The sequence below is a fragment of the Nicotiana tabacum genome, chromosome 7 (genome assembly GCF_000715075.1).
Source record: "Nicotiana tabacum cultivar K326 chromosome 7, ASM71507v2, whole genome shotgun sequence".
Classification (NCBI taxonomy): Eukaryota; Viridiplantae; Streptophyta; class Magnoliopsida; order Solanales; family Solanaceae; genus Nicotiana; species Nicotiana tabacum.
In genome coordinates, this window is record NC_134086.1 from 162,791,517 (window position 1) to 162,863,605 (window position 72,089).

General features: G+C 37.6%; 4 protein-coding genes across 15 annotated transcripts; 3 read left to right on the top strand and 1 right to left on the bottom strand.

The window, feature by feature from the left end:
• The first annotated feature begins 16,786 nt into the window (after window positions 1-16,786).
• Window positions 16,787-18,686, top strand: LOC107812810 (uncharacterized). The gene is made up of 4 exons (XM_075218744.1): window positions 16,787-17,222; window positions 17,431-17,562; window positions 17,853-18,040; window positions 18,243-18,686. Exons 1-4 carry the CDS (start codon window positions 16,787-16,789, stop codon window positions 18,684-18,686), a joined length of 1,200 nt encoding a protein of 399 aa, XP_075074845.1.
• A 7,074-nt stretch (window positions 18,687-25,760) lies between these two features.
• LOC107812820 (serine/threonine-protein kinase-like protein At3g51990) lies at window positions 25,761-31,597 on the top strand. Of its 12 annotated transcripts, none has more exons than XM_075217978.1 (11): window positions 25,761-25,892; window positions 26,507-26,661; window positions 26,760-26,905; window positions 27,362-27,489; window positions 27,625-27,742; window positions 28,404-28,551; window positions 28,673-28,800; window positions 28,936-29,053; window positions 29,715-29,862; window positions 29,984-30,111; window positions 31,029-31,597. In XM_075217978.1, exons 4-7 carry the CDS (start codon window positions 27,415-27,417, stop codon window positions 28,674-28,676), a joined length of 345 nt encoding a protein of 114 aa, XP_075074079.1. In that variant the 5' UTR covers window positions 25,761-25,892; window positions 26,507-26,661; window positions 26,760-26,905; window positions 27,362-27,414; the 3' UTR covers window positions 28,677-28,800; window positions 28,936-29,053; window positions 29,715-29,862; window positions 29,984-30,111; window positions 31,029-31,597. The 12 variants fall into 12 exon arrangements, with proteins under 12 accessions (XP_075074079.1, XP_075074073.1, XP_075074081.1 ...); XM_075217972.1 differs by having other exon boundaries at window positions 25,766-25,892; window positions 28,660-28,800; window positions 29,971-30,111; XM_075217980.1 differs by having other exon boundaries at window positions 25,770-25,892; window positions 26,331-26,661; window positions 28,404-28,561; window positions 28,660-28,800; window positions 29,971-30,111.
• On the top strand, window positions 28,966-31,328 carry LOC142162395 (uncharacterized). The gene is made up of 6 exons (XM_075218745.1): window positions 28,966-29,053; window positions 29,715-29,862; window positions 30,006-30,111; window positions 30,895-30,934; window positions 31,029-31,132; window positions 31,230-31,328. The coding sequence occupies exons 1-6, from the start codon at window positions 28,966-28,968 to the stop codon at window positions 31,326-31,328; spliced, it is 585 nt and encodes a 194-aa protein (XP_075074846.1).
• A 2,347-nt stretch (window positions 31,598-33,944) lies between the features above and the next one.
• Window positions 33,945-44,479, bottom strand: LOC107825323 (uncharacterized). Its single transcript, XM_075218746.1, has 2 exons — window positions 38,004-44,479; window positions 33,945-37,910 (listed from the first exon to the last, which is right to left on the bottom strand). The coding sequence occupies exon 2, from the start codon at window positions 36,051-36,053 to the stop codon at window positions 33,945-33,947; it is 2,109 nt and encodes a 702-aa protein (XP_075074847.1). The 5' UTR covers window positions 36,054-37,910; window positions 38,004-44,479.
• Window positions 44,480-72,089: the final 27,610 nt, after the last annotated feature.

Consider the following 72,089-nt stretch of genomic DNA (forward strand, 5'->3'; position numbering starts at 1 on the left):
TCATTGTCGTTCACATAGCGCTAGCACCCCCACAACTTTTCTAGGTTCCAATAGCCGTCAGCTGCCCCTCTAACTCCTGCACATTATTCTTAGTCAAAACTCCTCATCTGATCCTCGGTTGACCCGTACACACCTCTTCTTCCTCTAATCAAGATATCGACGTCCATCACCAAAAGCCTATGTTGAGTCGCGAGGTTCTCACTCGGGATCACCTTACAATCTCTACACAACCCTCTATCACACCTCTTGAGGAGGAGATAATCAATTTGAGTCTTAGCCACCATACTTCGAAAAGTAATTAAATGCTCCTCCCTCTTCGAAAAACTAGCTTCACGATCACTAATTCAAAAACTCTAGCGAAATCTAAAAGTGAATTAACTCCTCCGTTCATATCCTCAAAGCCGATACACCTCACCATAACCCCCAACAGACACCCAATATGGTCATTGAAGTCTCCTCTTATAAACAACTTCTCCGTAGGAGGAGTACCCTCCAACTACTAACTTTAATCACCAACAATTTTCGGTACCAAAGCAAATGAAAAATAAAAATAATAAATTTTGGTGTTGTTATAAATAGAATTCTATTTAAGGTGAATGTCTATATTCTAGAGAGATTCTAGGGTTTGTTACTTGGTGGCTAAGTCACTTTCCCCCTATAAAGAGAGGGTTCTATTCCATTGTAAATCATCCCAAAATCAATAAAAGTTCTCTCTCCCTACTTTTCTCTGCAATACTCTTTTCTTCTTTTATTGTTTCATAACACGTTATCAGCACGAGACTCTAACCAATTGAGTAGAAGCTTTGGGATTGAGCATAATGATTGTCAATTGTTCCATAAACTTCCTTCATGATTACATTTTGGATTTAAGGTGAATATTTTACTTTATTTTTCTCTTTTAAATTCTTGAAATTCTATAATTTATCTTATATACAAGCCAAGACAACAAAGTTTGTAAGAAATTACACCCACCTAAAGTGGTAAAATTTCTATGTCTTGCCATGATCAAATTCATGTATGATCGTGAGCACAAGAAGTGAAAACCCGTCCCATTGAATTTGCTTCATTCTCATTCCCTTAAGAGAATGTGATAGCAATATGTGATAAGTTTGAAAGAAGACAAAATTATTACCGTGAAGGTATCAATGGATGTGGACGTGGCAATAGACGAAATTATATTCGCCATCATTGTGATAATGAGAATAATAAAGATTCTCAAAATAATCTTTCACTTTGTGAAAGTAATATTTGTCATCGATTTGACATGAGATTTTATAAAGCACATATAGATGATTATGGTCCATTCATGATGTGAATACATCCGATTTATGAATACATATTCATTTTGGAAGAATATGAACGTGCTAATGGTAGTGAATATACCACACTCACCTGTAGAAGAAGATTTGAGATGATATAAGAAAATAATGTCATTATTATAGCATGAAGGGTCATTGGTCACGTACCTATTGTACGCCAAAATATTTTGGCAATGTGATTATTAAAGGACAACAATAATGCAAGAAACATATCTTGCATATACTTTTGACCATAACCATAATGGTATAACTTTCTCTTTGAAAGAAATATTCACCATATAGATGTTGATGAATTTGTGGTAGTACAAATTAATTGAGAACTCTTGAAGAGTCAATTATACTACTTTGGAGGAACACAATTGATTACCAATAAGGTATTGTGTTACAGTAAGTCTCAAAGAAACTTATTCAATTTCTAAAGTATTTGCCAAAGCGGTTGGTTATATTGAGACTATAAATAAAGAAAAGATTTAATATTTTCTATTACTACAACATGTAGCGGGGTAATATGCATGTGAAAAGTTACCCGCTTTATTCTCCAGTTTGTACTACACAAATAAAAGAATGTCACAATAAAGTAGAAGTTTATTGATATAAAAACCCATATCATAATAAACTTGAAGTTTATTGATAATTGCACATGTCATGGTGTAAATCTGAACTTTATCAATATTGATAATTTATTCAGTTGGCATAATCAGTTTAGCCATATCAATTTAAGTATGATGTGCAAAAAAAAATAGAATCTACATGGGTAAATATTAAAGAACTAGAAAGTTCTTTACGAATTCTCTTATATTGTCTGTTTTCATTAATTAATAGACCAACTAAAATTGGGATTGAATCCCATGAATGCTGGTAATATCAAAGGTGAATATGGGCTCATTCATCTGCCATGTATACCACATAAGATGCATCTATGAGATGGTTACATGTGCGATTATTATTAACCTGCAACATTTGAAATTCTCATGATGCCGACCGTTATGAAATCACTCAGTCCCTAATTCATATTTTGTTTATCTTGTTCACCAGCCCATATTGATTTCTATTATTCTAGGGTTTAATTTCTCCCTTCTGGTAATCACGTTAAAGTCACGAACTTATTCCTTGAGATGAGGATATGACTTTATGGCATATACTCTTTTGTTGTCCTAAGGCCTGTCACCTCTCGTCTCTTCATTCACTTGACTAGACTCTGTGATACTGACATTTCTTCTTTTTTTTTTCCTTACCGTCGTTATTCAAGTATCACACCTTATTCATAATGCTTCCTTTTCTCTCTTCTTATTACTCTGCTAATATTTCTGCATATCCTTTTTCTTGTGAAAACTTTAACACAACATTCTTTCACTTTTAGCTCTCCTTGCTTCATTCATCGGCTCTTCGAGTTGCTCTAACGTCCTCGCTCTTCTAGGGATGAGAGTCACACTAAGGTAATATTTATCCCATCTAGGCTTTCAGTGCCTATCTTCTGATTTTTTTTCATGCTAGTATTCACATCTAATCGTAATATTCTAGAGTGCACCATATAGGTGTCTCACAAGAAGATCTATTGGCACATTTGTAATACCCTTCAAAAATGTCAACTAACACAAACAATCCATTTACCATTTTAGGTTACTCTAATCCCAGTCAGATCTTGATATTCTGTCCTTTTCTTAAACTACACCTGTTAGTCCCCATAGGGCATAATTGAGATGGGTACGACTAATTATACATTCCTATATTACTGTTAAATATAACTCAAAAAACTTATATTTCTCTGCCTGAATTATAAACACTGTTAACCTTCATTAATTGGGCGCCTCGTACTCTTCTTCATCTTACTTCTTTTGCTTGTTGAAACTTGTATTTATCTTCTGAATCTCTCATTGTCTTTCACCATTAAGGCGGATAGGTATTATTGCCTTAAGGCTTCTTATCAGGAAGCTTACACCTTTCAGTACACCCATGATCTGCCAAAGACCGCACATTTACTTATCGTAGGCATCATACAAAAATCTAATTCCTCTGACTCGGCTCTTTCACAACTATCTCTCTTTCCAACCTTCTTTTCGGATGTAGGTATCGTCTTATTACAAATAAAATAGAATTTGGTAATTTGAATTCTTGTAAGTGAGCTCTACCACACGATCTAGAGTAAGAAGAAAGAGTGACAGTCCTAAATGTCATGTAGCCTCATGCTTATAAGTGTGGTGCACGACACATCCATAAACAAGACACGGCTTGTAGACTCCCTAGGATAGAACTGCTCTAACACCACTTTTGTCATGACCCAAATCGATGGGTCGCGACGGGCACCCGGTACCTTACTCAACCGAGTACCAACATAATGTATCTTTTCATGTCATACTATCATAAATAACTGAGCCGGAGAGGATGCCGTGAAATAGGTAGTGTGAGCATGTGATTTTTGCCCTATATGAATTACTCATACAGAATCCCAAGGAAATAGATTTTTTCTTTTAATTATTTGCCCTTTTAGGAATTTTTGTAGAATTTTCTTAATTATTTGCATTTTTCTGTGCATGTTTAATTTTTATTTAAATCATGAAAATACAAAAATACTCTGCATTTGCATTTAGGATTTATTTTTACATTTTTAGGTTAATTAGTAAATTAGTTATTTTATAAAAATAAAAACAATCACAAAAATAACTTACTTTGCATTTTTAACCTTTTAATTTTAAATTTTGTAGTTCTTCTTTTAATTTAGAAGTTAAATAATTTTTGTAAATACTATGATGAGTAATTAGCTTAATTTGGTAAATTATTTTTATTTAAGATTTAATTTAGCTTTTAATTAATTGAAAAGAAAAGAAAAACATTTATAAAAAGGAAAAACAAAAAAAGAAAGGAAATTGTGAATGTGATCTAAAACCTGGAATTTGAGCCATTTTAATTGAAAACCCGCCCCAAATTTTTCCCCAATCCAGGCCCAAGCTCGACCCTTACCTGGTCCAAACCCTTCAGGTGTTAAGACCACTCAAACGACGCCGTTTTGAGTTCAATTAAGTTAAGTTGATCTTAGCCCTTCATTTGCTTTCATCTGACGCTTTGAAACTGTCCCTTTTTTAATTAAATTTGTCCAAACACCCTTAGTTAACCTAGGACTTCTGTTTCTTCGTCTCTCTCAAACACTGTCTCTCACCCACCGCCTGCCACCCGCCGGATTTCGCCACCGGCGGTGTTGAAGCTCCAAATCCCACCAAAATTTAACCACATACTCCTCATAATCCCTTAAAACACCATGCCAGTGTCAATTTCCCCAAAATCTTCACCAGTCGCCTTTAATTTCAGATCTAAAAATGAAACCCTAAATCCATTCCCGTCCTTAACTCATCATTCAAGGGCTTGAGTCCATGTTCTCCCATCTTTGAAGACAATTTGGGCCTGAAACGAGTGTTAGTCGATTGTTCTCACACGAACAGTCGATTAGCACTCATTTTGGTTCAAATCGAAAAAATCGAAGTTTGCCTAGCCTAAGTCGTCCATCCACCAGGTTTTAGGTATTTCTATCTCTCTTGGTCCCTTTACTATTTATCTGTTCCCCTTCTTTTCTTTATCTTCTTCTCCTTTACTTTAAAAAATGAAGAATCTTAGTTTTCTTTTCTTTGCGTTTTATCTCAAAAGTCATTTAGTCTGTCTAATTAGGCATCGTAATAGAGTTTAGTTTTGTTAGGCCTTAAATCAGTATATTTCTTCAATAATTGGTTCTAATTTTTTTGTTTTAGTTTTGTTACATTTCTTAGGGCTATACGAGTTAATATATCTGGATTCATTTAGTCAGAATTATCGTTGTTTTGTTCTCTTTCTTCTTCTTACAGAAGTTGATTTTTAATTTGGGCTCCGTTTGGTTTGGGACCTGCCTTGCACGCAGACAGGCCCATCAACATTAAGCCCAAGGGGTTGTGGTTTTTTTTTGGGATTTTCAGTTTGTTAAAAGGGTTTCGAGCCCGGTTGGTGTTGAAGGCAATTGAGAGGGGTTCAAAGGTTAGTTTAGGAAAATTGGGCAGGGGAATCTTTCACAAACTTCCTGGGAAACTTCCAGGAAGGTGAGGTTCTGTTTAGTTTAACAAACATGCTAGAAAATTAGGGTTAAAAGTGAAAAAATGAAAATTGGGAAAGGGGGAAATTGATAATTGGTAAAATCATTTTTGTTGCTCTAAGGTCATCTATATAAGGTCTGCTTTCAGTAGAATACAGAGATGACATATACTGAAAAACTGAGAAAATGCTGAGCTTTGGACTCTGAAAATACTTAGAAAATTTCATGCATCTTTTGGTGAAAACTAGCTTTGGATTTTCTTTTTAATCTTGATCGTTAGGTAGAATTTGAAAGCTTCAAAGAACTTTTGCTCATCTGGGTTTAAAATGATCTAAAAATGGGCTGAAAATTGGTGCTGAAGTTGCTGATCTATTGTTGTTGCTAAATCCCCCACTCTCTTTGTTTTTCTCTTGACTTTCAGGAATTTCTTGAGCTATGGATAGCATGTAAAGTGTAAACATGCAATTCGAATGTGGATACATGATGAATACAAGTTGTTTTATTGAATCTTACTTCCATGTTCTTCCATTTCATTAATATATTGTAATAGTTTAATCTCATGTGTATTCTATTTGCCTTTTCATGTTGTTGATGTGGTATAAGGGGAATTGCTTCTGGTCTTCGTCTAATTCTGTTGAAAGTTGATGTGATTTTTTAGATTCAGGGTAGTTACATGTTAATCTCGTGGGATTTTTGCTATTGTTTGTATTAAAGAGTTTTTTATTGAGGCTTAAATTTCATACAATTATTTATAAGTCAACTTGGGACCGAATTTAGTTCGAATGCTGTACAGCTTTGTTCTCATGTCATTAGCTCAATCGAATTTAAAACAATACTTCTCTTAGACTGTAGTATGATTTTGTAGCATTTAAAGTTTTATTTTTTCACATCATTATGCATGTGTAATGATGATAATCAATTGGGCTCAAGTGGTCTCCTCAAGTTTTAAATGTTGTCATACTCCCCAATCTTCGTTTTCTTCTGGGATTTGGATTTATTTTGGGTCTGGACCTTGAGGTCACTTGGAAATGGAGAGTTGGATGTCTTACCGTCTTTTGGGCCTGCTATCGAGCCCAGACCCCCATTTAAAAGGGTTGCTGCGGATTATGTACACAACATGCCTGGATCTTTTGTCATTTTTTAATAATTTGGCAATCTGGTTTTTACGACTCAAGGAATTTCAACTTGGCCCATTTCTTTGAAACAACTCATGGCCCAATTGTGCTCTCAATTAATAACTCCTTTAATATCAAGCCGTTTAGGCCTAGTTAAAAATGACTCCTTTAACTAGATTGAGGTGTGCCGTATTAGCCAAATATACAATTTATGGCCCTCAAAGGCTAGATCAAGAAATCTTTTTGAGAGAAGTAATTTGAGGCGCGCCATGCCAAATAAAACCCCTAAGCCCATGACCCTCATATAATTAATACTAACTCTTTAAAAATCGAGGTGTGCCATCAATTGAATTTTCCATGGCCCTCGCAAACTTTGTTATTAATTTGAACCTTCGTAGTTGCTTTAGGCGCGTTCTTTAAATTGACTTTCTTTTAATTATTAAATTCGGATGTACCATGTGACCCAATTTTAATTCTTAACAATGTTAAATAGAACGTGTCGCGAACCGTGGGTGCATTTCATGTGGCGTGGTTCAAGGCATGTTTTAAATAACGTTGAATCTTCCTAAACGCGTTTTAAAATAATTAAAAGCGGTTAATAAGTTAAAAATGTACAATAGGTTAAAACACATAATAAGTCAGATAATAGGTCAATTTTAATAGTTTAAGCGACCGTGCTAGAACCACGGAACCCCGGAATGCCTAACATCTTCTCCCGGGTTAACAGAATTCCTTATCTAGAATTTCTGGTTTGCAGACTTTTAAATAAAGTCAAATGTCCTCGACTTGAGATTTTAAAATAAACCGGTGACTTGGGATACCAAATAAACTATCCCAAGTGGCGACTCTTAATTGAATAAATAATCCCATTTCGAATAATGTTACTTAATGCCAACTTATACATAAGACAATGAGCCTCTAACACCAAAATAACCACTCGAACACTGAACAAGGCCATACGATCGTTTACGTACATGACATGTGTCTACAAGCCTCGAAGAATACATAATTTTCATAAAGGTCGGGACAGAGTCCCGCCATACCAAACAATGCACATCTAACTCATACTAACCAAACAAGCAACTCCGAAGCAAATGGAGCGCAACAACATCTTTCGCTGAGCTGATAGCCTACTTGGAGGGCTCTCGACCTGTCTATTAGGACCTGTAGGCATGAAACGCAGCGTCCCCAGGCAAAAAGGGACATCAGTACGAATAATGTACTAAGTATATAAGGCATATAAATAAGTACATAACAGCCATGAAGGAAATATAGAGTAAATGACTCTACCTATAAGTCTGGATAACTTTGTAAAACGCCCTCTTTTTGTCATCCCTAGAGCTTTCCAGATTTTGTATTGAACGCATGGCGTAGCTAGGACCCCTCATGAAATAATTATAGTGTCATGCATATGCGTATGAATGTCATGTCGTGCATAGGTACATGTTTCATAACATCATCAGCCTCTGAGGGAATCCTATCATATCATCTCGGCCATTGTGGACAAAATCATCAACGTATACCAGCTGATCAGGTGGTGGTGCGCTAATGCCATTCTCTCTCCATTCTCACTAATTGCTGCTCAGAAGTGCTTTTCAAACTAATTAGTCAAATACAAACTGCTTCTCACCAAAAGTACTTTTGAGAAAAACACTTTTGAAAAAAAAAGCACTTCTCAAAATAAGCTGATTTTTGCAGCTTGGCCAAACAGGCTATAAGTGTATTTTTCTCAAAAGTACTTCTCAGAAAAATGCTTTTGTAGAGAATCTACTTTTTTCTACTTCTCAAAAACTGCTTCTGCTTCTCTCCAAAAGCACTTTTTTCCTTCCAAAATCTTGGCCAAAAGTGCTTTTGGCCAAAAAAGCACTTTTGGCAAAAAAAAGGATTTTTTCCTTCCTATACCATATATGAAACTTTATTACCAAATATGTGCATAGTATTTAACTTACCCGCCTAGTCCACATTTTTCCTACAATTTCTGTACCATTCATTTATTAGGAATTAATAAGGCAGAATCTTCCCTTAATAACGCGCGAAAAATCAGGAAAGAATCTTGGGATTGATTGATTCTACATTAAATTCAAGTTTTGAAACGGAAAGGAGATTTCGCATCTGCGTAATTTACTCTTAAACTACAATTCAAATTTTTTTAAAAAAAAGTACGAACAGCTTCAACAAACTGAATTCAAATTGTAGAATTCAAATCTTCGAGATTCAACAACACAACATTGCTATATTCTGTTCTTCGTCGTTTTCAGAAATCAAATTAGCGATCATATATCTGTTCTTCATCTTTTTTTATGTCAATCTAGAAATACAAAAAAATGAAAAAATTTAGAATAATACATCAGCAAAAACACGCAATCATGTCCAAAATCGCAATCATGCTACAATTGAATGGGAGTTGGGATAACTATGGCAGATTTAGAGATTTTGAAGTTGATGCCATTGTGGTAGATGAGAATGCAAGCTACAGTATTCTGATTTCTACAATTGCAGAACAACTATTGATTGATACTTCAAAAAAAATTGTAGAAATCAAATACATGGTGAACGACAATTGTCCCCCAATGGAGATTAGGAATGATATGGGGGTTCGTGTGTATATGGAGACCAAAAAGGAGAATAAAAACTTAGGTTCATATCAGTTATGTATAAGTGTACGAGATTTTAATATGGAATTGGCAATCGCCAACGATAAACAAGTGCAGGTTTGTATAGTTCGAAATTGCATAGAATTATGGTTTTACAGTATTATCTACAAAATTACTATATTTACCTACAATTAAACTACAAATCAGTTTAATGAAAGAATAAAGCAATGTTGTTTTCAAAATTATCTACAAAGTTACTACATTTATACGACAAAATAAACTACAATCTATGACTAGAAATTGTTGATTTCAAAATGTTGTCTTCAAATAAAACTCCAATCTATGTTTAGAACAAAATCTAGTCAAATAAAATACAAATCAGTTTAATTATGTACGAAGCAGTATTGTTTTCACAAATTTCTACAAATTGCAATAGTTATAGTACAATTTAACTACAATGTCTGACATCCTAAAATGGATGACTAAATTTTTTTCACTATATCTACAAATTATCTACAAAGATTCTACAGAATTATAATGACACTGTTTATCTTTATTTTGATGCAGGTTCGTCTAGATCCCTAAAGTTACTTGATATGTCATCCTCTCCAGCTATAGAGGAATATCAAAGTGAAATAATAACAGAATCTACACAAACTGCTATTGAAGAAGGACAAGTGTATCAGGACAAGCAAACTGTAGCTGCTGCAATGAAGCACTTTTCTATGATGCACAAGTTCCAGTTCAGAGTTAAAAGATCTAGTCATAGAAGGTATGGAGATATTTGTGAGCGATACTGTGTTAAAACAAAAAATCAGAAAACAAAATTGTTAGAAGAATAAAGAAATCTAGAAAACAATAAAGAATCAGAAATATTCAGAGTCCACAATTTTCTTGTGCGTCCTTAAGGAATTTTAACCCCCTCACACGTTGCCAAGGTAATGGATTAAATCCTCCCAGGATAAAGCGGAATAAACTTTCCTGCACCAGTGGCAATACAAACTGCAAGATACCAACGAACTCAAAGAACGGAGCAAAATCACACTTACGAATTTGAGAGAGAGAGACTGCGAATTAGGATGCAGTGTATTCAGAAAGAAAGAAGTTTTGGAGTGTTTTTCGTGTGTAGAAAATGGAGCCTTGCCTCAGAATTTATAGGCAATTATCAGAAGAGGCGTCTGGAAAAGGTGACTTTTCAGAAGAATACGTTGTCTGCCGCGGTTCCACCGCGATCGCGGCAGAATCGCAGTCAGATAGGCTCTCTGAATCTTCGGCAAGATTCTGGCGTATTTTCAGCAGTGACTTGGTATTTAATTAATTATTAAATAATTAAATAAATTTTGTCCAAAAAATAATCTCATCGATCATTTGCCAAATCCAAATCTAAAGCCAAAGCCGAGCCGAGCGAGCGACGACGACGACGCGAGGGTTCATTCTCTTCAACTCCTTTTAAGAGCTTTAAGAAGTGATTCTATATATAAGCACACAAATGTGGTTGTCCCTCACCAATGAGGGACAAAGTGCAAGACAAAAGTTCACTTTTTCAAATTTTGCATTTTCCCTCCATTTCCAATTCACACTTCTTCTACTTTAAAGCCCAATGGCTTAAAGTCCAACAATCCCCCACATGAATGGGAATGTCTGTATCAAGAAAGATCATAGATGAAAGCTATGTGATTTTGCAAGTAAGAATCTGGATAAGTAGGTTTCCCTTTGAACTTTTCGTAGTGAACATATGTCGGATATACTCGGTCAATCGGTAGATTTGATATCTTTGAACCGTCGAACTTTAGTGTATACCTAGACAGCCATATGTCACACAACCAACCCTTAACCGTCTTTGGGTTCTCATTGTTGTGTTCGTTTTAGCCATGAACACCGTCTGGTCTCATAAGTGCGTAGAGAATTGGCCTTATAGAATTCTCCTTGAAGCGGCTTACACTTCACACTTACGTAGGTGATTCCTAAATGTGTAATCCTTTAGATTGACACTATTTGATAGATACCTCATCAAACTTTCGTAATCATTAAAGAACGTGTACAGTTCTATCCTTGTTACTGAACATTGTCTTCATCACGAGAATGGACCAAAGATTTTATTTTGACAATGTTGAACCGGTCAATCACAACTTTGTTTGAGCTCCTTGAACCTAGATCTCGGAACATCCAAGATTCTAGGTAGAGTTACCGCCATGTTGACTTGTCCTCGGCCATAGTCCCATTCCCTTAGATGATTTCTCAACTCCCTCTCTAGTTAAGCCTTTTGTAAGCGGATCCGCCACATTATCCTTTGATTTTACATAATCAATAGTGATAATTCCACTAGAAAGTAGTTGTCTAACGGTGTTATGTCTTCGTCGTATATGACGAGACTTTTCGTTGTACATAACGCTCCCTGCTCGTCCTATGGCAGCCTCACTATCACAATGTATGCAAATAGGAGCTAAAGGCTTTGGCCAGAACGGAATGTCTTCTAAGAAATTTCGAAGCCACTCAGCTTCTTCACCGGCTTTATCCAAAGCTATAAATTCTGATTCCATTGTAGAACGAGCAATACACGTCTATTTGGAAGATTTCCAAGATACTGCTCCTCCACCAACAGTAAAAACATATCCACTTGTGGACTTTGTTTCTGTTGAGCCGGTTATCCAATTTGCATCACTATATCCTTTGATAACCGCAGGATATTTATTGTAGTGCAAGGCGTAGTCTTGGGTATACTCCAAGTATCCCAGAACTCGTTTCATTGCCACCCAATGATGTTTGTTGAGATTACTTGTGAATCGACTAAGTTTACTTATTGCACAAGCTATATCAGGTCGTGTACAGTTCATGATGTACATTAATCTTCCCAACACACGAGCATACTCCAATTGAGACGTACTTTCACCTTTATTCTTTATAAGATGATGGTTTAAGTCAATTGGAGTTCTTGCACTTCTAAATTCCAAGTGTTTGAATTTTTCCAGTACCATTTTCACGTAATGTGACTGAGACAAAGCTAGACCTTGAGGAGTCTTCTGGATTTTAATTCCTAGAATTACATCGGCAACTCCTAAGTCTTTCATATCAAACTTACTAGCAAGCATACGTTTAGTAGCTTGAATGTCGGCAATGTCTTTGCTCATTATTAGCATATCATCAACATATAAGCAAACAATGACTATATGATTTGGAACATTCTTAATGTAAACACATTTATCACATTCATTAATCTTAAAACCATTTGACAACATTGTTTGGTCAAATTTCGCATGCCATTGCTTGGGTGCTTGTTTTAGTCCATAAAAGGACTTGACAAGTCTACACACCTTCTTTTCTTTTTCCGGAACCACAAACCCTTCAGGTTGGTTCATGTAAATTTCTTCCTCAAGATCACCATTTAAGAATGTTGTTTTTACATCCATTTGATGGATTTGAAGACCATACAAGGCGGCTAACGCTATTAGCATCCGAATGGATGTAATTCTTGTTACCGGCGAGTATGTGTCAAAATAGTCAACACCTTCTCGTTGTCTAAATCCTTTAACAACAAATCTTGCCTTGTATTTGTCAATAGTACCATCGTCCTTCATTTTCTTCTTGAAAATCCATTTAGAACCCAACGTTTTGTTACCTGGAGGAAGATCAACCAATTCCCAGGTATGGTTGCTCAATATGGATTCTATTTCACTATTGACAGCTTCTTTCCAATATTGTGCTTCTGAGGAAGACATTGCTTCCTTGAAGGTACGAGGCTCATTTTCTAACAGAAAAGTCAAAAAATCTGGACCGAATGAAGTAGATATCCTTTGACGTTTACTTCTTCTTGGATTTTCTTCATTAGGCACACCATCTGTTATTTCCTCCCGAGGCCGTTTTGACTTTTGGCAGGTCACTTCACTTTGCTTTTTATATGGATAAATAGTTTCAAAGAATTCAGCATTATCTGATTCTATTATCGTATTAATGTGAATCTCAGGATTTTCTGATTTATGAAGCAGAAAACGATATGCCTTGCTATTGGTTACATATCCAATAAACACACAATCAACCATTTTTGGACCTATCTTAACCCTTTTAGGATTAGGAACTTGTACCTTAGCTAAACACCCCCACACTTTGAAGTATTTCAAGCTAGGCTTCCTTCCTTTCCACTTTTCATAAGGAATGGACTGTGTTTTACTATGAGGTACACGGTTGATTATCCGGTTAGCTGTAAGTATAGCTTCCCCCCACAAGTTCTGTGGTAAGCCAGAACTTATTAGTAATGCATTCATCATCTCCTTCAACGTTCGATTCTTCCTCTCCGCAATTCCATTAGATTGTGGAGAGTAAGGGGCAGTTGTTTGGTGAATAATGCCATTTTCCAAACAAATTTCTTCAAAAGGAGATTCATATTCGCCACCCCTATCACTTCTTATCATTTTGATCTTTTTGTTTAGTTGCGTTTCAACTTCACTCTTGTATTGCTTGAAAGCATCAATTGCCTCATCTTTACTATTAAGTAAATAAACATAGCAGTATCTCGTGCTATCATCAATAAAAGTAATAAAATACTTTTTCCCATTTCGAGATGGTGTTGACTTCATGTCGCAAATATCTGTTTGAATTAAGTCTAAAGGACTTGAATTCCTTTCAACGGACTTATAAGGATGCTTAGCATATTTTGATTCCACACATATTTGACATTTGGAATTAATGCAATCAAATTTTGGCAATACTTCTAGATTTATCATCTTCCGCAATGTTTTGAAGTTTACGTGACCTAAACGAGAATGCCATAAAGTGTTTGACTCAAGTAAGTAAGAAGAAACATTCACTTTATTGATAGGAACTGCTATTACATTTAGCTTAAAAAGGCCCTCATTTAGGTAATCTTTTCCTACATATACATCATTCTTTCTAAGTACAACACTATTAGAAACAAAAATACATTTGAATCCATTCTTGACAAGAAGTGAGGTAGACACAAGATTCTTGCGAATTTCTGGAACATGGAGGACTTGGTTTAGAGTCACTTTTTTCCCGACGTCATCTTCAACACAATCTCGCCAACTCCTTCAATTTTGGCCGTAGATAAATTTCCCATGAAGATTATCTCGTCGGGTCCTGCGGGGGCATAAGAAGAAAATAACTCCTTGCTAGCACAAACATGGCGGGTGGCTCCAGAATCTATCCACCATTCTTTTGGATTACCTACCAAGTTGCATTCAAACACCATGGCACATAAGTCCTCCATTTCATCTTCAACCATGTTAGCTTGATTCTTTTTCTTCTTATCATTCTTTGGCGCACGACAATCCACGGCCTTATGCCCAGATTTTCCACAGTTGTGACAATTACCCTTGAACTTTTTCTTGCTTGGGTAATTCTTTGGTCCAGAAGCCTTCTTCCTCTTCTTATTTTGTAGCGCCTCCTCAACAACGTTTGCCCCCATTATTGTCAAGTTTCTACGTGACTTCTTTTCAGCATTTTTGTTGTCTTCTTCTATCCTCAAACGAACAATCAAGTCTTCTAGTGTCATCTCCTTCCGCTTATGTTTAAGATAGTTCTTAAAATCCTTCCACAACGGAGGTAACTTCTCAATGAAAGCAACGACTTGAAAGGCCTCATTTATGACCATACCTTCAATAACAAATTCATAATTAATAATAAGATAAATCTTATTAATAAAATTATTGATTCGGGTCATACCTTCAGCAAGGAGGTCATGCACAATGACTTGTAATTCTTGGACTTGAGTTATGACTGACCTAGTGTCAATCATCTTGAAATCCAAAAACCTTGCAGCCACGAACTTCTTAAGTCCGGCATCCTCAGTCTTGTACTTCTTCTCAAGCGCATTCCATAACGCTTTTGAAGTTTCCATGACACTATAGACATTGTACAAGCCATCTTCCAAACAACTCAATATGTAGTTTTTGCACAAGAAATTAGAATGTTTCCATGCTTCAGTTACAACAAGTCGTTCATCATCCAGAGTATTTTCAGCCATGACCGGAGGATCCTCCTTGATGAAATGTTGCAAACTCAATGTAGTAAGATAGAAGAGCATCTTCATTTGCCAGCATTTGAAGTCAATACCGGAAAACTTTCTGGGTTTTTCTACCGGTGCCATAGCATGAGCAGGAGTAGAACGGCTTGACGAGGCAGCAACACTTGTAACAGTAGCACCCGTTCCCGCAATACTTCCATTAGTTTGGTTTTCATTCGTCATATTTCTGTAAAGTTGTAAACAATACAGAACTTGTTAAATCAGTGAAGTTTTGATATCTTCAAACTGAATACCAAACCAAACATACAACACGTAACAATGGTGAAGTTTTTATATACTTCAAATCCGTACGTTTATTATTCCGGAAAAGTTTTTATGTACTTTAAACCGGACAGAAACAATTATAGGAGTAGAAAGCAACAAGGCTTTAGTCTCCAACAAAGTATATAGAAAACAGTTTAATAATCAACACAGAAACGTTAGTAATTTAAATTCCTTAAGCTTGTGAGCGATGTTGTGTTAAAATAAAAAATCAGAAAACAAAATTGTTAGAAGAATAAAGAAATCTAGAAAACAATAAAGAATCAGAAATATTCTGAGTCCACAATTTTCTTGTGCGTCCTTAAGGAATTTTAACCCCCTCACACGTTGCCAAGGTAAAGGATTAAATCCTCCCAGGATAAAGCGGAATAAACCTTCCTGCAACAGTGGAAATACAAACTGCAGGATACCAACGAACTCAAAGAACGGAGCAAAATCACACTTACGAATTTGAGAGAGAGAGAGACTGCGAATTAGGATGCAGTGTATTCAGAAAGAAAGAAGTTCTGGAGTGTTTTTCGTGTGTAGAAAATGGAGTCTTGCCTCAGAATTTATAGGCAATTATCAGAAGAGGCGTTTGGAAAAGGTGACTTTTCAGAAGAATACGCTGCCTGTCGCGGTTCTACCGCGACCGCGGTAGAACCGCGGTCAGAGAGGCTCTCTGAATAAACCTGTCGCGGTTCCACCGCGACCGCGGCAGAATCGCGGTCAGATAGGCTCTCTGAATCTTCATCAAGATTCTGTCGTATTTTCAGCAGTGACTTGGTATTTAATTATTTATTAAATAATTAAATAAATTTTGTCCAAAAAATAATCTCATCGATCATTTGCCAAATCCAAATCCAAATCCAAATCCAAAGCCAAAGCCAAAGCCAAAGGCGAGCCGAGCGAGCGACGACAACGACGCGAGGGTTCATTCTCTTCAATTCCTTTTAAGAGCTTTAAGAAGTGATTCTATATTTAAGCACACAAATGTGGTTGTCCCTCACCAAAGAGGGACAAAGTGCAAGACAAAAGTTCACTTTTTCAAATTTTATATTTTCCCTCCATTTTATTTCCCTCCATTTCAATTCACACTTCTTCTACTTTAAAGCCCAATGTCTTAAAGTCCAACAATATTTGTGGAGAAAAGATCATTAAAAGCAGTATTTTACTCAAGATATGTGTTTTTTAAACATTGTAGATAAATTGTAGCTACATTGTAGTTAAATTGTAGTTTATGTTACTTTATGTTAAAACAGTGATTTTGTTGCATCTACATTTATAATCTGTATTAAATATTGTATTTTTTTGTAGTTACTAGCTTGTATGCATTGGTGAAAACTGTAAATGGAACTTCAAGGCAACATCAATTAATGATTCCGCAATGTTCAAGATAAGGAGTTTCAACCGACAACACTTGCTCCTTAATGGACGAAACATTCATACAATGCAAACGTACTGCAGCTGTAGTTGGTAGCATGGTCATTCCAAAGTATTGTGATCCTAAGACTGTTTACACACAAAAGGACATACAAACTGACATGTTATCCGAACACGGAGTGAACCTAAGCTACATGCAAGCATGGAGAGCAAAGGAAAAGGCTTTACAGTTTTTGAGAGGGAATCCGGCTGACTCCTACAACAAATTACCCAAATATTTTTATATTCTTGAGGAGACTTATCCTGGTTCGGTTGTTAAATTGAAGAAGACAGCAGATGAATGCTTCTTATACGCATTTGTTGCTCTTTGTACATCAATAAGTTGTTGGCAACATTGTAGGCCAGTAGTAGTGGTTGATGGGACATTCTTAAAGTCAGCCTATAGGGGGATAATGCTGACAACAAGCACCATGGATGCAGCAGGTAAAAAGTATAAAAAATTTGTAATTATTTCGTAGGCAGTCTATAAAATGTAGATACATTGTAGTAATTTTGTAGTTATTTTGTAGCTATTACATGAAATGTAGATAAATTGTCTATATTATGAAGATATATTGTAGTTGTTATGTATTTATATTTTTATATACATTTTTAAAGCTGCCAATTAATATTTTATGAATTAATAATGTAGGTACAATATTGCCCTTGGCATATGCTGTGGTTGATTCTGAAAACGACGCATCTTGGAAGTGGTTCTTTGAGCAATTCAAGCAGGCATATGGTGAAAGACCTTCAATGTGTGTTGTTTCAGATAGGAATGAGAGTATACTGAAGGCAACATCAATTGTCTATCCGGGCATGCCACACTACTCTTGCATGTGGCATATTTGGACAAATATAAGGTCCAAATTCAAGAAGGGACATTTACAATTACATGAATTGTACTTTGCTACAGCACGGTCATACACTCTGGATGAATTAATGAAAGGATGTCGAAGATTGAAGAGGTAGACCCGCGTGTGAAATCTTACCTATATGATATTAGATATCATAGATGGTCAAGAGTACATGTAACAGTGAATAGAACGTGGACAATGATATCAAATATTGCAGAGTCGTTGAACGCTGTAACAAAAGATGCAAGAGAGCTGCCGATATTTGACCTTTTAGAGTATATGCGGACACTGCTAGAACGTTGGACCAACGAGAAGTTATTGAAGGCGAAGGGTATTTTCACATTTCTTGGGTCCAAATTCAACAAAGAATTAAAGAACAACAGAACATTATCTCAGAAGCTTAGGGTAAGATCTGTTTATTTGGTGCAGAAAAATAAATTACTTAATATGCAGTATTTCCAGATTGTAGATAAATTTTAGTCAAATTGTAGATAATTGTAGTTTGTAGATAAGGTGTAGAATATTTGTAGATGATTTGTAGATAAGTTGTAGATAATCTATCTTTATGATTAAGATAATATTTTTTCTGTTTGTTCTGCAATTGTAGGTGAGGGCTTCAACAGATCATATACATACTATGTTAGATGGTGTGAAGCGGTATATTGTGTCTCTAGAAAATAAGAAATGTAGTTGTGGCCAATTCCAACTTGAAGAACTTCCATGTGCGCATGCTTTGGCAGCATTAAGGCACAGGAATGAAACATATGAAAACTATTGCTCTCCGTATTACACAAGGGAGAGCCCTCTGCGTACGTATGAAATACCAGTAAATCCTCTTCCTGATGAAAGCAAATGGAATGTGCCACAACATATTTTGGATGAGCTAGTAAATCCACCGATGGGAGATAAAAGGCAACCAGGGAGACCTCAAAAGGAAAGATATAAAACATATAATGAAACAAAGTCAAAGAAGTACAAGGTGTCATGTGGAAATTGTGGAGGTAAAGGGCATAACAAAAGATCTTGCAAGAATGCGCCCAAGAAGAAATGAATATCATGTAGTTAGAATAGTTATTCAAACTAACTGTTAGTGAGTTAAAGTTAGCAGATTTTTTGTGTAATTGTTTAAGTTTTTAAAGATCATTATGAAGTAGACTACAATTTGTTTATGTGTGTTTAATATGCTTTTATGTATCGTGTCAGACATCTAAATTTGTCTTTGATATAGTGTAATTAAATTTTAATATTTATTATCTACAATACAACCGATATTAAAAAAGTAACTTTAATGTAAAGTGTTTCCAGATTGTAGGTAAAATATAGGTTAAATAAAGTTAAATTGTAGTCTTGGTAATAATTTGTAGATGATTTGTAGATAAATTGTGGATAATATATTTCTATGATTGGAGTATTTATTTCTTCTGTTTGTTGTGTAATTTAACTTCAACTGACAGTTATATACAAATATTACCTAGAACTTGAAGGTATTTCATAAAAATTATGAACATATACAACTACAAAATTATATACAATAACTACATTGAGTGTTTCCAAAATGTAGATATTGTGAAGATTATTTGTAGGCAAATTGTATTCTAACATCAAAATACTCATGTTTAATATAATGAAGATATAGTGCTGTAAATAACCAATTTATATTCAAGTGAACAACTAATAATGAAAGATAAAATAACAAAACAAAAAGGTATGCTGCAATAAAAAAATAAATTTTGTACATAAAGTAGTGTATTCTCCTTCAACTATAAATTGGCATCAACTAAACTAGGAAAACATGACACTATTTCTTCTTTCTCTAGACTCTAGTCTTCTCATTCAAAGTAGGAGCACCCTTCCTCCTTGCTAGCCTGCTTGTAACCTCACTTTCACTGATTGACCCATCTTCTTGCTTCTTTGTAGAATAGTCCCATAGGAGAGCTCTATAGCGTCTACGGTGTTGGTCGATATCCGAAAGGTCTTCTGAAGGGATTGACAAATCTCCAAGGCTAACATACTCTACAAAAACAGCCACAAATACACCACAATCGCTGCATAAGACAAAACAATTTAATTATTTAACAAATGATTATAAAATAATAATAATTAAACATCTAGAAAGAGAGAATAGTTTTTGTACGGTGATCCTTCCTTTTGTTGTGGAATCTCCGCAACCATCCACTGTATGTTGAGAGAGTCTGTAACTGGTTTCTCAATGTATGCCTTTGTGGTCTTGAAGTCAATGTCTTTACGCTTCCCGTAGAAACCAGTGCAAGATAAATACAGAGGGATAATGATTGAAAACTTATCAACACATGATTCAACAACATTATGATGGTGTGAAGACACCATGAAATCATACACATAAAGTTGTTTGTCCGCTATGTCGAAAACGACCAACAACCAATGGAAATTCTCTACAATGTTCACGGGCATGATGGCATAGTCAACTTCATCCCAGGCAACATTAGTAAGAAGTCTATACCCAAGAATATATTATGCAATATCATCATCGGGTTTAACAACCGAATACTTTTTTTCTGGCGGAGAACTTATGAACTTCTCATAGATTTGTTCAATCTTTGACTTGAACAAGCAATCGGTTGTTGTAAACCTAGTGTTGTTGTTGTTGGGGCCATATTTGCCTCTTTTTCTCAGATAATACATAATAACATCAATGTACTGCAAAATAAAATAAAATCTACTATAAGCTACAGTGTAACTACAATTATCAACAAAGCAGCTACACTTTAAACTATAAAGCCAGAATTCAAATAATCTAACAAATAGCTACACTTTAGCTGCTATACACAGCAACACATGGAACACAACCACTACCATAAGGTCTCAATAATATCTACATTCAAACTACAGTTAATATTATAAGTCTTCAACTCGCTCTACAATTTAACTACAAATTAACTACAATCATGAAATACAGATATACCAATTCTGTCCAAATTACCAAATATACAATTTTATATATAATTCATCATTAAATATGATACATAAGGTCCAACCTAAATACAATCACACTATAAATAATAAGAGCAACATTTATAAGAAATGTCTACATTATATCTACAATTTATAATAAAAGGCATGGTCACATATATTTCATATCTACAATATAACTACAATTATACTACAAAACAGAAGACAAAATATATCTTGTGAATTTATTCTTTGATACTTACCGAGTCATTGAGGACTTGTTCGGAGTGAGCAAGGGAATAAAACTAGTCCTTTTTATCCACCTTTTCAACTCCAAGGTCTAACCAAGGCTTGATTTGGTTATCCTTTATGAAAAGGGAGCCTTCCTCCTGTAACAACAAATAAATGTCCAATCAAAAAAAAATCACAGAATGAATTACATATTTAAACTTTAAAATGCTGAAATGAAAGTGTCAAATTAAGCATTCATACCTCTTAGATACTTTGTCACTATGGTGGTATAACCACTTGTTGAACTTATCTAACACATCAGAATCTACATTTTAACCTATAAGAGTTGTGAAGGGGTGCTTGAGGTAGAAAAATTTAGGTCCAATAGAGCTGCTGCCTCCAGAACTATATAGAGGTATGAAAAGTGATTGTGCATGTTTCCCCGGTTGTTTTGTTCTCCCCGGATGAATAGGGGTTGCTTCATCTGGTATGGGCTCGCCATACTTAACCAATTGTGTTAAGTTGTCTGGCAACTCAAAGTCATCCAATGTCACACCCTTCTTATCAATGCATGATCCTTCAGAAATAACTTCATCCACATGATGTGCATCTTCACCTTCATTTAGTTATTTCTCAATGACTTGTTCTGTCTGAGCTGCTACAATCACTCCGTGAATTGGGGACTGTGCATTGATATCTTCAATATCTGTTACATAAAACATAACTTACTTAACAGGAATGTAAAATTGTATAAACAACAATTATTTATTCTGAATGACAGTATGCTATTATACCTGCTTGTTCTACCTCAACTGCTTCTTGAAATTCTGAATATAAGTCAACATGTGCTGGAACATGTTCTGAACAAACTGCAACTTCAATTTATAATTAAAAAAAGGTAAATAATACTAGATAATGCTGCATTGAAAGTTGTAGATATATGTAGGAAGTTGTAGATAAAATGTGAATAATAAAACTATGCTCTATAAAGTTTTATACTAAGTGTATATATTTGTAGGTATTTTGTAGATACCTGTGTTGCTTGTGCTTGCATGCACTTGATCACCAATATTGAACTGAAATTGTTGGTTGTTCACTCCTTGTTGTTGGTCATTATTTTTGGTTGAACTACCAGCAAACTAAAGATTTTATGTTAGTTTGAGTATATTATTTCATATGTCATAATTTGTTTTGGTATATAAATATATGTCAACTCTTACCTTTGCCTCATCCACATCATATCTCCTGTTTATCAAATTCAAAACACTCTTCATAGAATCATCTATAAACACTCGAAGGTCATGGAGTTCCTCAAATACAGCTTTCCTAAAATCCTCTAACTTTCCATCAACCTAAAAGTTAAAAATACAGTTAGTTGGTAATTTTATTCAAATAAATTACAAATCAGTTTAATTATGTACGAGGCAGTATTGTTTTCACAATTGTCTACAAATTGCTACAGTTATACTACAATTTAACTACAATGTGTGCAATCCCAACAGGGCTGACTATAGAATTATATTACAATCTAACTACAATGTATACTACATAAATTGTTATGAAATGTAGATAAATTGTAGCAAATATGTAAATATATTGTATTTAATAATATTACCTGTTTAATTCCCTTTTCTAGCTTCGTGAGCTTCTTAGCCACAAATTCTTTGTCCTATTGACAATCTGTATGTTTGGGTTCCAATGTTGGAGAATCAACATTTGGAACCTCTGATGATTGTGCACCTTATTCATCTTCATACTCAATCTTGTTTGGCAGAGTAAACACTCAAATCTCTTCTCCAGATTCAGTCATGCTTGTGAACTGAATAATGAAAAAAACAGTTAGTTCCACTAAGACAGAAAATGTAGACTAATTGTAGATATTATGAAGGTAAATGTAGCAACATACAAAACTGAAAAAAATACATTAATCCACTCAGGCTTGATCATCTTCTCTTTAAAGGCAGTTAGCCAAATCTACCCCTTAGTAACTGACCATCTTAATATGCGAGGTATTGAGTCAGAACACCTCGGAGCAAGCTCCGTGCTGACGGTCGAGCAACACTCATAAAGCCACACTTGCAAGGCTAATGAGTATCCCCGTATGAGATAAGAATGTATACGGGGATTTAGACGATGCCTAACGGATTCCATAACCTGATTGAACGATTTAATACCCCATGGGTATGACTCAAACTGACCAGACTCTACCAAATAGAACCTAAAGTGGTCTATAAAAGATACATGGTCTTTGTCATAAGGGCAAACAAAAAATTCCAAAAGATAAAGAATGCACAACTTGACTGTATCCTCGTTGTTTACCCAAGATCTATTTGTTACTATGTTTTTCAAATACCACTTCTCTACTCTTTTTTTGTTAGGAAAATAACTATTCATTAACTTGCTAACATAACTAGAAGTATATCCATAATCTGTAAACTGATTCACACAATTTAAACCGATAATTAAACCAAACTCTCTCAATGAAAAATTCAATTTTCCCCCTTCAAGTGAACTGAAAAAAAATGATTCATTAGACTTAGACAGTTCATACTTCATCAGAAGATGAATAGCTTGGTTTTGCATGCAAATGGAGGGGAGAGACCATAAATAACCAAAACAAGTATTTTTAAAAAACTTTAAAGCATTTGGAGACAATAACTCTTTTGTCTGGCTAGGAATGCTATGATCACACAAAGTGTGGAATCTAAGCACCCCATAATCCACATTATGTGGGGCAAAATAATGTCCATTCTGCACAAAATGATAAATTATTTCACATTAGTAAACTGCATAAAAATAAAGCATTAATCTACATATTATCTACATATAACTACACAATAACTACACAAATAGCTAAAAACAAATCAGGAAGAAAAAATACATACAAATCTGCTTCAAAAAAATACAGCCTACCCACACATATAACTACAAAATACTACAAGACATCTACAGATATATACATTATCTTCAAAAATGCAGTAAGAGAAAAGTAACTACAGCTCTGTTTCAAAATTTAAAAGCTAACGACAATATAACTACAAAACGACTACAAAATAATTATAATTATAAACTGTAGAAAATCACAACTACAAATAATCTATAAAATTAAGACAACTAATCTACAATTTACCAAAACACTTAGAATAGATATTTTTACATCCAAAACAAAATTAAAAAACTGGAAACAAAAATAATAAATGTTTACCTTCACCAAATTTCTGAACCAATTTTGGAGTTTTTTGGACTGTTTCTTCGTTTTTTGTTTTGAGTAAGCAGGAGACAACTTGGGTTTTTTAACTGTTGGAATATTAGGGACATCTTCAGCAAAGTCGTCGTCTACACATACATCTTTCCCCTTTCTTTTGAGTTGTTTGCCGCCTGGTGTAGCACTTCCTCCAGCATCTACATCGTGCATTTGCTTTGTTCTCATCTCGGCACAGATTTGTCTAGGAGATGAACTGTGAGTAGTAGGTTCCATTGTATATGTAGATTTTACTTATTTTTGTGGTGATTTTTGTGTTAAAACACCCAAATCGAAAGAAGGGATATCACCTACTGTAGATTTTTTAGGTATTTTTTGGGGAGATTTGATGTTCTTCATGGTTTAACTTCAACTTGACTAAAGATGAGAACGAATTTTGTAGAATGATAACTTCAATATTTGGTGAATTTAAATGGAGAATAATGAAGAACGTGGGTAGCTTTTGTTCTGTAAAGAAGAAAACAGACGCTAAACGTGGGGGAGTGAAGGGTAAAGGTAAAACGTGGGGGGGGGAGAGTTACGGGTAAAGGTAAAACGTGGGGAGGGGTGAGGTTGAGCTGAAAGGAAAGAGAAATGTGGGAATATACGGTACTATAATTATGCCTCATATAAATGCCCCATTAATTATATCCCTGTTTTAAATTATGGTATATAAATGGTAATTTAGTATACTAAATGTAATTATCTCTAACCTTAAACATTGAGGGTAATATGGTTTCATATGTAGCATAGGAAGGTAAAAATTTCAAAAAAAAAAAGTACTTTTGGCCCAAAAAAAACTTGGCCAAACGGGCTATTAATCACCATCAAGTTCGGTACCAAAGCAAATGAAAAATAAAAATAATAAATTTTGGTGCTAAATTGATCCTCACTAATAATTTGAATTATTATACAAATGGTACTATTGACTTCTTTTGTACACAAGGAAAATTTGCAGAACCTCATTCTTCGGCAAAATCCTGAGCGAGGGCATCTCCAACTTTTATCCCAATTTTTGTCCCCAAAATGGGGATTTCCCCATTTTGGGGACAACTTACTCCAACCATTCCCCCATTTTTTTCCCAAACTTTTTTATATTCTTCTCTCTCTTCTATATTATATTATTATCTTTCATTTCAATTTTATTTTTAATTTTCATTAAACAAATTCCATCTTTTATTTTTATTAATTTGTAATTTCCATAATTAAAATAATTCATAAAATTTTAAATAATATAATTTGTAAGCAATTATTATAGATTGACTAATAATTCAAATAAAAGTGAAATCATTGTGATACAAGATTAATTAAATACATATTACATAACGATAAAATTCATTCGAAATACTAGATAAACATTCAACTTCAACCTCTAGTATTCTCCCATAAATGATCTATTAATGCATTACGAAGTGCAAAATGAGCATCTTTGTCCTTAATTCTCCTATGTCGAAATAAAAATTCTTGAAATCGTTGATTTTCATCTACTGTCATTTCTACATAAAAATAATAAATGCACGAAAAATAATTTATCAAAATTATACACCAAAGTTAAGATATAATATTAATATTATAAATACATTACATAAACATAATTAGATATATATAAAGAGATAAATTAAAAGATTAAATAATAAATAATAATAAAAAAGTAATGAAATTATAAAATAATAATAAAAAAGTGATTAATAGTAATGGAGGAGATAAATAGTGTACCCATATTTGAGTAACATTATTCATCCTATTTTGGGGACAAAAATGGGGGAGGAACAAGAATGGGGCAAGGTTGGAGATGGCATGAGTGAAACAAAAAGAAAGAATTCTTCGTCAAAATCATGCCTTTCTAGAGCTCTAAAGGTGATTATTTTCGATTTATCTTCGTTCTTTTATATTGATTTATATCTATTTTTGACGTGCCGATCTATTTTCATTTCTAGGGTTTTGGTTTAGTTTATCTTCCCAGAGACCGTACGATATCTGTGATTTTTTAGAAGAAATTTAGAATGTGTTTCGTATTATTCAAAATTTTCATATGGTCTGATTACGAGGGGCGGAGGCACAAATTCTGTATATGAGATTCGACATGGAAAATCCGCTTAGGTTGATAATGTCATGCCTGCCCTAAATCTTAATATAGCTTCCTACGTTATTGACGCATGCAATTGGGTGTTTCCTTTTTTGTTCTTGGTATTTTGTTACAAAATTTCAATTCCCCTATTATCATTTACGGATTTCAATCCCTTCTTATTATAATGTTGTATGACCCTCTTGCCACTTCTTTACTGGTTGCTTCAGCCTGTCTTGTATAGGAAAAGAATACCCAGTGAAAAATGATCTTCCTGACGTCACTGTGGAAAGTGATATTTTTGATGTCACTGTGGAAAGTGATATTGTTGATCTCATTGTGAAAAATGATCATCTTGACCTCACATTTGAGAAATTGAGACAGTATACGGGTCAATTTTCTCCAGATAATCTTGTTGGAATCTCTCAATATGGTAAGCTCTACCGTTGGAAGATGCCTGTGTGTTTGAATCAAGAAGATGAAACTACCAAAGATGTGGCTGTCAAGATTCTGTTTGATCCTAGGGTTCTTCGAGACAATAAAGACCTAGTGAGATTTGAGGTTTGTGTCTCTATTATGTGTGTGTGCACAATCTCTTACCTACTGATTCTTTTCCTAGTTTATGCTTAGTATGGAAGATTGCTTGTATATGCTTGTAGGATGAACTTAAATTCTTGCAAGATCCAAGGATTAGGGGCAATCCGAACTTAGTGAAATTGATTGGATATTGTCCGAGAGGATAAAATTCTGGGGGTTGTTTACGATCTCAAACCACGTGACACCTTGTATAACTTTATCATTCAAGGTACCTCTCTACTCTCATATTTATATTTATTGATTTTTTACTATCAATCCAAGTCTTGGTGGATAGAGTTACCCGGTACCTGTGCTAGTAGAAGGTAGCAGGTACCCATTGGAATTAGTCGAGGTGTGCGCAAGCTGGCCCGGACAGTACGGTAATAAAAAATAATATTACATGTTCAACCTTGTCTCGAGTATCTTCTGCTGTTAAATGCATTTCCTTTTGCCATATCGAGGTTTATACTAGTGAGACCATTGAGTAAAAGATCTGTTGTCACTAGAAGGTGGAAATAGCTGTTATATGGGGAAGAGGCCTTAAAAAAGAGGGCTTGGGGGGGGGTAGACACATGTAGTAAATCCTTTTCTTAATCACGGTGACAGGCGAAAAAATTTATTCATGAAAAAAAGGAGGACGAGATGTGCAGACAATGTAATTACTTTTTCTAGTTTTCTTGTTCAGATGAGTTCAAATGGCTGGACAGAGTTAGGGCTGCACCTGCATTAGCTCGCTTGATGAATCTCTTGCATGGTCAGAAGTCACAATACCTGATTCGCAACATTAATCTAGCTCACATAGTGCTCGACAAGGTACGTTATTACAAATACGTTTTGTTGTTTCCACTGGGTATGTAAAGTTCCTGGCCGTGTGTTGACATTGTTATTTTGTGTTTGCACACAATATTTCATGAATGAGTAAAAATAGTGTCTGTTCTTTCTCTCCAGGATTTCAATCCCATCCTGTTTGAATTTGGTATGTTACTTGGAAGTAATTTGGATAAGACAGTCAGTCATCGTGAAGCTGGAACTTTTGGCTACATTGCTCCAGATGTTGCTCAATGTGGTACTAGTCCCTAAACCCAGTCATTGTTTCAATCAAATATAACAATTGTAAATTAGCGTTGTTTTCATTATATTTACATGTTGTTTTCATTATCTTGTGGAGGTGCCACTTGATTTTATCAATTTTAGAAGTTTGGTGTATTGAAAACATTTCTCATTAAACTTATTGGAGTTGTCGTCCTGCCAAGTTCCAAATTGACCCCTTGTTAATTTTTTGATGTATAAAGGTTGATACAATATCTTTGGAGGAAAATAGGCGAATAATTGTGTTTAAAATACATCATCCTTTCCACTCTTTTTTTCTGTCCTACCATTCTAAGCAAATTTATCCAAAAGTTTCTGAAACCAAGATGATGGTTTGTAGGAAACAACAGTTTGCGATAAGAACTTGCAGGGATTAAATGTGAAGCCCCATAGGAACTTGTAGGGATTAAATTCTAAGCAAGTCCAAGTAAAGCACCATGGAGTTTTTGATATCATTTCTAGTTTTCTTTTTCCCTTTAGAGTACGACTTTATTCTTCTTGTTTTTAGTGTGCTGCTTTACTTGGACTTGCGAAAAGAAATGGTACTTGTATCTTTCACAGCCCGTCCATTTTGTTGTTCTTTCTTTCGCTGAAGCATCTGTTCTTATGCGCTTTTCATGCTTGTAAAATATGTGCAGGTGCGTGGACTGTCAAATCTGATGTTTACTCATTTGGTATTTTGCTCTTAGATCTTATGAGCAAAAGAGTTATTGATGTGAAAAACACCGTAGCGACTGCAGTTGATTTGTGGGCCTTGAAAGAGTATAAGCCCTGCAGGCGAATCAGGTAGACACATGTAGGAAATCCTTTTCTTAATCACGGTGACAGGCGGAAAAATTTATTCATGAAAAAAAGGAGGACGAGATGTGCAGACAATGTAATTACTTTTTTTAGTTTTCTTGTTCAGATGAGTTCAAATGGCTGGACAGAGTTAGGGCTGCACCTGCATTAGCTCGCTTGGTGAATCTCTTGCATGGTCAGAAGTCACAATACCTGATTCACAACATTAATCCAGCTCACATAGTGCTCGACAAGGTACGTTATTACAAATACGTTTTGTTGTTTCCACTGGGTATGTAAAGTTCCCGGCCGTGTGTTGACATTGTTATTTTGTGTTTGCACACAATATTTCATGACTGAGTAAAAATAGTGTCTGTTCTTTCTCTCCAGGATTTCAATCCCATTCTGTTTGAATTTGGTATGTTACTTGGAAGTAATTTGGATAAGATTGTCAGTCATCGTGAAGCTGGAACTTTTGGCTACATTGCTCCAGATGTTGCTCAATGTGGTACTAGTCCCTAAACCCAGTCATTGTTTTAATCAAATATAACAGTTGTAAATTAGCGTTGTTTTCATTATATTTACATGTTATTTTCATTATCTTGTGGAGGTGCCACTTGATTTTATCAATTTTAGAAGTTTGGTGTATTGAAAACATTTCTCATTAAACTTATTGGAGTTGTCGTCCTGCCAAGTTCCAAATTGACCCCTTGTTAATTTTTTGATGTATAAAGGTTGACACAATATCTTTGGAGGAAAAGAGGCGAATAATTGTGTTTAAAATACATCATCCTTTCCACTCTTTTTTTCTGTCCTACCATTCTAAGCAAATTTATCCAAAAGTTTCTGAAACCAAGATGATGGTTTGTAGGAAACAACAGTTTGCGATAAGAACTTGCAGGGATTAAATGTGAAGCCCCATAGGAACTTGTAGGGATTAAATTCTAAGCAAGTCCAAGTAAAGCACCATGGAGTTTTTGAAACCATTTCTAGTTTTCTTTTTCCCGTTATAGTACGACTTTATTCTTCTTGTTTTTAGTGTGCTGCTTTACTTGGACTTGCGAAAAGAAATGGTGCTTGTATCTTTCACAGCCCGTCCATTTTGTTGTTCTTTCTTTCGCTGAAGCATCTGTTCTTATGCGCTTTTCATGCTTGTAAAATATGTGCAGGTGCGTGGACTGTCAAATCTGATGTTTACTCATTTGGTATTTTGCTCTTAGATCTTATGAGCAAAAGAGTTATTGATGTGAAAAACACTGTAGCGACTGCAGTTGAGTTGTGGGCCTTGAAAGAGTATAAGCCCTGCATGCGAATCAGGTAAACACATATAGGAAATCCTTTTCCTAATCATGGTGACAGGCGGAAAAATTTATTCATGAAAAAAAGGAGGACGAGATGTGCAGACAATGTAATTACTTTTTTTAGTTTTCTTGGTCAGATGAGTTCAAATGGCTGGATAGAGTTAGGGCTGCACCTGCATTAGCTCGCTTGGTGAATCTCTTGCATGGTCAGAAGTCACAATACCTGATTCACAACATTAATCCAGCTCACATAGTGCTCGACAAGGTACGTTATTACAAATACGTTTTGTTGTTTCCACTGGGTATGTAAAGTTCCTGGCCGTGTGTTGACATTGTTATTTTGTGTTTGCACACAATATTTCATGACTGAGTAAAAATAGTGTCTGTTCTTTCTCTCCATGATTTCAATCCCATCCTGTTTAAATTTGGTATGTTACTTGGAAGTAATTTGGATAAGACAGTCAGTCATCGTGAAGCTGGAACTTTTGGCTACATTGCTCCAGATGTTGCTCAATGTGGTACTAGTCCCTAAACTCAGTCATTGTTTTAATCAAATATAACAGTTGTAAATTAGCGTTGTTTTCATTATATTTACATGTTGTTTCATTATCTTGTGGAGGTGCCACTTGATTTTATCAATTTTAGAAGTTTGGCGTATTGAAAACATTTCTCATTAAACTTATTGGAGCTGTCGTCCTGCCAAGTTCCAAATTGACCCCTTGTTAATTTTTTGATGTATAAAGGTTGACACAATATCTTTGGAGGAAAAGAGGCGAATAATTGTGTTTAAAATACATCATCCTTTCCACTCTTTTTTTCTGTCCTACCATTCTAAGCAAATTTATCCAAAAGTTTCTGAAACCAAGATGATGGTTTGTAGGAAACAACAGTTTGCGATAAGAACTTGCAGGGATTAAATGTGAAGCCCCATAGGAATTTGTAGGGATTAAATTCTAAGCAAGTCCAAGTAAAGCACCATGGAGTTTTTGAAACCATTTCTAGTTTTCTTTTTCCCGTTATATTACGACTTTATTCTTCTTGTTTTTAGTGTGCTGCTTTACTTGGACTTGCGAAAAGAAATGGTGCTTGTATCTTTCACAGCCCGTCCATTTCGTTGTTCTTTCTTTCTTTCGCTGAAGCATCTGTTCTTATGCGCTTTTCATGCTTGTAAAATATGTGCAGGTGCGTGGACTGTCAAATCTGATGTTTACTCATTTGGTGTTTTGCTCTTAGATCTTATGAGCAAAAGAGTTATTGATGTGAAAAACACCGTAGCGACTGAAAGAGTACAAGCCTGGGTGTTCACTTGTGCACCAAAGTCTTGAGGATGATCCAGACTTTGATCCTCGTGATGGACCTAAAATGACAGATCTTGCAATGCAGTGTTTGGATGAAAAAGAAAAGAAGCGACCACTAATGAAAGAGGTTGTTAACCGTCTGGAGGCTTTACATGTTGTGCAACAGCATGCAGAGAGAAAATGAGTTCTTTCTTAAGATGTTAAATGTTAGACGTTAATATGATATATCAGGCTTCCCTTCCAATTAATGCCCAGTGATGCATGTACTAAGTGGATCAGTTAGATAGTAGGTTTACAGTGGATACTAATTTGACCCTTTCATTTTGATGGAAATGCTGGTAAACTTGTTTGCTGAAGCCAATGCAATGCGCTAGCCTTGTTACCAGCATACGATTGATAATAGGGCATTTAATCTCTCTTTTCAATAGATTTAGAATTCTATTGTCATGTCCACTTTGTGTGTTTCTTAACGTTTTTTTCCCACGTCTATGCTATCGGACGTTAACTGGAGCTAAATATACCCTTCTTTTGAAAATTCTTTGACTCGTTAATCCAACTCCTTCCTTTGACAAGACAAAATCTCACCATCCTATGTGAAAGTCCAAATTGTGTTTAGTCTTTTATGTAATGAAAAATCCCCTCCCCCCCGCTGCTCTTCTTAATTTGCGGCATCAAATCAAGGCTCACAAAGGAAGAAGAAGCTAGATTAAGCTCAAGGTATCCTACCATTTTTTCTTAAATCTCCAATAAAAAATGTGGCTGAACTCACCTCCCTTCCTGAGACACTTCCTTCAACAACTACCCACCCTACCTTTTAAGAGTGTGTGCGCGCCTATATATCTATTGATATTGAAGTGTAAATGGAGTAGTACATTATGGATATCCATATTATATTCATATTATCCATTGAATAACTCATTTTTTATCCGTTTTAAACATGGACCGGGTCGGATAATTTATCCATTTTTGCATTGTCCGTTTTCGATGGGCCCGTTTGCCACTTCTAAGCTTACCGTTCCAACTAGCCGCCCTTTTCCACCACCATGTGGAACCATTTCCTTCCTTCCTTCGTAACCATCTTAGCCATATCACCGTAACTAGGGGTATACAAAGAAATCGATAATCCGAATCAAATCGAAAAAAAATCGATATAGTTTGGTTTGATTTGATTTGGTATTGAAAAATAAAACCCGACCATAATTGATTTGGTTTGGTTTTAACTAAAAAAAAGTCAAACTGAAACCAAACCAACCCGATAGCATATTTATATATTTTAAAAAATATTTTATACATATAAATATTTATTGTAATGTAATTTATAAATATTTCTTAAACTTTTTCACAATTTTATCGTTTAACGTATTATATCAAGTTTAGACTTAACATTCTTGAATGTTGAATAATTTTTAAAGCTCATAAATGCAATAACTCAAACAAAATTCATATCAATACTAATGCTAACAAAAGAAATTCAATTGAATATTGAAAATGACGATAGTGTTGGATAATTATTTTAGTTTTACATTGGTTTATAATGAAAATGCATAACTTAGTTTATCTTTTCCTTTAGTGCTTAGTTATGTAATTAATATTAGTACTTATTAGCTATACTTATTTTAGCATAACCTATATAGTATTTTTAGATTATGTTAAATTTTATTATAGCATATTAATTAGTAATATTTTTTTATGTAATTTTATTATTTTATCTTGTTATTGAATATTTTAGTATAATGCTATGACATTGATTTGGCTTGACAACGCTAACGGCAACCATTCAAATATGATCACAGATCTATCAAGAGTTTAACCAAATCTTGACAGCATTTTGCGGACGCATTTACCTAATTCAAGATGAATGATTTTTTATAAGATCAATCCCCACCGCGAGAATCCCACGACATCCAGATTAGACACACTGGTGGTGAAATTTCACTTTAACTAGTCAATTATGGGTAAAGCATTTCTTTTTCTATTTTCACGTCATTATTGCATATTAAAAGGTCCACTTATTTTTGAGAATTATTTTGAAAATAAAAGGGAACAGTCTCAAATTTTTAATACTACAATTTATAAGTGATACGAATATCTTTAAGAATATGAAGTAGTATATACGGTAAGTAATTTTTTTATTTTATTTTTAATTTCTCAAATTTGATTTATCTAAGCTAGTTTTTGCTGCATATTATTCCCAAAAGACTTCTTTCTCTATTTGCCTTTGAAACTACAAGTATACATAATGTTTTTTAACACATCATATAGACTGGTACACTTCATTTTTTATGAATTTTCAACCACTAAAACTGGACCACGTTACTATTAAAGAAGATAAAGAAACCTTTTTCTATAGGACACCGTGAATTTAGACAGACTAGTAACGGTGCAAATTTCCACTTTTTACCCTTCAATAATGGCAAAGTTTTGTTTTACTATAATTATTAAATTAATTAATATTAATGACGTGGCAAGATGTGATAGGAGTAGTTTGCTGGGCGAATCTATCTATAGAACCGAAGCGGTGGGTGACCACAGTGGCGGAGGCAGGATATTTGCGAAGGGGGTTCAAAAATTTTAAAAGTCAAATACACAATGAAGCTAGCCAACCAAAACCAAAAAAAAAAAAAATAGATGCTAACAGATTTTATTAATAGAAAGAGAAGTTCTCAACACAAAGATAGTGTTAAGATAAACATATCATAGTAACAAGACTTTCAAAAGAGAAAATACAAAAAACAAGTCTTGTATTAGTTACAAGGACCTAATGACTAATGAGATCAACAAAAAATAACTAAGTACATTATTACAACTGCACTCGACGGGGTTTCATATCTTGAAATGTTTTAATAATAGCATCATTAGAAATACTATCAAACACAATTTTTTCTACATAAGGCACCAAACAACCGCTAAAGAACTCATCATTCATTCGACTTCGTAAGTCATTCTTGATAAACTTCATCGCCGAAAAAGCTCTTTCAACGGATGCGGTAGCAACGGGCAGAAGCAAAGCAAGTTTCACTAAGCGAAATACAAGAGGATAATTTGAATGCTTCTTTGTCTGAACTAATCTTTTTGAAAGATCACAAAGTCCATGTAGATCGGAGAATCTTTCATCAACATCACGAACATCAATAATATAACTTGCAAGTTGATTCTCAAGAGCACCCATACTAAATTCATCAAAGTCATCAGGATATAACTCAGCCATTCTCATTATTTTCCTGATGTCAAAACTTGAAAATGAGTTAATTGGATTCAAACAAGCAATTCCATGAAGCAAATGAGTTGTCACTTCGTCAAAACGTTTATTAAGTTCTTGAATTTGCCAATCAATAATTTTGCAAAATACATCAACCCGATAATGATGTAAGACTGTACAGTCATCAGGTTTACGACGTGATCTTAAAGAACTAACGTATAGCTCATCAAACCGAGGTATCAAAATATCATATTTGATACAAAATGCAGATATATCCGCAATAAGAGAATTCCATTCCTCTTTCCTTAACTTTTGCAACCTTTTCTTTGCTACTTCAACAAGTAGCATGGCGCTTGCAATGTCTTGCTCTTTTTTTTGTAAGCATTTATTGAGCTCATTTGTGATTGCTAAAATATCTCTCATCAAATGTAACATGAATGCAACCTCAAATGTTTGACAAGCCCTGAGATATCCCATTGCCTTGGCTCTTTCATCTGTAGAATGTGCATCAAGAACAAGCAATTCAAGAACATCGAGAATAGAGCCAAACATCAGAATAAAATTATTAAAAGATTTAAAGTGAGATCCCCAACGAGTATCACATGCTCTTGAAAGACCAAATTCTTGATTCAAGCCCCGACCAGTTGTAAGCTCACCCATATCTAATGCCTCTTGAATTCTTTCTTTTTGAGATTCTCGAAATTCATCCATACGCTTAAACGAAGATCCTAATATATTCAAAATATTGGAAACCAATACTACAAGTTCCCCCACTTGAAGACATTTCTTAGAAACCGCAACAAGGGTAAGTTGGAGTTGATGAGCAAAACAATGAATGAAATGAGCCGATCTACTTTCTCTCTTAATCAACATTTTAAGACCATTAATCTCACCTTGCATATTGCTTTCCCCATCATAACATTGTCCACGCACATATGATAGACTTAAGGAGTGTTGATCAAGTAAATTAACAATTGCACTCTTCAAAGATGAAGCACAAGTATTTTGAACATGAACTACATCAATAAGTCGCTCCATCACAAATCCCATTCTATCAACATACCGTAAGACAATCGCCATTTGCTCTTTGCGGGACGTATCAAAAGATTCATCAACTAGCAAGGCAAAGTAATCACCATTTAGTTCCTCAATTATAGCTTTAGTTGTTTCTATCTTACATGCAGTTACAATGCCTTTCTGAATTATTGGAGAAGTCATTTGATCATTTTGAGGAGCATGTTCCAGTACATAATCACGAATGTTATCACATACTTTTGCATACCATGAGAGAGTTTGAAGAAAATTACCCCTACTAAGTGAAGACTTAGATTCATCATGACCTCGAAATGCTAATCCTTGAGTTATAAGAAGCCTTACTACATTAACTGAAGCAGTTAAGCGAATCCAATACTCATGCTTAAGTTGATTAGATTGCCTTTCAAATGAAGATTGAATAGACCGTTGTTGCCGCAAATCTTGGCATTTCTTTTTTGACTCATTGTGAATGCTACTCGATCCATGTTTATCAAAACTTTTCTTTTTATGCCAACTCTTAAACCCTATACTTGAAAATACATCACCTCCGCCTTGATGAATATTATTATCTTTAAATAGATAACAATACAAACAATAGGATGCATCTTTACTTACACTGTACTCCAACCAATCATGATATTCATCATCAAACCATTTAGGATTAAATCGACGCATTGATCCAGAAAAATTTGTTTTAGGAAAGTTATGAAGCCGAGGTTGACAAGGACATTGTCGAAGGTATTCTCTCCTAATAATATCACGATGATTTGGATGGAAGTCCAAGATTTGAGTTCTTTCCCCCGGATCAAACTTTAAAGAATCCAAATCAAATTCATTAGAAGATGGTACTTCTAAATGGTTTATATTCTCCAACTGGATAGGTTGAGTATGAGAAGCCAAATTTGGTTTTGGTGCTTTGGTAAAATACCTCTTCACTGAATTTTGAGACTGAATTACAAAGTAGGAATGTAGTTAGAACAAAATTACCTAACCATTTTATCAAACAACAAGTGTGCATTACTGTAAAAACAAAATTGCAGAAGGAAAGTGTTATAAATCATAAGTAATAACTTATAATTTATCTGCTGGTTGCCAAACGGATTTCTAAGCTATGTTTCAATCCAATACTGAATCTAGAAAGACAGAAAGGTCATTTACATTTTAAGTTCACCATACACTAAAACCAAAAAAAAAGGTTCACCATAAACTCTTTCTTTAATCTTCTTTTATCTTGTTTGAATATGTTAAAAAGACAGAGAGGTCGGTGACAGAACAAGATTCATTAACCTAAATTTAAGAATCAACAATAAAACATTAATAAAATTCTGAAAAAGTTAGAAAGAACAAGTAATTTACCTGGGATGCCAATGCCATGATAGATGAAACGCCGGCGACAGGGCGGCGACTAGCGAGGCAATGGAGAGAATTGAGACGCGTCTGGCGAGGCAGAAAGATCGAAGAAACAAAGAGCGGGTGGCACCAACGAAGAGAGAGAGAGAGATTTAGGGATTTTTTAACCCAAAATCCCTAAATTAGAAAAAGAGAAGCAGTCACGTTTTTTGGGGGAAACGGACTTAAAAGAGAAGACAAGAAACGACCTCGTTTAAAATTAAAAAAAAAAAGAAAAAAGTTCTGAAGTGAAAAGAATTAGATTGTGGCTGACTGGAATTGAACCTGTGACCTGCTACAAAATCTGAACCCCCTTAACTACTAAGCCAAGCTTTTGCCTTGTGTCAAGGGGGTTCAACATATTATATCTATACGAAAATATTAAAAATTACCCTATATAAATAGTGTAATTTTCCGACGAAGGTGGTTCGGATGAACACCCTTGCGCCCCCCTAGATCCACCCCTGGGTGACCAGTTCTCCTCCTATCTACTTAGGACATCCTTGTTCTCCTCTCAATCTCTGTTGTTCACAAAGGTAAGTATAGATCTGATCTGGATTTCTTCATTCCTTGTTCAAGTGTTAATACTTTTCTTGTCTACTTTCGGGAAAAAACCGACTTATGAATCTCAAACTGTGTGAAATTTCAGAATCAATCTCAAATCTTTCTGTCTCGATTGCAAAAAGTAATGCGTTAATTACAAAAGCTGGCAAAATAGATGTGTCGCTAAAGTCTTTCCTGGTTTCTTTGTTCAAAAAATTGCTAGACACCCACGCCTCTGGTTCAATCGCTGTAAGACATCAATTACTTGATCAATGGTTGGACGCACACTCTGCTCACGATGGACACAATCCAATCCCAGTTGTGTTATTGCTCTCGCATCCTTCTTACTGCATCCATTGCTTATAAGTCTCTCATGGACAACATGCCCTTTCCTTTTGTTTTTTTCTTCACACCAAAAAACAAAATTATACTCCTCCTCATCTGCTGAATTGTCTTTTTCCTTTCCAAGCCACTGCTTCAACTTCTTAATCCGGCTATTGTCCTCCGGTCTCTGTCTTACAGTAACATCTTCCCATTGACTGACCAACTGTAGAATTATGATCCCCATACTGTAAATATCGACCTCTTCTGAGGCTATACCTACATATTATCATAGATAGTTTAGCAAAAACGTGATGTTTTTGAGATTAAAAAAAACATCTAGCAAATATCTACAACAAAAAGTATCCTTACCATGAGCTACATAAAAAGGGTCAGCATATCCAAAACTGAAACGACTATCATTTTCTGCGCCTGCAGCTGGTTTCACTGTCCCAAAGTCACACAGAACTCCATTCAAATCCTGCATGTAAGTTTTATCAATCAGTCCATAGATATAGAAAACAAATAAGTTTAAGAAAGTGTAGTTACGTCGTCCAAAAGTATGTTGGCAGTTTTAAATCCCTATAAATCAGCGGGGGATCTTGTCTGTGCAACTGTTGCAGCCCCAGTGCAACTCCCCTTAGGAAATTAACAATTTCTCCCCTACCTAAACCTGTCAAGAGTTGGAAAAAAATTGCTTTATGAATTCATGTAATTGAAACTTGTTGGAAAGCTCAACTTGCACATTCTGAATATAAATGTTGTAACTTTATGCATTAAAACAATAGATTTTGCCTTTTCCCTATTGTTGTCTAATGCTAGTTTCAATGTTTTTGAAATCATTCAGTTTCTTTTAGCTTTACTATGTACTTTCGCCGATAGATACCAACTACCAAGACAAATAATTGGGAGTGGAAGATCATATGTATTAGCTGCCGCACCCGCATCGGATCCTCACTATTTTTGGAGGATCCGACACGCACCCATCGATATTTTCGGAGAGTCCGAGCAACATAGCTTGATAGAGCTATCCTAGTGTCAAGCTTAGTGCTATAACATCCTAAGAGAAGTTGCCCCACGTTTGCGAAGGAACCCAATGATGCCATAACTTAATTTCAGGTTGAGGCTGTCTTTGCCAGTTCTCTTAATGTGAGTGGTGGAGTGGTTGGATGTTCTGCAAGATAGGAAAGGTTGGTGTCAAGGTGAGTGAGGGGTGTGGAGAGGAAAGCAATTGAGGAGAACCATATTTGCGAGATGAGAGCCCCTGCGGAGGAAAGAGGCTGCTTAATGTTTTGTTTGGAGATTGAGCTGCATCAGGCTAGTATCTTTGTTAAACTACTAGTAAAATGGAGCAACAATTTGAGCCTGAGATGAGCTCCAATGGAGAAATCTGGATATCTCACACGAAAAGAGAGAAGAACTGAGAGTCTGATTTGGGGAAATTGAAAAACTGATTTCTATTAACACTTCATCAGTGTATATATACACGTAGCTAACTATACCAAAATATCGGTAACTATCTGACTGACTAATACCACCTAATTGACAGCTAAGCAACTAACTAACTAACTGCTAACGCACTAGTTCAGCTATACAAGTATATAAATACATCTCAATGATCTGAAACTGTTTATGAGGCCCTTTAATGTCTCACCTTTAGCCCTGCAAAAGTTGTTGCTCTAGCTCTATGTTTGCAGAAAAATGTCTACTCAGGGGTCTGAAATATCAGGTGCTAACATTGTCTCATTTTTCGCTTAATTTTTACCTACTTCCTCTCTTATGTTCTCCACACTTTGATTTCTTTCTTTTGTTGCTCCTTTGCTGCACTGCAGATAACTTTCCACTACAGCAATTTGTCCAACTCAGGTAACACATTAAGCTTACACCAAGCTGCTAAAAGACGAATATTTTTAAATTTCAACCTAGACTGTGAGTCCTTTTTTCTTTCAAAACTTCATAGGTTTATTTCCCTTCCAAATGGTCCGCTAGATGCAACCAGGTATGACCTATCAAATCTTCTTTCTTTCTGTGCTCGGCCTGTTGCGGAAGCCAAATGTATATAGTGTGAATAAGTCACAACTACTATACCAAAAATTATAACAGTCACCAAATAATAAATAAGACAATAAAGCAACAATAAAAGGAACACCAGAATTTACGAGGTTCGGCTAATTTTGCATACTCCTCGGACACAACAAATATTTTATTCCACTCCAAAAATACAAGTGAAATAATATACTAAAGAGAGATACAAATGCCTTAAGAAGATAAGAAGGCAAATGAGATGTGTGTATAAATCCTAAACATTAGGCCTCCTTTTATAGGGAAAAAATCCCAACCAATTTGGTCTTCCACCGATGTGGGAGTTTTGGCATTCAACAAATCTCCACCTTGGCAAAATTCCACATCTTCAATTTTCTCTCAATAACAAATTTTGGTTATGTTCAAATCCAAACAATGTTGAAACTTGATCGCAGTCACCACTTTTGTCAGCATATCAGCAGGATTCTCTGTAGTATGAATTTTCTTCACCGTGACTCCACCTTCTTCAATGATTTCTCGTACAAAATGATACCGAACATCAATGTGCTTCGTCCTTGCATGATAAACTTCGTTCTTTGCTAATTGAATAGCACTTTGACTATCACAAAAAATTGTGATACTTTTTTGTTCAACACCAAGCTCCTTTAGCAATCCTTGAAGCCAAATTGCCTCCTTTACAGCCTCTGTAATAGCCATGTACTCTGCCTCTGTTGTAGACAAAGCAACTGTTGACTGCAAAGTAGACTTCCAACTGACTGGTGCCTTTGCAAAAGTAAACACATAACCAGTAGTTGATCTTCGTTTGTCCAGATCACCCGCAAAATTTGAGTCACAATATCCAACTACAGACTGATTGTCTTCCTGCTTAAAAACTAACCCAACATCTACAATATTATGAATATACCGTAGAATCCACTTCACAACTTGTCAATGCTCCTTTCCGGGATTATGCATATATCTGCTAATAACTCCAACAACTTGTGAAATGTCAGGTCTCGTACAGACCATTGCATATATCAAGCTACCAACAATATTTGCATATGGTACCCTTGACATATACTCCTGTTCAGCTTCTTCATTTGGCGACATAGTAGTACTTAGCTTAAAATGGGGAGCAAGTGGAGTACTAACTGGCTTAGTCTTTTCATCTATGCCAAAACGTTGTAGTACTTTTTTCAAATATTCCTTTTGAGATAAACAGAGTTTCTTTGAACGTCTATCTCTAATTATCTCCATGCCAAGAATTTTCTTTGCCTCACCCAAATCCTTTATCTCGAACTCCTTCTTCAGTTGAATCTTCAACTTATCAATTTCTTCCGAATTCTTGGAAGCTATCAACATATCATCAACATATAGGAGAAGATATACAAAGGAACCATCTTTAAGCTTGTGCAAATACACACAATGATCGTATTTGCTTCTCTTGTACCCTTGCCGCAACATAAACTCGTCAAATCGCTTGTACCATTGTCTAGAAGATTGTTTCAATCCGTACAACGATTTTTCAAGTTTGCACACCATATTTTCTTTTCCAGCAACTTTGAATCCTTCTGGTTGAGTCATGTAGATTTCCTCCTCCAAGTTTCCATGTAAAAACACAGTTTTTACATCCATCTGAACTAGTTCCAAATCCAATTATGCTACCAAAGCCAACATAATTCTAATGGAGGAATGTTTTACAACTGAAGAAAACATTTCATTGTAATCAATTCCCTCCTTTTGAGCATATCCTTTGGCCACCAATCTTGCTTTGTAGCGAACATCTACTTGGTTAGGAAATCCTTCCTTCTTTGCAAATACCCATTTGCACCCAATTGCTTTCTTTCCTTCGGGAGATTGGCCAATCTCCATGTATGATTCTGATGAAGGGACTGTATTTCATCATTCATGGCAATCCTCCACTTATCTTCTTCTGAACTTTGGACTGCGTCTTTATAAGTGGTAGGAACATCATCAGCTACAATTGAGGTTGCACAAGCAACTGTCTCTATGAGACGAACACAAGTTTCGTTATTGTTCTTTTTGGCCTGCTGGTTGCTATTGATTCAAGTTGTTGTTGAGGTTCCTGAGTTGGAATCTCCTCTACCGGCTCTCCTTCCAGAGGGTAATATTCATTCGTTTCCTCCTCTGCTTCTTGTGTAGGAAAAATAAATTTTCCCTCAAACTCCACCTGCTTAGAAGCACCTTCATTTTGTTTGGTATCTTCTGTTACCTTATTTACCATAGTAGATTCATCAAAGGTAACATCCCTGCTGAATATTACTTTCTTTGTCATAGGACACCATAAACGATATCCTTTGACTCCAGAAGTAATTCCCATAAAAATAGCCTTTTTTGCCCTTAGATCCAATTTTGACTCTGTCACATGATAATATGCAGTTGAGCCAAACACGTGCAAAGAGTCATAATCTACAACAGGCTTTCCATACCATTTTTCAAATGGTGTCTTGCCATCAACAACAGCAGATGGTAAGCGATTGATGAGGTGACATGCATATGTAACTGCCTCAGCCCAAAATTCTTTGCCCAAGCCAGCATTGGACAACATACACCGTACCTTCTCCAGCAAGGTCCGGTTCATACGTTCTGCCACTCCATTCTGTTGTGGTGTATGTCTGACAGTGAAGTGTCGGACAATGCCATCATTTTCACAAACCTTATTGAAATGATCATTTTTGTATTCACCTCCATTGTCTGTGCGAATACACTTAATCCTCTTGCCTGTTTGATTCTCCACCATCGTCTTCCATTTGAGAAAAATTTCCAACACTTCATCTTTGCTCTTCATTGTATACACCCACACTCTTTGGGAAAAATCATCAACAAAGGTTACAAAATAGTGTTTCCCACCCAATGAAGGTGTTTTGGAAGGACCCCAAACATCAGAGTTCCTTTAGTATTATGTAGTGCTGTACCAAATTTAACCCTTGTCTGTTTCCCTTTGACACAATGCTCACAAAACTCCAAGTTGCAAGCCTTTACTCCTTTTAACAATCCTTGATCTGATAGAGTTTTCAAGGATTTTCCTCCAGCATGTCCCAAGCGCATGTGCCATAGCTTGGTTGCTTCTGCCTCTTTGTCGTCACTGGATGTCACTGTCGCTGTCCCAATAACTGTACTGCCACGATAGCGGTACATATTATTATTCTTTTGATTAACCTTCATTACCACTAGTGCACCAGAGCATACTCTCATCACTCCATTTTCTGCAATGAATTTGAACCCTTTTGATTATAGGGCTCCCACAGAGATGAGATTCTTCTTCAAGTCCGGTACATATCGAACATCTGTTAATGTTCTGATCATTCTATCATGGTTCCTTAATCGTATTGAACCAATTCCATATGAGGTAAGAGGGCTGTTGTCCGCTGTGTGGATGACTCCATATTTTCCTTCTTGAAAATCCATGAACCAGTCCCTGTTGGGACACATATGATAGCTACAAGTCGAGTCCATCAACCATATGTCTGATGATATTGATGACTCTGTTGTAACTAATGAGAAGTCTGAATCGTCACAATCAGCTACATTTGAATCCATAATGGCCTTTCCATTGTTATGTTTGGCCTTATTCTTCAACTTCGGACAGTCTTTCTTCCAGTGCCCCTTTTCTCGACAAAAGGCACATTCATCTTTGCTGGGTCTGGATCTTGACTTGGATCTTCCCTTCTTTGTCCTCGTTTGATTTTGAGGACGACCCCTCACAAATAGTGCTTCTCCTTTTCCGCCCTTTTGTTTTTCTCGCTTTCTTTGTTCATAGTTGTACAAAGCCGAACAAACTTCTCTGAGAGAAACTTCGTCATTTCCATGGAGTAGAGTAGTTTCAAGGTGCTCGTACACATCAGGAAGTGACGCTAACAACATCAAGGCCAAGTCACCATCATCATAAGTTGTATCCATATTTTGCAAATCTGTGACCAACTTATTGAAACTGGTGATATGTTCATTCATCGTGGTACCAAGAACATAGGTGAAGTGAAACAGTCTCTTCTTCATGTACAATTTATTTTGACTGTTTTTCTTCAAAAATTTATCCTCCAGTGCTTTCCATAATTTACTTGCAGAAGTTTCCGTTGTGTATGGATATTTCTGCTCTCTAGCAAGGTAGGATCGAATGGTACCGCAAGCAACACGGTTGATAATTTTCCAATCTTCTTCTCCAATAACATCTGGTCTCTTTTCTTCAATGGCAAGATCTAGCCCTTGTTGAAAAAGGACATCTAGAACCTTTCCTTGCCACATCCCAAAATGCCCGGACCCGTCAAAAATTTCTACCACAAATTTCGCATTTGACACAATTATTGTCATAAGCGAAGATGCCAATGATGACGTATTGTTGACACTTGATGTAGATTCTTCTTGTTTATTGTCTCCCATATTTGACACAAATATTATTTAATAGCTGACGACACAAATCAAGATTATTTCCTTTCTGATGTAGAAGATCAGACTAAGCTGCAACCACAGAGCATACTCAGACAGAACCTTGACTCAGTTACCAAGATAAATCTTTTCTGATGTGGAAGATCAGACTATGCTGCAACCACAGAGCATACTTAGACAATACCTTGGCTCTTATACCAATTGTTGCGGAAGCCAAATATATATAGTGTGAATAAGTCACAACTACTATACCAAAAATTATGACAGCCACCAAATAATAAATAAGACAATAAAGCAATAATAAAAGGAACACCAGAATTTACGAGGTTCGGCTAATTTTGCCTACTCCTCGGACACAACAAATATTTTATTCCACTCCAAAAATACAAGTGAAATATTACTAAAGAGAGAAGATACAAATGCCTTAAGAAGATAAGAAGGCAAATGAGAGGTGTGTATAAATCCTAAACATTAGGCCTCCTTTTATAGGGAAAAAATCCCAACCAATTTGGTCTTCCACCGATGTGGGAGTTTTGGCATTCAACACAGCCTTCCAATTGCTAGCACAAAATACTTCTTTTACTAATCGCAGTAAATCTCACTCGACCTCAAACATATTAAGAAACATGCTGCAAAGTTGAGATGCAGCTGCACGGTGTAGCAGAAGGGATTGCATCTTCAACTTCCTTCTTTCACATGTAAAACCTACAGCACTTCTTTGTGCCCCTTGTCTTTTTGATTTAATGAGTCAGAATAGCCTCATATGGAGCAATGCAACAATAATATGCAATATTAAATGGAGCTCCAAAAATGAAGAGTATAAAATTATTTTAAATAGGTACTTAGTCCGAAATTTACCTCGGAATCTGGAGAGTAGATCTCCATTTGCCATATATGGCGTAACCCGATAGGATTTGTCGTCTGTCTCACACACACCTATCAGCCCAATGATGTTGGGGTGTTGAAACTGGGACAAATGATTTGCTTCATGTGGTCCTGATGTGTCTGAGTACTCCTTAATAGCAACAGGTCTTCCGTTTAGGTCCGGGTTTGGTGAGTGCATTTGTCCCCGGAAGACCCTTCCCTGCCCTCCTTGCCCAATCTGGTTCTCCAGTCCATTTGTGAAAGCCTGTATCTCTTCTATTGTGAAGCGATGAATATGTGCTAGTGCCAGCGGGAGAACAGGTGCCCCTTGTGGTGCTGCTGGTACTTACTCTATTTCCATAGGCACTTACTTTCCCCCCCTCTTCCTGCACAACAATCACAATGTGAAAAGAAAGAAAAAGAAAATCAACATAAAGCATGCATACACAGCAGCTCAGAAATTTGGAATATGTTTGTGATGCCCATTGCCGAGTATAAGTCACTTCATGACAAGTCACTTCCTTCGATTCAAAAACACTGATTTTCTCCCCGACAAAAGCTTAACCAAATGTATCTGAACTTTTCAACAACAACAGCAAAAAAAAATAAAGGCTTTAAAAGAAACACGCATTTCTAGTTCTAGCAAAGGTTGAACAAAAAGGGTATAAGAACATACTCAGGTTGTAAGTTAGTGAATGTATTTTTGTCATTATTTTATCCAAAAAAATAAAATAATAGTACAATGATTTTTAAATAAAGAATGCATGTTTGGTTTTTATTAGCGACAAAAAGCAAGGAAAGTGAAAGACCTTAAGTCCGCCGCCGGTGGAGTCCGATTCTTTTGGAAACGATGAAAAAGTGTTGTAAAGGCGCCCTCCCAATAAGACAAAACTATTATGGTACACACTGTATATTTATAATCTAGCAAATGAGTAGCTTAGTTTTGTAAAATTGCTATTTCCTTTGGTATACTTTAATTGATATTTTTTCTATTTTCACACATATTAAACTTAGTGTTTGGACATAAATTTAATTAAAACTTGAAAAAAGAGTTTTTGAAGTTGTGTTGAAAAATAATTTTTGAAAGTTGAACTTATGTTTGGACATGCATTTTATTTGAAGAAAAGTTGAAAGTTTTATGAGTGAAAGAAAAATTTTCACCCAAAAAGTGACCTAAATCAGTTTTTGGGAATTTGAAATTTTTTGAATTTTGTTCTTCTCCAAAACATGATCATATTTTATAAACAAACAATGTTTTCAATTTTTTTTTTGAAACAATAAAGCCTAAATCTATGGTCAAATGGGAGCTAAGAAATTAACCTTTAACATCGATTAACAATACCATATTAACATTTATTATCTCTTTAATTGGTTTGTTGGAAATATAACAAATACTCCAATACCTTTTACTTTAAGGGATACTTTGAAAAAAGAAGCTAATTATATCTGAAAAATTCAAATGTTGTGGACCAAAAAAGGCCAAAAAAATCAATTAAAGCGAATTGGATGTAATAATATCAAATTAATAATGTTAATTGGACAAAAAGAAACACGTGAGCAGATTTCCAAATAAAATATTTCTCTCTCCTAGCATTACTCAATCACATAGTTCAAAAAAGATATGCCTTAAGTCATTAATCTTATAGGGATTTTCTTAATTGAAACACTTATCGATGCGTTCATTAATGCAGAAAATCGAGGAAATGGATTCAAACATACGTTAAAGAACATTAAGCTAGTGTTTGACAACAGATTTTTAAATTTGTTTTGAAAAATTTAATTTGGGTGAAGTTTGGTTTGAACATGAAAATGTATTTGGACATCAGTTTTCAAAACATATTTCACTTTTTGTTTTAAAAAAAACATGAAACATGACTTATACCCACAAGTTCTAAAAACTATTACAAATACTCAACAGTACCTTCATCAATAACATTTATTATATTATCGCAAATCATAGTCCTGAACATAAATAAATTTGGTACAAAATTATCATTTTTATACTGAACTACATGATACACTATCAGATGACCGAGAAGACGAAGCATCATTGTTACAAAATAATAAATGGTGAGTTATTTTATAAAATACTAAAGTTTGGGGCAATTTTTAGAAAATGTAATAGTAATGTTTTGGGCCTTGAGCTGGTATTGGGATTTGAATTTTTGGGAATTTGCTAAAATATGGATAAAAGTTATGAACAAACATGTATTTGACAAAATCTATGACCAAACAAATCCTAATTATCAATTATTGTTATTGCTGTCTTGTTGTGGCATTTATCCAACTAAAAAAATATTAACAGAAAGTTGTTTATATCATTATTCATTGAAAAAAATGAGTTGGCGTAAATCTTCAAATAATTAGATACTTACTACTACTATTTAACAAAGAGTTAGAAGGTCTTACAGTAATAAAGAGTTAGAAGATCTAATAATTATGTAATATGTTAAAAGCAATACTCCACTTGTTGCAAATAGTATGATTCAAAAAGTAAATTAAGTCCAACTTTTCGTTTGGTAATGTGTATATTGTTTGACTCAAAAGATTTGTAACTCTTTCTAAGAAAATCAATCAAAAGATGAAGGGATAAATCATAGTCGAAGATAGTAATTTCTAGAATCGTTACAGCAAAAAGATAATAGAGAGAGAGAGAGAGAGAAAGAGAGAGAGAGAGAAAGAGAGAGAGAGAGAGAGATAGAGAGAGAGAGAGAGAGAGAGAGAGAGAGAGAGAGAAACAATTTGAGAGAAGAGATAAAAAAGGGTTTGAGTGAAAAAATAGAAAGTCTTGTTGAGAGGAAAGAGGCTAAGGAAAGGAAAAAAGAGAGTTTCTATATAAAATTCAAAGAGTGTTTAAATGCAAGAAATTTTCGAGAAAGAGAATTGATATATGACCTCTTCGAAGCTGCCACCGGTATGCGAATGATGCATAATTATTTTCGTATCGGGGGAGTGGCTGCCGATCTACCCTATGGCTGGATAGATAAATGTTTGGATTTTTGCGATTATTTTTTAACAGGGGTTGCTGAGTATCAAAAACTTATTACCCGGAATCCTATTTTTTTAGAACGAGTTGAAGGCGTAGGCATTATTGGGGGAGACGAAGCATTAAATTGGGGGTTATCGGGACCAATGCTACGAGCTTCCGGAATAGAATGGGATCTTCGTAAAGTTGATCATTATGAGTCTTACGACGAATTTGATTGGCTTCAGATACATACAGTTAGTCCCTCCGCTCGTCGAGGTCGCACCGGGGTGCGTCCTTGGTGAATGGACCTGATGCCACCTTTAGGAAGAATTTGAATCGTCGAAATGTTATAACGCGACTGATAAGAGGCGGTGATCATTTTTGGCGGGATATTTAGAGGCACACGCCAACTCGGGTGACGTCAGCTCCTGCATGCGTCATCATTATGCGAATTTTCGAGGCAGAAAGGCTGATGGTTTGGCGCTTGGTTTCCTGAGTTGATTTGAAACCTGCTGCCTCGATTCTGGCGCCACCCAACCTTATAAATAGATGCGGGGTTCAATTTTATCAAAAACTTTAGCCAGTCTTGAGAGTTCCCTAATCTTCTCCTTCCGTTTTCACATTTCCTCATTTTCGTTCCTGACCGGAAATCTTCTTCTTTCTCTCCATTTGTGTGGCTTGCTTTCTTTAAACAAAATCATGTCGAGGTCTCGTCGCACTAACGAAGATGTTCCTGAGATTGCTCCGGTGAGCGCAGTACCTTTTTTCGATAGCGGAGAGGTGGAGATGGAAGATGGTGACAGTCCTCTCATGGTGGAGGCATTATTACCGAGGCATCCCTTGTCTCGGAATGACTTCCCCAAGGATCCGCCCATCACTCCAACCCCCATACTTTTGGAGACGGATCAGACTCACCTAGATGCTCTCCGCATAAAATACAGCATCCCCGCTCATGTAGAGATGACTCTAGCGGAAGGGGATTATGTTGACGTCCATAGGCCCGAGTATTGTGCCTTTTATGAATACCCTTTTACGATCGGCTGCACCCTTCCTCTCTTTCCTTTGGCGGTCGAGTTCTGTAGGTTCTATCATATTTGGCCGGCTCAACTCACACCATATACACTCAATGTGCTTCTGCTGTGAGCACGTAATTTTTGCCCTATATGAATTACTCCCACAAATTCAAAACAAAATAAATTTTCCTATTATTTGCAATTACGTAGATTTTTGTAGCATTTTTTGTTAATTGTTTGCATTTGCCTGCGCATGTTAATTTTGTTTAATTAATGAAAAATATAAAAATATGTTGCATTTGCATTTAGGATTTAATTCTACATTTTAGGATTGATTAACAAATTAGTTGTTTTATAAGAATGAGAAAAATCACAAAAACTAGTTTATTTTTGCACTTTTTAATTTTAATTGTGAATTTTGGTAGTTTTCGTTTAATTTGGTTTTTAAGTAATTGTGGTAATTATTAGTTAAAGTTAATTAATTCAATGTGGTAGGATTAATTTGAATTAGTTTAGGTTTTATTTTTTGTTTTCTAAAAGAAAATAAAAAGAGAATTTTTTAAATAATTAAAAAGAAAAGAAGTAAGAGATCAGATTTTTTGGGCCTTTTTTAAGTCCAGGTCTCCAAGCCCAAACCAAACACCTCAGTACCCGGTTATACCCGCCAAACCCATGCCCAAACCCGATCCAAAACCGGTCTCCCCCACTAGTGAATCAAACGACCTCATTTCAATAATAGGAGATCCAGACCATTGATCTGCTTTGATCGAACAGTCCGGAAGTGAGCTTGGCATAATATAAGACTGTCCTAACAAACCCACCCCCCTTTCCTCATCATCTCTCTCACCCTCTCACTTCAGAGATCAGGTTCAAAACCCTAACGCCGCCACCATTCCCATCGCCTTGAACCTGGCGCCTCCTCCTCCAATCACGCCCAAATCGACACCCCAGAACGCCCTCACTCCCCTCGTTCCCAGTCCCTAACTCTTTTCCCTCGAATCACCCTAAACCCTTCGAATCTTAAATCAAAGATTGAACCCTAAAATCCCAAATCTCCAATTCAGGATCTTATTGAAGATTTTAGGTCCATTCCGACTTTATTCGTGTGTTTTGGTAAAAAAACACACGATTAATCTCGGATTGGTCCAGAATCTGAAGAGTTCGAAGCGTCAGTCTATACTTCTCATTCGTTCAAGGCTCTTAGGTATTTTCCCATTTCTTTCGTTGTCTTTCCCTCAGTTTTCCTCTCATTTTTCTATTTGTTGCTTCTGTCTCTTCTTCTGGATTCTTCTCCATTTTTTTGGTTTTTTAAGGGTCGCTTTGTCATGCATGTTAGTTCTAAACCTCTTTCTTTAATTAGTACGTTTTAGTTTGTTAATTAGGTTAGTTCTAGTTCAGTACTTGGACTTTGAAAATTATTCAAATAGGCTTCTGTTTTTGTTTCTCCTCAGAATATTTGGTTCATGCCTTTAGGTTTAGGCTGGGATTTGAATTAATTCAGCCCAGGATCAGCTTGACCCATACTCATAGGTTTCAGCAGTAAAAAAAGGGTCATTAAGGGGTAATTTGGGTAGTCTAGCCTAGGGAATCTTGAGTGTAACTGAATAGGAAGCTTCAGGGAAGCTGGGGAGGGGGACTAATTTGAAGTTCTGAAATTTAAATAAAGGACCCCTAAGCAAAAACAAAAATTAGAGAAGGACTAAAGGGCAAAATTGAACATTTTATAGCTTCCCTAATGCCTTGACTATAAAGGCACCTTTACTTGGCATTGAAAAGAGGAGGAGAGGAAGGATTCAAAAACTGAAATAGCTGCACTGAGAACTCCCTGCATTTTTCTGGACGAAAACTACAAAGTTTTGCTGGTTTCTTGGTTTTCTGATCCTCATCGCTTAGTTAAAGTTGCTGAAAATGACTAGGTTTTGCTTTGGATCGAATTGGTTTGAGTTGGGAATTTTTAAAAGTTTGGTTTGAAGCTTGCTGTGGTCACTGTTCGATTAAAATTATTTTTTGGACTGCTGCACATCATTTGTTGGTTTGAAATTGGTTTTGCTGGTTATTTCCTGCTACTGGGTTCTGCTGTATTGCTGCTTGGCTTCTGACCCCACATTGCTTTATTTCCTTTCATATTCTAGGTATACTTTAGCCCTATGAACATCACTTAAGTGTAGTTTGAAGTGTAGATTTGTGAAGTTAATGAAATTTGATGCTGTTGTTCGAGCTTCATCTGTTTTCCTTATGATTTCATTCACAACATGTAATATTTAGGTGGGAGATGTTCTGATTAGTATGTTTGTCAATGAGCATGATGTAGTCGAAATCTAGAACATGTTGGTTCATTAGGTGTTGCTCCTTTACGTTTTGTCTTATCAAATTCTACATTCATTGTCGAATTTCGTTGCTCTATGTGCTCATCTCTGTCTTTACCTTTGAACCTGGCTTGTACTGAGGGAATAATTTTTGAGTTTAGCTCTTTTAGTTTACACGAGTTAGAATCGAAATCATTTTTTCATTCAAGTTATAATATTATGTCTGTGCTAGTACAGTTGGAACCAGTGGATTGTTTGGTGTAGATTGCTGGTTGTTGCCCTGTCCAGTAAAGGCTGAGATATAACTTCTTGTTAGGAATATATACTAGCAGATTTTTTTTAATTTCTGTCACTTTGAGGATATGCATGCTGATTGGTTAAAATGATGATGGATATGAATGCTGGATAATAGAAAGGATCGCTGTCCTATTGTACTTTCTGTATAGAAATCCATTGAGGTTAAATATGCCATGGTATTTGTGTAAAAGATGATCAATATTTGTTTTAAATTTCCATGCAATGATATGATTTGCAACTGTGGATTCGAGCGCCTCATGTTTTGTGTTATGTGAAGGCTCGATCTCAGGACCCAAACCTGCCGGAGCTGGTTCGTCCTCCGATTTGGTTTTTCTTTCGGGCCCAACATAATGAAATTGGCAGTTCTGAGCAGCCTTGTGTCATGTAGGTTGTTGGGCTTCACGCTAAGCCCAAACAGTTGCTTTATATAATCAACCTATCCTTCTAACGGACAATCGTTTTTAGTTAGCCTGGACAATAGCATAACTCTCGCTCCATTAATGATTAAGTAATTAAGTTTTTTTTTTAAAAAAATAGTTGAGTCAAGTCGTTAAATAGGATATGGTCGTGGCCCTCGAGAGTTTAAATCGGAATCAAGGGGTGCCGTGCCAAACAAAATGACAATTGCACGGCCCTCGCTTTAATTAATCTTGTTTCGATCCTTAGAATTCGAGGCGTGCCATTTAGCGGATTTTCTATGGCCCTCACAAAGTTAAAAACGCGTAGTTGCTTTAGGCGCGTAATTTAATATTACCTTCCTAAACTCGAGTGCGCATTTCATGTGACCCAAATCCAAATCTTAACAACATCAAATAGAATACATCTCAGATTGCGGGTGCATTTCATGTGGCGCAGTCAAGAGACGTGTTTTGGCAGACGTTGAAACCTTCCTTAAAATAATTCAAAGCGGTTATAAAGTTAAAATTGAACCATATGTTAAAACATGTATTAAAATCAGATAATTAAGCCGAATATAACAGTTAAGCGACCGTGCTAGAACCACGGAACTCGGGAATGCCTAACACCTTCTCCCGGGTTAACAGAATTCCTTACTTGGATTTCTGTGTTCGCAGACTGTAAAACAGAGTCAATCTTTTCCTCGATTCGGGAGTTAAACCGGTGACTTGGGATACCATAAATTATCCCAAGTGGCGACTCTGAATATTTAAATAAAATAATCTCGTTTCGATTGTCGCTTAAATTAGAAAAACTCCCTTATACCTCTCCCGGAGGGTGTAGGTAAAAAAGAGGTGTGATAGCTCTGGCGACTCTGCTGGGGAGCAGAACCCAGAATCTCTGGTTTAGGGTTCAAGAATTCAAGCTTAGAATAATTGTTATAGTTGGCTTTATCCATTATCTGATTTTGTTACATGATTTAGGCATAATGTGCTAATTGATTGCTTTTACCGCTTTAATATTCCGTGAACTGTATATAAACTATTGCGAAATCCCTCATCTCTATGAGTCTTCTAAATCATGAAGAAGTGTGCACTTCGTGTGACTTCTTTTCTGTTAGAGTCATATCCCAATTTAGAACGAGGTTCAGACAAATTGCAAAGCCGGTGAAGCTTTTGTATTCCCGGTACGCTGCCCCCCTTGGCTCGAGCTGTCTGCTTGGGTAAGCCAGGTCTAGAACAATAAACTCAGGTTTTGAACCTAGTATAACAAGACCTCATGCCGGATCCCTAGTAGGAACGTTTGCTTACATCATGTGCATTTAACTTTGGAGACTCAACACATGGGTTGAGTCTGTCTAGGACAAGTATACCAAAAATGAAAAAGACCATCCTGATGCATCTTACTTGCTACTTGTGCATTTATTTGCTTCGGACTTGCATGCTGACCGGCTTATGAATATTGGAAAAAGTCGAGAAAAGAGAAATAGCAGTGTAGAGGGTTAAGAGAGTTAATCACCTATTTTGAGAAAAACCAATGTCCAAATAGCGCTGAAACTCTGTCGAATTTTTGAGAAAAACAAAGTGAAAATGAAAAAAAAGAGTTTTCTTTTCAAAAATAGTTTGTTTTACTTGCCCGAACTATGCCTGTTTGATTCTCACAGGGTGTGAGATACGTAGGCAACCCTCATCGGGTCCAACTTCCTTTTTGCAAAATAGCCCAAAAAAACAAAAATTTTACTTTCATTTGAAAATAATTAGGGTGATGCCATTCTTGTCAGAAATAGCCGAATGTCCCTAAAAGGGCGCCGAAAGGTTATTTTTGCAAGAACAACCACTTCTAGTCACTTTTAAAGGTTTTGGCTGGTTAGCCGACATAGCCTTAAAATCTTCGTTTTCAAAGTGCTGAAAGGCCGTATTGGCAAGGCCGGATATTTTGTGAAAATTTTGAAAAATGGTTATTTCTCTTGAGTCAAAATGAGTTATAGTTTCCTTTTAATTAAAATCACCTTAATAAATGTGCATGATGAGCACAATTCAAAATGAACCTTTCTCAGTCCGTGAAGAGATCCCTTTGGAGCTACATATATGGTGGCATGATTTGGGGGAAGATAGCAGAAAGGCTGTGACAAAAGCATTGGGTGGTCTTATCGGGCTCTTGAAGGTTAAGCCAAGAAAAGACGTGATTGAGGCCTTGATACCATTCTGGGACCCAGCACATAATGTATTTCACTTTGCTGATTTCGAGTTAACTCCTACACTGGAAGAACAGCAGGCTATGCCAGTTTCGAGGGGAATCTTAGAAGTCAATACCCGGTAGCACCGATAACAGTAACCCCTCACAAATTTTTGGACTTGTTAAGCATCAGTCGGGACATCCGAGACGGAAATTTGGCTAAAGGATTCTGTACCTTCTACTTTCTGTATCGACGTTACGGGAATCCCCGTGGCTTCGAAACACCAGATACCGGTCTTACTCACGCGGGAAACCAATACAAGTGGGAAGCTCGGAGAGGATTAGCGTTCATAGTGGCATTCCTGGGTATTTTGGTTTGCCCTAGAAAAGACGGGAACATAGAATTAGGGCTTGTAGGGATAGCTGACTTTATGATGAAAAAGGCCAATGGGACTATAGTGCCGCTGATCTTGGCAGAAATTTACCGAGCTCTGACCCTTTGTCGAGAAAGAGAGAAGTTCTTTGAAGGGTGCAATATGCTATTACAACTATGGATGGAGGAACATCTTTGCCACCATCCCGGATACTTGAATTGTGGTATGACTGGCCTCGAATGCATCGAAAAACATGAAAAGCGGGTAGAGGGTTATGAGTTCCCGGATGGTATAGAAGCATGGCATGATCATTTGAGATCTTTGACTACAAACAAGATCGAATGGACGATCGGGTGGCTCTCGATCAGTGAAGTAATCTATATGTCGGCTGAGGTGGTTTTTTGCTGTTGATGGGTCTTCGGAGTATCCAGCCTTATGCTCCGCATAGAATCCTACGTCAATTAGGCCGATACCATACCATCCCACACGATGAAGATTTGAGTCGACAGGTCATTGAGTTAGAGCCAAAAGCTGCCTTCCCAGAAGAAAAAGTGCGTCGGATTTGGCATTAGTGCAGATTCTTAGGGCCTAATACTCAAGTACGAGATCTATCCAGAGGCGAGGTGGAGCCTAGTTGTACTACTTGGTATGGTAAAAGATCCTGAGTTCAACATGAGCCCGAAAGGCCCGCAAAGAGACCTCATGTCCAACAGTTCACCGATGGAGCACAAGTGCAATGGGACTGGTTGACCAAAGAAAACGAGTACAGGGCTACCATAAGCAAATTAAAAAAACAAGTCAGGGACCTTCAGTTTGAAAATAGCTTGCAGGCCGCGACAGACGAAGGAGAAAAGAAAAAGCTAGCCAAAGAAAATGAGGCCCTTCGAGCCCAAATTCAGAAAATGAAAATGGCGGCAAAAAACCCAGCCCGAAGTGCCAAAGATGAAAAACTCATAGCTAACTTGAGGCAAAAAGTGAATGACTATAGTTTTGATGTGAACAAAGCAGAAAGTGAACTAGCCAAAGTTCGAAAACAGTTGGCTAAAAATGCAGATGAACGAGCATGCCTGGTTAAGCAGTTGAAAGAAAAGTACGACGATGAGGTCGCGGGATTAAAGAAAAGGGTCATCGCCACGAAAAACAAAATGATCAAACAAGCGAAGGACTTCAAGGTTGAAAGAGAACATTGTTATACATCATTGGCACAATTATTAGTAGATTTGCAACAACTTCAGGAGCAGAATCATGTAGCCGAGCAAACTTTGGAAGCCAGGGCCCAGCGGATCGAGCGGTTGCTACAAGAAAAAGGTGTCATAAGAGAGAGAATTAGAAACATCACCGATTACATCGTTATGAAGTGCCAAGTCTGTGAGGATATGACTCGCACTACCTTCTTCGCGGCAGTGATGACATTCATTAAGCAGATAATGAGTGACTTGGACCGACTTCAAAGGGATATTGCATATAGGCCCGCGGCGAGACCGAATGATGTCCCGCGGGCACCAGGAGCATTGATGTACTCATGATTTTTCATTTGAGTCGGTATTTCCTTTACCGTTAGAGTCTGTCAGTTGTGTTGAGTCTGTATTTTCTTTCTGCTGGAGTCTGTCATTTGTTGTCGAGTCTGTATTTTCTTCTGTCAGAGTATGATAGTTTATTTTTGGAGTCTATATTTCGTCTTTTCATCAGCGTCTGCTAGTTTCTCTTGGAGTTTGTTAGTGTTAAGTCTTTGTAATCAAAGCGTGTGCTTTTTATGAAAAATAAAAATCCCAAAAATTATTTTATTATTTACTTTCATATTTATCTCCCAGAACTACGCTCGGTCTGATTCATGCGAGGTCATGATATGTAGGCAATCTCTATAGGATTCGACCATAACAAAAAAAAAAGAAGAGAAGAAGAAGAAAAACAAAAAGAGAGAGGAAAAACAAGAGAGAGAAGAAAAGAAAAGAGAGAAAAATAAAAAGGCTAAGAGAAAGAAGCAATGGCAAAACTAGAGGGAAATAAGAGGATGAAAACAACAGAATGAAAAAGAGAAAAAAGGGATGAAGTTGCAAATAGAAAAGCCGGGATGACGCAAGCAGCCGATCAAATGTATAATAGAAACGGTTAACTGCTTAGGTGCATTCATTCCCCAGAATGTGCGGTTACCAATTTGTTAAATCCCTAACCACTAACAAGGTTGTTGTTGATATATTGAGTCCATGCAGGTGGTTAGTTGATTGGCATTCTGACAACTCACTCATACAACACCCGATCAAAAGACAGGCTAAATATGGCCAACCAAGAAATGGAGACAAGTATTGTCGACCCGTCAAAAGAGGTGGAAGAATTGGATGTTAATGCAATGAAGGAACAGATGTATAAGTTAAAACAGCAAATGGCTGAAATGTACCAGGCCTGGGCGAAAGGTCATCCACCACCGGTTTATCCTACCAACCCTGCTTATATCCCACCACTAGCTCAATCTCAGGAACCTCCCACTGTGAACTCATCTCCAGCCTTTCCCTTCTACCAACAATGCCACGACACCACTTTCCATACATCACAAGCTCCTCCACCCAGACAAGTCCCGCACCCTCCTCCACCAATCATACCTATTTTTGTGGCACCTCCACTTGCCGCATTACACCGATCTTCTAGTGAACCTCTATTCCAAACTCACGACAACCAATATTATCCCCCTGAACCCACCTTCAAAGTTCCGGAACCATATTCTTACACCCCTCATCTTGATCTCCCGGCAAAGACCGAGAAGCCACCCAAAAATCCCGAGCATGAAGAGATGATCAGAAAGGTCAAAAGCTTAAAACAATCGTTCAGAGATATGAGGGGGTTGGGGGGTCAAGTAAGTGTGGCCTATAAAGATTTATGTCTGTTCCCAGATGTTCAGTTACCAGCAGGGTTCAAGATGCCTAAGTTTGATCTGTACGACGGGCATGGTGACCCAGTAGCACACTTAAGAGGATTTTGTAGCAAGATGAGAGGAGCAGGCGGAAGAGATGAATTGCTGATGGCATATTTCAGCCAAAGTTTAAGTGGATCAGCATTAGAATGGTGTACTAGACAAGATCACAGCAGGTGGTATACATGGGACGATTTGGCCCAAGCCTTCGCCTGCCATTTTCAGTACAATCTTGAAATTATCCCAGACCGTCTGTTATTAACAAAGATTGAGAAGAAACCCGGTGAGAGTTTCAGAGAGTATGGATTCCATTGGAGGGAACAAGCCGTGAGGGTTGACCCTCCGATGAAAGAAAGTGAGATGGTTGATTATTTCTTGCAGGATTTGGAGCCCACTTATTTTGGTCATTTGGTGTCAGCGGTGGGCAAGTCCTTTAATGAGGTTGTAAAAATGGGAGACATGGTTGAGGAGGGACTCAAGTCCAACAAGATCATGAGTTATTCAGCAATCAAAGCGACCACACAAGCCATTCAAAACGGTACTGGGGGTGTACTCGGGAAAAAGAGGAAAGAGGATGTTGCGGCAATTGAATCGGGAGCTTGGGTCGGGTCGAGGCCCCCCCCACATTACTACAACCAACCTCGACCTTATCCCCAAACGTACCCCTACATTCCATATAGCCCACCACAACACTACTACCCACCGCCAGATCCCCATTTTTCCATCCATCACGCACAAACCTATGCCCAACCTCCCGCTCACGTACAATGGCGTGTGCCAGCTCCACAAAGACCATACCTAGCTCCACAAAATGCCTATCCACCCCCAAGAGCCTACAGAAATCCCCCTGGAACATGTTTTCGGCCAAATCAACCCTGTTAGAATGAGAGGTTGCAGAAGCAGAAGACTTGCACTATATTGGGAGAATCATATACTAGTCTATTCCACAGATTGAAACAATTGGGTATGTTGAATCCGATCGAGGCTAAACTGCCAAATCCCTCTCCCAAAAATCTTGACAGCTCGGTGAGTTGTGAGTATTTTTTAGGGACCCCGGGTCATGACACAGAGAAATGCTAGAAATTGAAAACAACTATTCATGAGCTCATTGATACTAATCGGATTGAGGTCTAAGCCCCGGAGGCACCCAATATCAACCAGAAACCATTGTCGGCCCATCATGAGACAAATATGATTGAGATTGTGCATAAGGGAGGGGAGCCTAAGAAGCCTTCGCAAACCATCATGATGATTCGGGCTAGGGAAGCCAAGCCGTGTGAAAAGTCAGCAAGTGAGAAGTCTGTGATCAAGTTGAACGGGGCAAATAATGAACCATCTGTGGAGGTCAAGAAGGGGTCCTCAAGTGACGTTGCAGGAAAACATGAAAGAGCAAAAGTGGTTGTGCCAGGAGTGACGAACAAGCCTATGGTAATTGTGAAGGGCGCCCGCACAGATCCTGTCATTATCAAACTGGTAACTCAATTACCGATAGTCAACAACAAGGCAGTCCCATGGAATTATGAACAAGTGAAAGTGACTTACAAGAGGAAAGAGGTTAAAGAAGAAGTGTGTGAGACCCATGGTTTGACTCGATCGGGGAGATGTTTTGCCCCCGAAGAGTTGAGAAAATCTAAGACCTCCAAAGATAACTCAGTGTTGGTGAAGAAAGTTATGACCGAGGAAAAAGTAGAGGAATTTATGAGAAAGATGAAAGTGCAGGACTATTCCATTATGGAGCAGTTAAGGAAGACACCAGCTCAGATCTCGCTATTGTCATTATTGATCCATTCAGACGAGCACCGTCGGGCTTTGATGAAGATCTTGAACGAAGCTCACGTTCCTGACAAAATCTCAGTAAACCACTTAGAAAAGATAGCTAACAAGATATTTGAGGTAAACAGAGTCACTTTTTCTAATGATGAGTTGCCCGTGGAGGGTACTGAGCACAATAGAGCCATCTATCTGACGGTGAAATGCGAAGATTCCGTGGTTACTCGGGTACTGGTTGAAAATGGTTCTAGTGCAAATATTTGCCCTCTTTCCACTCTGAACAAGTTGAAGGTGGATGATGAAAGAATTCACAAGAACAATATCTGCGTTCGGGGATTCGATGGTGGAGGGAAAGATTCAGTCGGGGACATAGTGCTCGAGCTTACAATAGGGCCGTTGAATTTACTATGGAATTCCAGGTGCTCGATGTGGCTGTTTCTTACAATCTGCTGTTAGGTCGACCTTGGATTCATACTGCCAAAGCGGTCCCGTCCACTCTGCATCAAATGGTTAAGTTTGAATGGGATAGACAGGAAATTGTTGTGCATGGCGAAGATAATTTGTGTGTTCCTAGTGATGCCATTGTTCTGTTCATAGAGTTTGAAGATGACAAGGGGCCATGGGTTTATCAGGTTTTGACACAATATCGATAGAGAAAATTCCTGAAGGGAAGTGCGTGCCGACTCCAAGGGTAGCTGTTGCATCAGTCATAGTAGCCGTTGAAATGTTGAAAAATGGTTTTGTATCGGGCAAGAGTTTGGGTGCATCTCTGCAAGGTATCGTACAGCCGGTTTCTCTTCCTAAAAACTTGGTTACATTTGGTTTGGGGTTCAAGCCCACAATCACAGACGTGAGAAGAGCCAGAAAAATGAAACAAAGAGCATGGGCCCTTCCAAAGCCAGTCCCGCGTCTTTCTAGATCATTTGTCAGGCCTGGTACCAGAAAGCGCCCAGTGACAATGGTTCCCAGTTCGGTGGCTGATATGGATGGAGATTTGATGGAAAAGTTCGAGAGGATATTCGACGAAGTGAACACGGTGGAAGTTGGAGAGGGTTCTAGCAAGGCGAATGTGCAATTTGTTGGGCCCAGTGCAATGATTAACAATTGGGAAGCTACTCCTCTCCCCACCAGGAAGGAGTTTTGGTAATTTGCTTTGATTTTCTTTTAGTTTATCTGGATTATCCTAATGTTGTAGTTCAGATTCTATGTTCCGTCCGTTTGGATGTATAAGCCTTGTTATCTCTAATTTCAATGAAATGCAATTTGCCTTTTTCTCCCTTCCTGATAGTTTTATTTTTGTTTTGCTTTTCTTCCTTGTACAGTTCTTTTTATGCTGGCTTCAATAATATGGCATGGATGCAGAATCTCCGGCCCAGTCTTAAAAGCCAATCTAATTCTGAAATAGTAATTCAAGAAATAGAGTATGATGTTGAATCGGAATATGACGAGGATGAAGCCTTTGAAAATATTATTAAAGAATTAAGCCATTTTGAAAAACCCAAGCCTAACCTGAGTGATACAGAGATAATCAATTTAGGGGACCAAGATAATGTCCAAGAAACTAAAATAAGTGTCCATCTTGAACCACAACTTAGAGATGAGATAATTAAAACATTGTTCGAGTATAAAGATGTTTTTGCATGGTCCTATAATGACATGCTAGGTCTAAGCACTGGCTTGGTGGTTCACAAATTGCCCACTGATCCGGCATTTCCCCCTGTCAAGCAAAAGCTGAGGAAATTTAAAACTGATATGAGTGTGAAAATTAAGGAAGAGGTCACCAAACAGTTTGAGGCCAAAGTCATTCGGGTCACCCGGTATCCCACCTGGTTAGACAATGTTGTGCCTGTGCCGAAGAAGGATGGCAAGACCAGGGTGTGTATTGATTATCGAGATCTCAACAAGGCAAGTCCCAAGGATAACTTCCCACTGCCGAATATCCATATATTGATCGATAATTGTGCCAAACATGAGATTGGTTCTTTTATGGATTGTTATGCGAGTTACCACCAGATCTTAATGGATGAGGAAGACACAGAAAAGACAACATTCATCACGCCATGGAGAACGTACTGTTATCGGGTCATGCCATTTGGTTTGAAAAATGCCGGGGCAACCTACATGAGGGCAATGACGACCATATTCCATGACATGATACACAGGGAGATCGAGATTTATGTGGATGATATAATTGTCAAGTCTAGAAAGCAGTCTGACCATGTCAGAGACCTGAGAAAGTTCTTCCAAAAGCTTCGCAGGTACAATCTCAAGCTCAATCCTGCAAAATGCGCGTTCAGTGTTCCGTCTGGAAAGTTGTTGGGATTTATAGTTAGCCACCGACGAATTGAATTAGACCCATCAAATATCAAAGCTATCCAGGAGTTGTCACCTCCAAAGAAAAAGACCGAGGTGATGAGTCTATTGGGGAGTTTGAATTACATCAGCCGGTTTATTGCTCAGCTCACGACAACTTGTGAGCCCATCTTCAAACTGTTAAAGAAAGATGATGCGGTTAAGTGGACAGATGAATATCAGGAAGCATTTGATAAGATAAAGGGGTACTTGTCAAACCCACCTGTGTTGGTCCCGCCAGAACTAGGGAGACCTTTGATTCTGTATTTGACGGTCTTGGACAATTCATTTGGATGTGTGTTGGGACAGCATGACATCACCGGTAGGAAGGAGCAGGACATATATTATCTCAGTAAGAAATTCACATCTTACGAGGTTAAGTACACTCATCTTGAGAGGACGTGTTGCGCCCTAACTTGGGTAGCCCAGAAGCTGAAATATTATTTGTCATCTTATACTACTTACCTTATCTCTCGCTTGGATCCGTTGAAGTATATCTTCCAGAAGCCTATGCCCACGGGAAGACTCACAAAGTGGCAGATTTTGCTCACAGAATTTGACATTGTCTACGTGACTCGGACTGCAATGAAAGCACAAGCATTGGCCGACCATTTGGCTGAGAACCCTGTGGATGAAGAATACGCACCTTTGAAGACTTATTTCCCTGATGAAGAGGTAATGCACATTGATGAGTTGGAATATGTTGAAAGGCCAGGATGGAAACTTTTCTTTGATAGGGCTGCTAACATGAAAGGCATTGGGATAGGAGCGGTACTTGTTTCTGAAACAGGGCATCATTACCCTGTTATGACTCAACTTTGGTTCTACTATACTAACAACATGGCTGAGTACGAGGCATGCATTTTGGGTTTGAGGATGGCTGTGGATATGGGTGTCCAGGAAGTCTTGGTCTTGGGTGACTCGGACCTTCTGGTGTACTAGATTCAGGGAGAGTAGGAAACACGGGATTTAAAACTCATACCGTATCGACAATGTTTACATGATCTTTGTCAGCGATTCCAATCAATAGAGTTAAGGCATATTCCGATGATTCATAGTGAGGTCGCTGATGCTGGCTACTCTAGCGTCAATGTTACATTACCCAGATAAGGCTTATGTGGACCCTTTGCATATTCAAGTCCACGATCAACATGCTTATTGTAATGTGGTGGAAGAAGAGCTCGATGGGTAGCCTTGGTTTCACGATATCAAGGAGTACATCAGGATGGGAGTGTATCCCGTATAAGCCACATGTGATCAAAAGAGAACAATTTGACGGTTGGCAAGTGGATTTTTCTTCAGTGGAGGAGTGTTGTACAAAAGAACTCCAGATCTTGGATTGATGAGATGCATAGATGCTAGGAAGGCCACAGTTATTTTGACTAAAGTACATTCTAGAATCTGTGGACCGCACATGAGTGGGTATGTGCTGGCAAAGAAAATTCTCCGGGCAGGTTATTATTGGCTCACTATGGAGTGAGATTGTATCAGTTTCGTGCATAAATGACATCAGTGCCAAGTGCATGGAGATTTGATTCATTCTCCACCATCTGACTTACACATGATTTCTGCACCCCTTTTGTTGCGTGGGGGCATGGATGTCATTAGGCCAATTGAGCCATCAGCATCGAATGGGCACAGGTTCATTCTGGTGGCCATAGATTATTTCACCAAGTGGGTTGAGGCTAAAACATTCAAGTCTGTAACCAAGAAGGCGGTGGTTGATTTTGTGCACTCAAATATCATTTGCCGGTTCGGGATACCGAAGGTAATCATCACAGATAATGGTGCTAATCTCAATAGTCATTTGATAAAAGAGGTATGTCAACAGTTTAAGATTACACATCGCAATTCCACCCCATATCGCCTCAAGGCGAATGGAGCAGTAGAGGCAGCCAACAAGAACATAAAGAAGATACTTCGGAAAATGGTGGAAGGGTCCAGACAATGGCATGAGAAGCTGTCGTTTACGTTGTTGGGTTATCGTACTACTGTCCATACTTCAATAGGGGCGACTCTTTATTTATTGGTGTATGGCACACCGAAGTAGTGATACCCGCAGAAGTGGAAATTCCATCCCTTTGAATTGTCATGGAGACTGAGATCGATGATGATGAGTGGGTCAAAACCCGTTTGGAACAATTGAGTTTGATCGATGAGAAAAAATTGGCAGCAGTGTATCATGACCAATTGTATCAATGAAGAATGGAAAGAGCATACAATAAGAAGGTGCGTCCACTGATGTTTGAAGTGGGTCAGTTAGTATTGAAACACATTCTTCCTCATCAGGTTGAAGCAAAAGGAAAATTTTCCCCAAATTGGCAAGTGCCGTTCGTTGTAAGTAGAGTGTTGTCCAATAGTGCATTGTATTTGACAGATGTAGAAGACAAATGTGTAGAAATGGCTATCAACTCTGATGCAGTCAAAAGATACTATGTATGATTCCTTTGTTTAATTTTACTTGTTTGTATTTGGCATGTTTTGAATATTGAAATGACGAAGACATTTTGCTCTGCTATCTAAACACTTTATCCATTGTCACCCCCTTTTGAGCCTTATTTATTTTCTTTCATACCCCTCTTTCGGAATCAGTAGCGAATATCAAAAACACAAGCATGAGAGATAAGGAAGGGAAGAAAAGAAAAGTGAAAGAAAAAGAATGAAAAGAGAAAGAAAAGAATGAAAAAGAAAAAGAAGGAGAAAAACAACAAAAAAAGGAAAAGAAGGCAAAAAGAGAGAAAAAAGAAAGAGGAAAGAGAAAATCACAACAACAAAGTAATTTCTATAATATGAACTACGTTCGACCTGATTCCTTTTAAGGATACGTAGGCAGCCTCACGGTTCGGTCCCATCAAAGTAAAAATTCAAAAGTCCCCAAACAAGAAACTGGGGCAGAAGTTGTGGTTGTTATCAGAAATCTAATTCCGAAAGTTGTAATTTTGAACCCATTCAAATTGTTTTGAGCTTTTTATACCCTTTATTTCTAAACCTATCCAAAAGCCACATTATGGTCCAAAGAAAGACCTTCCGATCAGTCTTCGAGAAATGCCAAGTCAAGCAGGTAGAGGTGATTCATATCAGGGGCAACACTCCGGTCCAAATAGGAAAACGAAATAAAAAATGAGAGAGTCTTATTGGTGAAAATCCTCGCGGGCACCGTAAGGCGACGAGAGCTGGGAGAAATAAAAATAAGAGAGTCTTATTGGTGAAAACCCTCACGGGAACCATAAGGCGACGAGAGCTGAGAGAAATGAAAAAATGAGAGAGTCTTATTGGTGAAAACCCTCACGGGCACTGTAAGGCGAAAATGAGCTGAGAGATGAACGAATAAGAGAGGTCTGCTGGTGAAAATCTTTCAAGGCACCGCAGTATGAACAAGGTCAGAATTTGAGTGAAGAAATCAGGTTATGGAAATTCCGGAGCAACAAAGTATGGCAACTGAAAGTTGATTGGTTGGACAAATTGGGCCGATTAATCCAAATTGTATGTCATGATCATTGGCACCAGCTGTTCCACTCAGATAAGTCTCTTTTCTTTTTTTCTCTTCAGATAGTCTTCCAGTTTTGGATTTCCTTATCCTTAACTCTGAAGGTCATTGCATTTCATTTCTTTTGGGTTATTTCTCTAAGATGTTCCCAATGTCAGTTCTATTTAAGCAAATAAGAAGGAATTTCAAAGCTCACTACCAGCTTCAAGATTGCAAAGCACAGTGCGGCCAGAGCACACCAAAGATAGAATGATGTAAAGTGGGATAAAGCGCCAGAAAGAGTTTCATCGGCAAAATGATTTGGTAATTTCATGGGAGATGCAGAGGTTCCGTTAAAGGGGTCAGAGGTGTGAAACAACGGTTCAGGTATAGAACACTCGGGTCATTCAGGGTCATAGGATTTTGAAAGTCAGTCGAAAAGTCAAGCGGTTTAGGGCCAGTTCGGGGAAGCTAGTCAAAACAAAACAATGCAGCGGAGAGACCTTCAACAAAGAATGCCATCAACTAACAACCACATTTTAAACTGATGAATTTTTCTTTGATTAAACAGGGGCAGAAAATTTTGGTTGTTTCGAAGAAACCCTTCGCGGAGAAAGGCAGTAACCAAACAGGTTTGATTTTTGATTTTCAGGGCCCTCCTGGAAAATGGGACCTAGTTCAGAAATAGCGTAATCTAGCATAAATGTATCCCAAAGGAACATAAGTTGGTTTAGAAGTTCGCATGTTCAAGATAAGATTCAATTAGGAGTTTCCAGGACCTTCCTGAATAATGGGACTTAGCTTTAAGATTTCGATTAGATAACAACATTTAGCGTAAGTTCTGCTGTGGGATAGTATAATTCAACTATAAAAGTTGTCGCTCTTAAGATAAAATTTGACTTTTGATTTTCAGAACCTTCTTGGATAATGAGGAGTAGTTTAAGACCCTCTTAGATAACAAGATTTTGCAGAAGTCACACCTTTAGAAGATATAATTTAGATTTAAAATTGTCGTTTAATTAAGAGTTGCCAGGACCCCCTCGATAATGGGACCTGACTTTCAAATTCTTAGTAATATTTGGTAATGTAATTCAGTTTAACACTCACATATGTGCCCAGTTACCAAACCGGGGCAGAAAATTTTCTTTGTTTTGTCTTTTTTTTGTTGAAATCAGGTACCCACTTAGAGAATAGGGAGAAGAAGTTCAAGTTTAGCAATCAGGAGCCCGCCGGGAGAGCAGAGAATACATTCAAGTTCAGCAGTCAGGAGCCCGCCTGGAGAGCAGGGAATACATTCAAGTTCAGCAGTCAGGATCCCGCCTGGAGAGCAGGGAATACATTTCAAGTCAGCAGTCAGGAGCCCGCCTGGAGAGCAGGGAATACATTTCAAGTCAGTAGTCAGGAGCCCGCCTGAAGAGTAGGGAATACATTTCAAGTCAGCAATCAGGAGCCCGCTTGGAGAACAAGGGAGTACAATTCAAGTTTTAGTTTTTAAGTCCTTATTGATATTTGGCAATGTGGTTCGTTTTACACTTACATGTGTGCCCAGATACCTAAACGGGGGCAGCAAATTTTCTTTGTTTTGTCTATTTTGTTAAAGTCAGGAGCTCGCCTGGAGAGCAGGGAATGCATTCAAGTTCAGCAGTCAAGTGTCCACCTAGAGAAAGGAAAAACATTTCAAGGTGTAATTGGCAGTCAGGCATCCACCTGGAGAAATGGAGAACATCTCAGATAACAATTCAAGGCGGCAACAAAAGGATTCCACTGGGAGAGTACCAGTCAACAAGAACCACAAGAGCAAGTTTGAAGATATAGATAGGATTTTGTAATGCATAGATCATAGTCTAGTCTAGATTCTTTTTATTTTTATCATGATGTAATAAGGGGGTTCAGTAAGCAGCAGCAGCAGCAGCAATAGTGAAATCACAGCTTCATGGTAGTCCCAGCTACCAAAACTTCCTGAACTACACTGACCTGATTCCTTTATAGCCAAGGATATGTGGGCAACCTCGGAAGCAGGGTGCGGTCAAATCTTTCAAAAATGTTTCCCACGGAGTATTCAAACAGACAAAAATAGCTCGTATCCCCTCACTTTATCTTTGCACGAAAATTCTTTGTGTTTCCACGCAAAAAGGGGCAGCTGTGAGCACGTGATTTTTGCCCTATATGAATTACTCCCACAAATTCAAAACAAAATAAATTTTCCTATTATTTGCAATTTCGTAGATTTTTGTAGCATTTTTCGTTAATTGTTTGCATTTGTCTGCGCATGTTAACTTTGTTTAATTAATGAAAAATACAAAAATATATTGCATTTGCATTTAGGATTTATTTCTATATTTTAGGATTGATTAACAAATTAGTTGTTTTATAAGAATCGGAAAAAACACAAAAAAATAGTTTATTTTTGCACTTTTTAATTTTAATTGTGAATTTTGGTAGTTTTCCTTTAATTTAATTTTAAATAATTGTGGTAATTATTAGTTAAAGTTAATTAATTCAATATGGTAGGATTAATTTGAATTATATTAGGTTTTATTTTTTTTCTAAAAGAAAATAAAAAGAGAATTTTTGAAATAATTAAAAAGAAAATAAGTAAGAGATCAGATTTCTTTTTTAAGTCCATGTCTCCAAGCCCAAACCAAACACCCCAATACCCGGTTATACCCGCCAAACCCATGCCCAAACCCGTTCCAAAACCGGTCTCCCCCACCAGTGAATCAAACGACCCCGTTTCAATAATAGGAGATCCAGACCGTTGATCTGCTTTGATCGAACGGTCCGGAAGTGAGTTTGGCATAATATAAGACTGTCCTAACAAACCCACCCCCTTTCCTCATCGTCTACCTCACCCTCTCACTTCATAGATCAGGTTCAAAACCCTAACGCCGCCACCATTCCCATCGCCTTGAACCTGGCGGCGCCTCCTCCAATCACGCCCAAATCGATACCCCAGAACGCCCTCACTCCTCTCGTTCCCAGTCCCTAACTCTTTTCCCTCAAATCACCCCTGAACCCTTCGAATCTTAAATCAAAGATTGACCCCTAAATCCCAAATCTCCAATTCAGGATCTTATTGGAGCTGGTCCTCCGGTTTGTGTTTTCTTTCAGGCCCACCGTAATGAAATTGGCAGTTTGGAGCAGCCTTGTGTCATGTAGGCTGTTGGGCTTCACGCTAAGCCCAAATAGTTGCTTTGAATAATCAACCTATCCTTTTAACGGACAATCTTTTTTAGTTAGCCTGGACAGTAGCATAATTCCCGCTCCATTAATGATTAAGTAATTAAGTTTTTTTTTAAAAAAAAATATAGTTGAGGCAAGTCGTTAAATAGGATATGGTCATGGCCCTCGAGAGTTTAACATGAATTCCCTTTAAAATTGGAATCAAGGGGTGCCGTTCCAAACAAAATGACAATTGCACGACCCTCGCTTTAATTAATCTTGTTTCGATCCTTAGAATTTGAGGCGTGCCATTTAGGGAATTTTCCATGACCCTCACAAAGTTAAAAACGCATAGTTGCTTTAGGCGCATAAATTAATATTACCTTCCTAAACTCGGGTGCACATTTCATGTGACCCAAATCCAAATCTTAACAACGTCAAATAGAACACTTCTCAGATTGCGGATGTATTTCATGTGGCGCAGTCAAGAGACGTGTTTTGGCAGACGTTGAAACCTTCCTTAAAATAATTTAAAGAGGTTATAAAGTTAAAATTGAACCATAGATTAAAACATGTATTAAAATCAGATAATAAAGCCGAATATAACAGTTAAGCGACCATGCTAGAACCACGGAACTCGGAAATGCCTAACACCTTCTCCCGGGTTAACAGAATTCCTTACCCGAATTTCTGTGTTCGCAGACTGTAAAACAGAGTCAATCTTTTCCTCGATTCGGGATTTGAACCGGTGACATGGGACACCATAAATTATCCCAAGTGGCGACTCTGAATCTTTAAATAAAATAATCCCGTTTCGATTGTCGCTTAAATTGGAAAAACTCCCTTATACCCCTCCCGGGAGTGTAGGTAAAAAGGAGGTGTGACATCTGCTGCTGGCGAAGTACGCGGAATTGGCTGAGTGTGACGTCTCCGTGCACCATCTCTTGCACTTATTTTCACCCGGTTTCCTTATGGGGACCATGGTGAACCTGAGACTTCACAGTACAAAAGGGTAGGTGGTCAGGACGAACGACCGGGCGAGCCGTAAATTTTGGCACAAATATTTCTACATCAAGATCGAGCACGTGGTCTCTAAGCCCGCCGGGTTTCCAGAGAAGTGGAATAAAACTCGTAAGTATCGTAGTTCATTAGATTCTCTATTTTCCACAAAGTATCGCTTCTGATCACTTGTTTCACAGCTATGGCTCGTCTGCCCAACCCGTTATCGGTCTCAGGAACTTGGTCGCTGGCTTGGTGCCCCATGCGGAGGAGACTCGAACTTGGTCTGCCTTCGTGCAATGCTATGGCCCTAAGGTTTCCTCAGGTATATTTCTTGATTCACTACATCGGCGGTCGTGCGACCCTGCCTAATCGTGCAATTCTTTGTGACAACAGGTTGGGAAGCCTGTAGGAGAAGGTGTCGGTCCCTGCTTTTAGACGACCCGCAACAACCACGAACGCTCAAGACACTTTGTGTGCGTCTGTCCAGGAGGGTCGTCCCCTACTCCTTCAATAGGGGACCACATCTGTTACTACAACTATGAGAGATACGGCCTCATTGGCGCCGCCCCCACATCTAGTCGACGAATCCTCTAATGGCAAGGAGCCGTCGCAGAGGAAGAGAAGAAGATTGGAGCTGGGAAAGGGGTGGCCACTGAAGCTGATGGGAGTGGAGCGTCTCGGACGGCCCTAGTGCCCATGTTTATGGCCGACGCTATTTTGTCGGGGATATTAGCCCGTGAGGAGAGAGTTAGCCACGGAGCAAGTTCAACGCGTTCTGCTGAAGGGGGTGCGTTGTCCAAAGTCGGGGGGCCTCATGTGGAAGCAGACGGGTCGTGTTCCGACATCGCCCCAGAAGACGTTAATGAATTTTTGGGTTGCCACACCCATGCGAAAGTGAGGACGGATGGGTCTGACCGTCGCATAGTAATCCCGGGGGATTACAACTTGCTGCTAAATAGTGAGCAGGTTGCTTTGACTCTTGCTCCTTTGTGCGCCGATCCTAAGAACGAGACGCTCAGGACGATGAGCAATGCAGAACTATCTCGGAAGGTCTCCGACATGGCCCTACAGGTAGGTTCCTTTTTCTTTTCTGCATGTCGTAGGAGTGATACGGGAATGGCGTGTTTAACTTTGCTTTTTCTTTTTAGACCCTCATCCTGGAGGTGGAGAGAGGTCGTCGTGAAAAAAAGTGGACGGGCCTCTATAAGAAAATGTCGGCGATGTACCGGCAGTACCGTGCTAAGCACCGGGCGATGTCTGACCTCTACCATCAGGATCCTGAGTTCGAGGTGTTCCATGAGGGGCTTAAGCAGCAGGAGGCCCAATTGGAGAGTAGGGTTGCGGAGCTAGAGGAGAGGGACGAGGAGCTCGTGAGGGCTATCGCTTGTAACAGCAAGTTGAAGGCCCTTCTCAAGGCGAGGGAGGATGAACTTGAACTGAGTCAAGGGGTGACGACGGAGAACGCCGACCTACAGTTGAAGGTAGCCGGCTTGAACGCCGAACTGAGTGCCAAGACAGTGGAGATTGACAGACTCAAGGGCGAGTTAAATGTTAGTGCTGATAAGTTGGCCGCCGCTATTTTCGAGACGGTCTCATTGGAAGACGCCCTCCGCATATCCAGATCGGAACTCGCCGGGGAAAGGGAAGCCTCTGGTCGTCAGGTTGCAGAATTTGAAAGGCGTATCGGGTAGCTAGGGGCGGTGCTGACCGCATTGCGAAGACAAGTGGCTCCACCGAGGATAGAGGAAATAGACTGCCATTCTATGCCCTCCACATCCCGTCCTCCAATTGGTCAGGGCACGCCTCATCACTTGTACGAGATATGGGTCTATGCGGAGGCTCGACTTGATATATATAGAGCTTTTCATGTTGAGGGCCAGGTGACAGATGCGGAGGTTCAGGCGGTGCATGCTGAAGCACGTACAACTCGCAAGTCATGTGGGTATGACCCTAATACCCCTGATGGGAAGGGTGTTACCTTTGATGATGTGAACCGCCTTGACTCGGTTCGTGGTACGAGGACGCCTACCCTACTAAAGACGATGAGTAGTTCTAGTTTGTACATTTTGTTTAAGAATTTTTGGACGTGGGCTGCACTGGAGCCTGTTCGAAGGGACGAATGTAAATAATGTTTTTGTTGTAATATATAAACTTCATTTTTGTCGCTTTATCTGTTTGCCGTTTTCCCTTTTGGTTTAGTGCACGACACTTAGTCTCCGTATGGAGGCTGTTTTGACTATTGTTAAAAGATATATTTCATTGTAGTTCGAACGAGGTCGAACTGACGTCGATGGCCTTGGCCATTAGGGTGTTGCTTCAACTGTCGTCGAAGTAGTATCCGTCATGGTTCGAACGAGGTCGAACTAATGTTGATGGCCTTATCCATTAGGATGTTGCTTCAACTGTCATCGAAGTAGTATCCGTCATGGTTCGAACGAGGTCGAACTGATGTCGATGGCCTTAGACATTAGGATGTTGCTTCGACTGTCATCGAAGTAGTATCCGTCGTGGTTCGAATGAGGCGAACTGATGTCGATGGCCTTAGCCATTAGGATGTTGCTTCAACTGTCATCTAGTATCCGTCATGCACAAACTGATTACGTTTCATATAATGGAGGTGTTAATACAATGGAGAATCTTGTTCATACAATGGAGATTTCTATTTGTACAATGGAGATTGACTGGTGTAGTCCCTTCATTACTTTGGCCTAGAGGTTGTGTCGATGGGCCGCGGTGATGAACATCGCTCTGATCCACAGGGTGTCCCCTTCGCCACTTCGTTAAAAACCTCTCCGAGAAAACCCGATTGAGACAAAACTCGGGTGAGGGAAAAAGAGTACGACTTAGGTGACGCCTTTCAGAAGTGGAAGTACTTGAGATGGGCGACGTTTTAGTTGTTTTGGAGCAATTTTCCTTCCATTATTTCTAGTTGGAATGCTCCTTTGTTTGCTACTGCTATGATTTTATACGGTCCATCCTAGT

Excerpts from the sequence above, each read along its gene's own strand:
- LOC107812820 (XM_075217972.1), top strand. The coding sequence starts at position 27,415 with ATGAATCTCTTGCATGGTCAGAAGTCACAATACCTGATTCGCAACATT. Across the intron at positions 27,743-28,403 it reads TCCAGATGTTGCTCAATGTG|GTGCGTGGACTGTCAAATCT; the intron begins GTACTAGTCCCT and ends AAATATGTGCAG. Across the intron at positions 28,552-28,659 it reads AAGCCCTGCAGGCGAATCAG|TTTTCTTGTTCAGATGAGTT; the intron begins GTAGACACATGT and ends TACTTTTTTTAG.
- LOC107825323 (XM_075218746.1), bottom strand. The coding sequence starts at position 36,053 with ATGCGTCGATTTAATCCTAAATGGTTTGATGATGAATATCATGATTGG.
- LOC142162395 (XM_075218745.1), top strand. The coding sequence starts at position 28,966 with ATGTTACTTGGAAGTAATTTGGATAAGATTGTCAGTCATCGTGAAGCT. Across the intron at positions 29,054-29,714 it reads TCCAGATGTTGCTCAATGTG|GTGCGTGGACTGTCAAATCT; the intron begins GTACTAGTCCCT and ends AAATATGTGCAG. Across the intron at positions 29,863-30,005 it reads AAGCCCTGCATGCGAATCAG|AGTTAGGGCTGCACCTGCAT; the intron begins GTAAACACATAT and ends ATGGCTGGATAG.
- LOC107812810 (XM_075218744.1), top strand. The coding sequence starts at position 16,787 with ATGGACGAAACATTCATACAATGCAAACGTACTGCAGCTGTAGTTGGT. Across the intron at positions 17,223-17,430 it reads AAGCACCATGGATGCAGCAG|GTACAATATTGCCCTTGGCA; the intron begins GTAAAAAGTATA and ends TTAATAATGTAG. Across the intron at positions 18,041-18,242 it reads CATTATCTCAGAAGCTTAGG|GTGAGGGCTTCAACAGATCA; the intron begins GTAAGATCTGTT and ends CTGCAATTGTAG.